Genomic DNA, 72089 nt, shown 5'->3' with positions numbered 1-72089 from the left:
TAGTCAGGTAACATAGCATATATGATATAGCAATCCAAAACAAATAGAAAAATTCAAACAATTCAAACATATGCAAATGATGTATGCCTGCCCTATGGCTGATGATATCATCTGTCGGTTACAAAGCCAACCCGACATGTCCTGGTATCTAACCATTGGACAGTCCCTGTGAGCGCGTATCCCCAAGTTCAAAATCATAATCAATCAAAATAAAATATCCATGGGGGAGAGCTCATCCGGAAAGGTCTAAGTGTCCGGCCACATCTTATAACGCAGGGTCAACAGAATCTCGGATCTCAACATGGAGCAAGTGGAGTCGACCCACTGCATCTACCCAAGAAAATCCAAAACTCAGATAGTTTCACAAATCTTAAATCAATCTCGACTGGGAGCAAGTGGAGGCTAACCACTGTATCTACCCCAGGAGTCTCAAAACCAAACCCGGAGCAAGTGGAATCACTCCACTGCATCTACCCAGGTAGGTATGTCTCACCATGTCCCGGAGCAAGTGGATAAATGCCACTGCATCTACCCAGGCAGGTATGTCTCACCACGTCCTGGAGCAAGTGGATCAATACCACTGCATCTACCCAGGCAGTTGTTTAAAAGCTAAACCTGGAGCGAGTGGAATCACCACTACTACTCAGGCATCTCAAACATACATTCATTCAAAATTATATAATTAAACTCATTTATCGTAATCCTCCTTCCCCATCTCATACCCAGGGTCACACGTCACATTCAACATTTTCCATCATTATTCATTTACCACATTTAATCATTAATCATATACATATACATACTCAGCCATAATTCAATTCTTATCACAGCCATCCGACTCATACTATACATAGCACTTCCACCATCATCCTCAACAACTCATACAATCATCATTACTTATCATTCATCATTGATTCTCACTTTACTTCATCCACAAGTTACCACATGTCCTAACTTCTTTTCATTACTAGGCATATTAAGGGACTTAAAGGATGAAAATGGAGGTTTAGAAGTCTGAAATTTGGCTTTAAAAGTCCAAAAATCAATTTTTGTTGAAAACAGGGTCACGTGGGGAGGGCAGAAAAGTAAAGTGACGCGTGAGCGTCGACCGTGTGCACGCACAGAAAGCAGAGAGGTAGTGTGATGCGTGTGCGTCAGTCATGCGTAGAGCGTACACGTGGGTGCGTTTTGTGCTCCTCGCACAAAACCGGCACAGTACCCGCGCAACTCCCTGGATTTTTACTGGGGCACCTGCATCAATATAGCGACACGTACGCGTCGGCCAGGCGCACGCGTGAGAGTAAAAATCGTGAGTGAAGCAGGCGCGTCGGCCATGCGTGCGCGTCGGAGTACGTTTTCTTAAAAATTTTACTAAGTCTGAAAAAGTTGCAGAATTTCATTTTCAAACCTCAAACTTTCGTCACACATAACTTCTTCTACAAAATTCCTTTTTCAACCATTTCTGAACCGTTGGAAAGATCGTTGAATAAAATTTTATAAAACTTCGGTTTTGAAGAATTCCTAACTTCAGGGACCGAGTTACGGACCACCGAAATTGGTCAAAAATTAGTTTTTACCCAAAAACATAAATCACCAATTATTCCAATGTTCACAAGCCAAATTCATTTTCACTCATCCAAGTGACCACAACCCAACCACATTTACATAATTACACTCAACCAAAACCAAACCTACCTCGTCTACATAATTCAATTCAATTTTGTCACCTTCCACTCCTAAATTCCTAATTTCTTATTATTCCACATTCCTCCCATTTATTCACACACTCAATATTCAATATCCATTCAATCTCATATGACATCACTCAATACACACATCACTTACCTTCCTTACCTCTTTCCGGTCTCCGGCCAAAGATTCACGGCCTCCGGCCCAAATTCACAATTTAAATGCATATTCCACAAATCAATATTCATTACCCAATTCATCAAATTCTCAACACACCAAACATACAAATTCACACAATTCTCAACCCAATCATTAATTTACATTACATATCAACTATACATATTAGTACCAACCATTTACACAATCCAAACTTAATCCTAGGAGCATCTAGCCTAGGAATTCTCATCACACCACACGGTACTTAAATGATACTTAAATCGTACCTCTTGTAGCCAAAATAATTGAGCCTCTTCTTTGGAAGTCTCCACCAACCTTAGCTCCAAACCTCACCCAAGAATTCCACAAGCCAATTCAAGTTTCCAAGAGCACCAAAATCTCACCCAATAACTCTAACACAACCAATATCATACATACATCAACTTAGGGTTTATTAAATCTAGTAAATCACAAGGGTTAGTGATTACTTACCTTAACCCACTAAATTTTGTGATGAATATCACAAATGGCTCATACTAGAGCACCCCTAAACAACCAAAATCATAAGATTTCCTTAAAACCCAAACCAAATTTGAATTTAAAGGAAAAAATGAAAAATAGGAAGAGGATAGTAACTCACCACAAAACTTAGATAGAATTGTAGAGGATGAAAAGAGCGACGCATGGCCATAAACGGCTTGTCAATCGGAGTTCCAGAGAGAAAGTTATGGTGATTTGAAGTTTGGGAAGTTAGGTTTCCTTTCTCTCTTCTCTCTCTATCCGCCCCTTCCTCTCATTTTTAGGGTAAATGAGCTGAAATGCTTATAACTAATGTTTATATATATTGGGACTTGGGCCCACTTGGACCCGGTTCACTTGGTTTAGTCCGTTGGCCCAGCTTTGGGCCAAAATCTTTAAGATTAGAGTTTTAAATCGTATTTTAAATATTTCTATCTTCCCAAATTATAAATTCTCATTTCTTAACCTTATTCACTTATAATTAATTTCCTCAGCTGCAGTACCAGACGGATCTCAGTCGGTGCTGCCGGTCAAATTTTCAGTGCGCATTTTTATTCAGAAAACTATGTTTTTCGACTCAAAAAAATTCACTGAGTCCAAATATCATATTTAAATTATCAAATTCCGATTGCTAGATTTTCTAACCATATTTGCTCCTATTTAATTTATTATTTAATTACTTACGGTTTGACCGGATTTTACATATAGGGTTAAATATACATGAGTTATTAATATAAATGACATTAGTAACTTAAAGATGAAAGATATTTGATGAAACATTAGCAACTCTAAGCTCATCAGAAAATACTAATAATTATATATATCGGCAAATATCGGACTTGAGAATAATAATAATATTGTTATCTAGGCTCTATTATAATTATAGCATGTAAAATAAATTAATAGCATAATAATAAAATTATATTATCATTTATTGTACTTCGAAACTCGGAATTAACTCATCAAAATAAAACTAATTGCTGAAAATAATATTTTTCGAAAAATATCATGTTGGCATAAAAATTTGAGTTGTTACATTCTACCCTCCTAAAAAAAATTTTGTCTTCAAAATTTTCTTTACCTGTAAACAGGTACAGATAATCAGCCCTTATTTTATCTTCTAGCTCTCAGGTGTGTTCTGTTTCCTCATCTCGTTTCCAAACTATTTTGACTAAAGAAGCCGTTTTGCCTTGTAGATGCTTGTCGCTCGTGACTACTTTTCAAACCGGTTTGACAAGATGTGTCAAGTTACTTCGAAATTACACCATTTTCGGTTGCAAAACATAACTTTTGTCGGGATTATACCTCTCTATTTGTGAGATATGAAAAATATTATGAAGATTTGACAAAGAATGGGAAAAAACTATCTAGTAAACTATTAGGCCGACTCCTTTGCGTATCTGAAAAGGTCCTATATATTAAGAGGTTAAAATTTTAGGAGCTCAACCTATTCCTGCAGTAGGGGTTGCTTTTAGAAAAATATGATCACTCTCACAGAATTTAAGTAAGAAAAATGAGATGACACAGGTCTAGTATGCAAATAATTAGATAAAATAATAGCAGTTTTTTTAAAATAGTCAAGAAAAATATGATTCTATTGTCTATATCAAACTCTACTTGTCGACACACTAGGCTAATCAGAACATTTTAGGGTGTAAGTGTATGAACAAGTAAATCAAAATTCAACTTTGAGAAATCTAATCCCAACTCACACACAATAGTTAAAAAAATAAAAAAATGCGATACACCAAAATCGTAAAGTATAATTAAGAAATGAGTCTTGACACAATACTGACCTTAGGTCAGGGAGTCCAAATACAAATGTTTTCAGCAATCATTATAAATAATCTTTTTTACTGATGCGGTCTAGCTATTCCTTATACTGACTTCTATCAAATTTGAACACAAAATCATTTAATAAAAAGAAAAAACTACAAACAAATGGCAATGGCTTTTATATATGGAGCAGTTCTCATAGAACAAACTGCAAGACGAAAATTTGGAATTAAAAATCTGATACTTCCATCTCAAAGGTTTTATATCGTTGTGAGAATCTATAAATCAAAATCAAAATCAAAATAAAAAAAGCCGCCCTAAAATTTTCGATTTGATTATACGCTCTCTTAACAAATGCTCGCAGTATGATTATTAATAAAGAGATAAACTTTATGTAAATAAACTACACAAGTCCTTTATAAATTTCATCCCAACTAAGCATTATTGGATTCCAAGAACAAACTAAAGTCAACTCACATGTGCATGGATCTGAACATATATATAAACCAGTTAGTTATTAATTAGCATCCCCTGCCAAATAATAATCCATTTTGAATTTTCTCTCATATGTTGTTCATTTTTTGAAAATGATGAAGATATAGAAAAAGAAAAAGTGACTACTGACTAGGGTGTGAAAAAATCATGAGTGCATGAATCAAAACTTGGTCATATAAACATACCCAATTGTCATGCATGCAAAGTGTACAAAAAGACAAAGCATTATCTACCCTTTATTGGGGGTTGGTGTGGTGCTGAGCAAGTCAAACACAAGCTTCATCATGATTATGATGAGTTATGACTCAACAGAAAAACAAAAATAAATAAACAAATAAAAGGAAAGGAACAAAAGACAAAACAAATCTACATCCAACAGCTCTCACCAGAGCCACTTTTTATGTTTGCCAACTACTACTTCTACCTGTTTTCTGGATCTAGATCTCTATTTGTTTTTAATTTTAATTTTCCACCTTTCACAATAACCACAAAAAATTAATAATCTGTGCCATACTAAATGTTTTAGCTTTTCTTTTCCCTGCATAAATGTTTTAACAATATCTTAGAAGCCAAGACCACATGGAAACATCCTAGTTACATAACTTCTATATAATTTAATTTTAGCTAAAATAATATTTTAGCTAGCATTACTTTACATTTATATAATTTTAGTTATATTAATTTATACCATTAAATTATTTAGTATAGTGCATCATGCATGAAGGAAAAAATTCATATTAATGGATAATTTTATGATGTACGGAAGGAAAGACGAATTTGAGACGTTTCCATTGCATCCATGGCTATATATCTATAAGAAAGTTGGACTAGTTAATTTTTTGTGAATTTTTATATTATAATAAGTTTGCCATGGAACTGCTTGGTCAATAATAATGATGATGAGAAAGCTATGCAAATTTAAGCTTTAATTCTAGCATAGAGATCATGTCTCACCTTTAGCCAAAGAATACATGATTACAGATGTGGGCTTCATTATTGTGCGTTTGCATGGATTAAAGTTCGTAAATGAGAATTTGCATTAAATTAAATTTTTAAATTTAATTTTGATAAAAAATAATTATATTTAATAATTTTTATATAAAGATAAATTATGATAAAATAAATATTATTTAAATTATATTATTTAAAATTATATTTAGATAAAAATTACTAAATATAACATATATTTATATTATTCAAAATCACATTTCTTTTTTGAACATTCTTTTGGCTATAATTTTTTAAAAAAGAATTTAAATTTATATGTTAAAATTTAATACTCTTTTAGTCATAATTTTTTAATATTTTTTTATTTAATCTGGTTTTTTTAATAAAATCAATAATTTATATTATAAAAAAGTAACATTAATAAATAAAGTGCATTCTAATTTAGAAACTCACAATAAAAATTATATAAAACCAAACAAAAATAACAAAGAAAAGTTTCATACAAAAGAAATTTATATTAATAAAAATGATCAAAAAATTTATACCAACAATGAATATTAAAAATTCCATAAAAAAGCAACAATATACATTAGAGAATATTAAAGAAAAAACTCCAAAAAAAAAAATCCACAGTATGAACAAAAAAATATATAAAAAATTGGTAAAAAATCAAAACTTAGTAGAGAGTACTAAAAATGATATTATAAAAAAAATTAAAATATTTACTTGTAAAGTATTGCCCTAAAAAAATCAAATATGAATATTATGATGATTATTTTTTCAATTACTTCTCCAATTGTCACAATTGAATGCAAAAACCATAATTTGTTCTTTCGAGTAAACAGAAGTTAAAACTTAGAATCACATTTGTATTTAGAAAAAAAAATAGTTAAATAAAAAGTTGAGACATTTAAAAAAAGAGTAAAATCCCTCCCCGGTCCTTAATCATTTACGAAATTGACCTGACACCCCCTCACGATTGGAAATTAACAACGCGGCCCTTAACCATTCTCTCCGTGTGACTAAAAGGACCCTATTATCGGTTTACAGGTAAAAAATAACCGGAAGATCCTACCTGTACCGGTAGCTGTTATACGTGAACTGAGTGTTGTTGATAGGATAGAATCTATGTACACAGTCATCAAAAACGCTGCAGTTTTGATTCCAGTTCTTAATAAGAGTAATCCCAAATGTTAATGTGAATCCTAGATATTAAATCTTACCTTGCCTTCAGTGATGAATACGGAAGAACATTTATCAGATTCAATCCGTCGCTCATGGAAAGAGAAGTCGATCGGAGCTTCAAGCAACAACTCTGGCAATGTTGGCATGGCAAGGAAGAAGTTCACACATCCAAGCTGTTATTGTGGAGCTCATGCGATTCTCTTTGAATCCACCACATCAAATAATCCAAATAGGTTATTCTTTGGTTGCAGTTATTTCAAGGTACATTAGGGTTTATTCCATCTTACAATCTTTTCTGTAATTAGGTTGATTAAATTTTTTTTTCATAATTGTAGACTCCTTCAATGCATTGCAAATATTTTAAGTGGCTGGATGAGCTGATAACTAAGTCTGGCTATACAGTGGTAGAAGTCCAAAAAATGGAAGTTCATGGGAGATTGAAGGAGTTGGAGGACAAAGTTAAAGAGATGGAGATTAAGCTATATGATGGAGTTCATGGAAGAAGATACACTAAACAGAATAGATGTATTATCATGGCATTTTTCATTGTTGTTGTTGGTGGAATTTTTGTTACTGCACTTCAGCCTAATAGGATGTAAAAAAATTGTAACTTATTTTGGATGTTGATGTTATGAACTAGATGCACATTAAGAATGATGACTGTGATGTTAAATTGTTGAATTTCAATGATAGAAATGTTGTTGTGATTTAAATTGTAAGTAACCTTGTGACAATTTCTGAGTGTTTAATCATTTGAAGTATATTTTCATACAATCTCATTGAATGAAGAATAAACCAAATCTAGTGTGCAACCAAAATCTTTAGACTGAAACACAATATCATAATATATAAAAAGTTGCAGAACACCTACATGGCATTACACCTACATGGCATTACATGTTATGCCTGGGTAAGTATATAAAACACATAATCTAAAGTGTTCATGTACTAGAAATTCCAAAATACTAGACCAATGTTAGGCAGAGTTTTCAATCAGATATAAGTCACAAAATATTATCCAAAATACTAGCCATAACTATCTAATCTTCATTTTTTCCGTGGAGCTTTAAAAGGGGGTGCAGTGGAGCCAAATTCTTTAATGCTTAGTGGTGCTCCGAAGCTTGGTGCCTTGATTCCTTGTTTGAGTCCTGGTGTTGGGATGAATTGGAACAACCTAGCTGCCGTGCCAGCATTAGTTGCTGCCTGTGTCTCGAGAGAAATGCCAATGGATGTAGTTGATCTTGTAGCCATCCTTGATTGGGTTGGTGGGGCTTGGTTTGTGGGCATAGTGGGTGGAAGTAACGGCCCATGAACTTGAGATGTCAATGACTTACGAATTGGCTGTTTCTTCCGGAAGGGTGTAGGAATTTGTGGACCATTCACCATATTTTGCAAGACATGGTAGGTTGCAATTATGGTTGGGCCTGGGGCAGTTGGACTAGGTACAGCTGAGTTTGGTGCAAGTGATCCATCACCATTTTCACCAGTTTGTCCATTGATGTCTTGAGCCTGCTTTTTTGACCAACAATAATGAAAATTAGATTTCTTTTTGGTACACTAAAATTTCAGCCACAATGTTATATTGATCACTACTATTACCTCATTCGTAGGAGCAGATTGTGACACTGAAATTTCTACTCCTACCTGTTGAAGGGTCACTGGAGTAACATTTCTTGGTATCTTCTTCTTATGCTTTCTTGCTTTAGCCTATAATTTGTGTACAAATTAAGGGTTATCCTATTTTATGCCACACCATAAACAAGATAACACATATTAGTCATCAACTTACGATAGGATCTATGACCGTAGAGGGAGCAGCACCAGATTTAGGTAAACAATAGCTTGGTTATCACCCTGTAATCAATTGTAAGAAATTTAGGACACATAAACCCCTCATTAAACCATTTATAAGATACATAAACCCCTCATTAAACCATTTTCTAGACATATAAACTCCTTCGATACTCACATTAACAGACATTTAAATCCCTATAACTCCTAATACTACCCTACGTATTGTACCTTTGCATTTCTTGCCTTCTTCTTCTTTGGCTGCCAATTGGGATCCCTTGGAGCTCCCTTACATGTCTTGTAATAGTGATCCTTTTCCCCGCACTTGCTGCATGTCACCTCGAAGGCCTTTTTTACCTTGTTCCTTGTTAGTTGGCTCTCAGACACAGGATCAGTAGTTCTTCTCTTCCTAGGACGACCAGGAGGTCTCTTGATGGCAGGTGCCACTGGCCTAAGAGCATCTTGATGGCATGCCTGCAACAAATTACATTATTACATGTCTACTTAATAGAAACAACTAAGTGGAGTTTACTAGAGAATTACCAGTAAGTTGCCATTGATTACAAGTGCAGGTCTTTTCCCTTAGATTAACCCCAAGCTTACTTTGGCGTCTTTGAACCTCAAAGATAACTCGTTCATCATCTCCAGTCCACTCAGCTGTCCACTTACAGCTTTCAGGCTTAATGAATTCGTCAAACCTTTGCTGTTGAACAGGAGCCAGTTTTCCATGATAGTTACTTAACCTCTTCTTATGTCCAGCCATTTTTCTCATTATGTAACACCTCAAATCCTCACACATTGTCAATATCGACTTGCTCCTATACTCCACAATCTTTACATTCCAAACCTCACACATATTGTTGGTGATGTTATCAACCTTCGGATAGTGAGAGAATTGACTCTTAGTCCATGCGGATTCACGAAATTTGGAGAGATACTCCCAAGCAGGCGAGTTCACTAATTTCAACTTGTCCATTTGGAGTTGTTGTACTCCTTGCACATTGCCCATACCAAACCCTTCAATTGTTTGTCTTTCCATTGCTTAACAAAGTTTTTCCAAATGTGGAGGACGCAGTTCCTGTGGTGCGTCCGTGGCATAACTTTTTGAAGAGCAACCTCCAGTCCCTTCCACACAATAGGCACACAATCATTTGATTACTAATTCAGATGGGCATCAATTCACTAATCAACAAAAAATCAACTACCAGCACAAAAGTAATTATCAACACACCATCAATTAACACATTAATAATTAACATACCTTCTGCTGATCCGAAATAAAATTCCATCCATATTCAGTGCAAGAGCCTAGGTCCTCCTGGAGGAGAGTTAGGAACCACCTCCATGTGTCAGTACATTCACTATCAACCACAGCGTAAGCAATGACGAAAAAGTGGTTGTTAGCGTCTTGAGTAACGGCTGAAAGGAGATGTCCACCAAAATAACCCTTTAGGTGACAGCCATCTAGCCCGATTAAAGGACGACATCCTGACTTGAACCCACGCTTGCATGCATCCAATGATATGTATAGCTTGTCAAACATAGGTGGTGACTCAGGTTGGGGGATCACATCTACTATAGCTGTTGACCCTGGATTACTCCTATGAAGCTCAGACAAGTAATCTCTAACCTTCCCAAATTGCTCCTTTTCATTTCCTATAACCTCCTCTCTGGCTGCCTTCAAAGCTCTCAGTATTATTTTATTGTGGATATGCACATTATAGTCCTCTTTCATGTGCTCTAAAGCCTCCTTAGGTGATAGCTGCGGCTGTGTGAGCAACCTCTTCACTAGCTTGCTTGTAACCCATGATCTACTTACCATGTTGCTTGTCAAATTTCTCCCACAAGTGTGCTCCTTAACATATGTTTTGACTTGAAAACACAGTTCCTGGCTGTTCCAGGAAGTTAGGATTAGCCAAGGACAGCCCTCTTCCGCACACTTTGCTCTCACTCTATACTTTTCATTTTTTAAATACTCTAACTCTTTTCCTTCAAAAACAAACATGTCCTTCAATGCTTGCTTGAATTGTGCTATGGTGTCAAACATTTCTCCAATCTCGAAATCCACCTCACCATAACCAGTGTCATCATCAAATTCATGAAATTTAGGCTTTCTACCCTCATCATCAGAAGAAATTGGAGAGTTGAATGCTTCTGATTCATACTGATATGGCTTGTCAATGTCAGAATCTAGCTCTTCCACAATGGGCTCATCATTGTCACCTGCTCCATGCACTACATTTGGGCTTTCATCCTCTCCAGCCTGTTGCCCTTGCCTTGGCCCATTAAGACCCTCATCCCTATCCAGTATATGCCTTCTTGTCCTCCCCACATATCTCTTATTCTTTTTCTTCTTCGTTTTAGGAGATAGGCCATCATCATCATTAACTTTTTCCTTTACAGGTGTCACAGTTTTCTTCTTAGGTGTTGCTCTCTTCTTCTTAGGTGTCATTTTCTTCTTTTTGGGTGTGTCCTTCTTACTATTTTTCCTTGACCTTAACTCCTCACTACTACTGCTGCTTAGTGTCTCATAACCAGGTGGGGGGAGGCTTATAAACCTCATCTTCAGCGCTCTCATAGCCATCATCAGTGGAGGAATCACTCAAGTCTACAGGAGCAGCCCCTGCTTCATCCACATCTGGCTGCCTCATATGATGCTCAAAATACACATGCAACTCATCAGTTTCTAAATTTGCCATCTTGTTATCACACATCTGGTTAATTTCTTTGTCACCTTTTAAAATGTGGAGGTCAGCCTCTAGGTAAGGGGCACTGGGGTCTTGCCAATACATAGCCTTGTACTCTATATATCCTAACCCTTTGAACATCTCCTCAAAATCCTTAAAATTAACAAAGTCAATGTCCAACTTGGGAAATTTCTCCACCTTACCACCAAGGTAGCTGAGTATAAAATTATCGTCTCTCTCAAACCACCCCCATGGTGAAATACTGGTATAATCTCAACAGCCATCTGCAATATATAAACTTCACTCAGTAACCCATAAATAAATTATTATTAACAGACATTAATATACTCAAAACAAACAAAAAAAACTTTACTCCAAATGATGACTCAACCCTAGTGAAAGTGACTGTTCTTCACAAATGTAAAAAAGTACACATATCATACTTTATAGTGGTCCATTGTAACAATACTTCCTTCGGATAAACAAATGAAGGACCACAGTGATGTCGTTAACAAACGGTAGTACAAACTCACCTCTAAAAACGGAAGTGCGGCTCCGTCAGTAGCACGTCACCACCTCCGTCAGCAAACGCCACGTTACTGCACAGTTACGTCGTCCTCGCCGGCTCTCTTTCGTCGTCGTTTCTGACGGGAAGACTGACAGTCTCTAAGGTTTATGGTAATTCTTTGTGTGGATGAGGGCAAAGAGTGAGAGCGTGTGATACTTCAGGGAGAGAATGAGGAATGTATGTTAGAATCTGAATCCATTGTGCATCAAAACGGCAACGTTTTTTATGACTGTGCAAGGACCCAATTGTCTCATCAAATCGTTTGAATCCACGTCAGATAGTTACCGTTACACGTAGGATTTCTCGGTTACATTTCACGGAGAGGGTCCTTTTGGTCACACGGAGAGAATGGTTAAGAATCGCGTTGTTAATTTCCAATGGTGAAAGGGCACCAGGTCAATTTAGTAAATGGTTAGGGATCGGGGAGGGATTTTACTCTTAAAAAAATTGAACGTGCTTTCTATGACTCAAACATTAAATCAAACGCACCATTAGTTGGTTAATGAGAATCACTAATTTTGTGAAAATTGTATGTTATCCAAAGAGAAATAATCATCTTTATATCAGTTTTTTATTTTTTTTATAGTATAATTCATAAACTTTTTTTCACTTCTTTTCATTCACTTTTATCAAAAGCAAAAATACGAAAGAAGTATAAAAATACTTTTATTATAAAATGAGAGTATATAAAAATAAATATATATAAAAAATAATTAATTTCTATTCAATTCTCTCATAAATAAGGAGTTGATTATTCTCTCTAATTTGTTTAATTATTATTAAAAAAATTAATTTGGTGATTAATTTAGTGTGCACCTAATTAATATGATTGATATAAAAAATATATAAAAATAGTAAAATAATTTAAAATTCAGAATTCTCTCTCTATTGATAGATAGAAAAAAACTTTAAAAATATTATTTATATATCAAAATAAATCACTAAAATCAGTCGTTATATATTTTTATATAAATATATATATAATTTAATTTATTTTTAATATGTATTTTAAATTTTAATGATATTTTATACCAATAACTAATTTTAATATACATTTAACATAATTAAAATAATTTATATAGTGATTAGATTATAAATGACATTAATGTTATACTATTTGGCCGTTAAGTCAGTAATATGACTAATAATATCATAAGTATGATATTAAAAATATCCATATACACTAAAAATGGAATTAGAGATTAATGGACTACAATTCCAATATGTTCATAAAGCTTCATGCATATTCATAAACTAGCAGTATGAGAACCTCATGTGGCTTTTCCAATTTGTTCGTACATTGTATACTACTTGTGCATTAGCATTTAGTAATGCCAAAATTTGTTAATGGCGAGTGACTGGTATAAGTGGTGAGTGGGGTATATATCTCTATATGTAAATTAATTGTATTGTTCTTGTTCCAGTCGGTATGGACATGGTGACGAATTTAAATGTAGACCCAATCATGAATCTCACTTTTTTTAATTGACTTGTTCACATTCACATACTATTTAATTTTGTTTTTCAGTTCATATTTTATCTGCCATAAATGTATTTATAGTTGTTCTGAATAAGGTTGATATTTTAATTTTAGTATTTTTAGTTTTATTTGAATTATCAGTTTGGTTTTTCTTTTGAAATTTACAATATACACTTTTTATTACTATTTTTCACTTTAAAATCGCTTTAAATTTTGGACTATATATCTGAGTATTTTGATTTCTTAATACGTAAAAACATTATTATTGATAATGATGTTGGCCTAACCGTAGAAATCAAAATTCTAACATCAAGTGATGATTCAGCCTCTCTTGTTGAAGTAGGGTTGATAATAGATAGAATAGAGTAGTATTTAGTATTTATATTTTATTTTAATTTTATTTGTGAATTTAAATTCTTTTTAAAATTTAATTATATTTTACTTGTGGATTGAGAATTTTTTAATTCTAACTCTATCTGTATTCTAAAATTTAATATTCTATCTGACGATTTATAATAAATTATTTTTTTAATCAAATATAATATTATTTAATTATTCCATAGTTATAAATATATTAATTAAGTCTATATTAAAATTAAAAATAACAAAAATTATAATAAAATCCTTGTTAAAATTATAAAAGTGAAAAAATTTAAATTTGATCTCCATCAATATCATTATATATGTATAATATATAATGAATTTTAATTATATGCTATAATATATCAAGAAAGCAGATTAATCTAGTTGGGTTAAGCATAAACCTGCATCTGATCCTATACATAGCCACTGATGGAACCAAGGGAAAGCTGGCGTGTGTGTTAAATCATTAATTATTTAGAGCCTGTTTGGGAAGTAGTAGATGCTATTTTTTTTTTATTGTGAAAAATCACTGTATGTGTATTTGGCATCATTTTAAGAAAAGCTTTTATCTTTTTAAAAAGTTAATTCTTAACTTTTTGAAAAAGTACAAATATATGACTTCTTTACTTCTTGATAAGTTATTTTACTACGTTTAAAAAAATTTAACTTCAAAACAAAAAAATCTACTTTCCCTCCACCACTATTTTCACTTAAGGTCTGCTAGGCACTGGCCTTCTACCATCATTCTCATGCAATGTTTTATCAGCTGGAAGTAAGGGTCCTCCATCACCATTTTCACGTAATGATTCATCTGCTGAAAGTATTGATCTTCTACCACCATTTTCAGACAATATTCCATCTGAATAATCTACTGCATATATTTTTTTAGGTATTTTTTTATCATTTTATCACTCTATTTTTATTATTAAATTTGTATTTAATTGTGGTATGAAATTTCAGTTTTAATTTTATTTTTTTCGCATGTGATTTATAGCTTGCTATTATTTTCATAGTTATTAATTATAGCAAGTTCTTGACCTCAATAAATGAGAAGGAAGTTCTAATAGAGTATAAAAAAAATAGAAAACAGCAACAAAATATACATTGACACACATTTTATATTTATTTTTTATTTTCACCTACCATATCATATATAATATTAGTGATTAGGTTATGTAAAATTAACATTAAATATTGGAAAATATTTGTTATCATCGTTATCCCTTATTTTAATATTCATTCTCTTGTGTAAAAAAAAATTGTATTTTTTGAGTTATTTATCCAAACGTTACAACTTTAAAATAAGTACTTTTATAACTAAAAATCCAAACACAAAATAATTTATTTATAAGCTACTATTAATAAAAGTCCTTATACTTTAAGCTCTTTTTCCAAAAGAGCTTATTTAAGTTATTTATCCAAACTGGCCTTACTTTTAAGTTTTTGAGTTTATTAAACATATTTTTAGTATAAACTTTATATAATAATTTTATAGATTATATTAAATTTTTTGATGACTGATTGGATAATTATTGCATAGAATATATTATATTTTAAATTTTTAAAATAAGATTAAGTGTTTGTATTTATTTTATGTACACAAAAAAATTTTTAAACTAGAATTGACCTAAAAAATTAGTGAAAATATAATTTTTTTTACATATTCAATGCGTTAAAAACATAAAAATATTTTAAAATTTTTATTATTATATTTTTAAAAAGTGCTTTTAGATTAAATTTATTACAATAAAAAGCTAAAGCTAAAAATATTGTAGATTTAACATTAGTTATAAGAATTTGGTTTTCTAATATTAAAATTTTAGTTCCATCACTGCATGCAACACATAATTCGTTTCGCTCTCAATTCGAACCTTATGAATCAGGATGCCATCTTATCTAAAGGGATTGGATCAGATTAAATATTCATAAATAGAATTAGTATTGTGAATCTTATATTAGTGAATGTATTTGGAAATTTTTATATTAAAAAAAATAATATTTAAGAAAGTTTTATCTTATAGTATAAACAAACTCAACTTCAATGCGCGTAGTTTAGATTTTTTTTTTATTGGAAAGTGGAGAAAGGGTTATTCAAAAGAGATTAGCTCATCATATCATAGTTCACTTAAGAAAATGCTAATCATATATATATATATATATATATTGTATTGTTATATTTATATTTGATTGCAAATCATTCTACATACCAACTTGAAAAACTTGAAACGTTGGGGGAAAAAATCATTCTACCAGACAATAATACAGGATCGACGCACGTTACTCTGAAAGATTTAATTTCGTAATTATATATTTTTTATTTTAAAATAATTTATACAAAAAAATTATATAGTGTATACATAGTCAAATGCTTTCTTACATAGACGACAGGAGCTTCAAGTCATCATCAGATCATTAAAATAATTAATTATGGCAGCAAATTTTTGTTGTCTGACTATACTCAGAATATTCCACCTTCTAAAATCCCCAATTAAAAATTGAATCACAGCCTCACTTTGATTTTGTTCACCAGACGGGGTGCGGGACCCAAGTCCCCATCTCCTTTTTGAAAAGATAAATTTCAAATTTAATATTTGCTATTATTAAAAAAAAAAAGATTATTGCCAATATAGACTTTAGTTTTTTTTATTATTTCAAATCATACTTCTCTAAAAAATGAAATTTTTAAATAATTTATAACTGAAAAACATTTTTTATTTCATAAACTAATTTTTAGAATTGAGACTTTATCAATATTGATTCTAATATAATATTTCACCCACGTATAAATATTCACATTCTATCTTATTCACAAACTGATTCTATATAATGTTTAAAATTTTAAATATTCTTGTTGAATTTCTGTTCTTGATGACAGAAAAAGCGGGTGAAAGAAGAGATATTACAAAAACAGAATTTAAGAAGTTTCTAATATGAATTCTGACTTTAAAATTATGGAAATTACCTTACTACATATACATGCCATTTCTTATATATTGGCTGCCATAAGCTTAACTATTCTAATCTTAACTATTCTAATTTTTTTAACTAACTTCTAACAAGTTGCAGGTGTAACTAATTTAGTTATGACAGCCGGTAGCTCATTTTCTTTCATTGTCCAACTGTCTCAATACACTGCTATCTACCAACATCCCCCCTCAAGCTAGGAGGGTGAAAATCGAATATGCCAAGTTTGGAATGGAATGTAAAAAAAAGTTCAGGAGCTAGTGATTTGGTCAGCACGTCTACCACTTGATTGGCAGAGGAGATGGGAAGCAACTTAAGAACACCTTTTTTAGTATTGTCTCTGATAATGTGGCAGTCAATGTCAATGTGTTTTGTGCGTTCATGGAACACAGGATTAGCAGCGATGTGTTGAGCAGCCTAATTGTCACAATAGAGGGTGATTGATTTTCCTCATGTTACACTAAAATCATTGATGATATAAGTGAGTCACAAGCCTTCGCGAGTCGCTGTAGCCAAGGCCCGATATTTTGCTTCTACAGAGGAGCATGAAACAGTCCCTTGCTTTTTGCTCTTCCATGATACCAAAGTTGAGCCTAAAAAAAAGTAGCCAGTCATAGATCTTCGTGAATCTAGACATGTACCCCAGTCTGAATCGGAGTAGCCGGTGAGCTCAGAATCAAATTTACGTGGAAAGAAAACACCCTTTGCTAGAGCTTGTTTGAGGTAGCGAAGCACATAAAGTCTAGTTTTGAAGTGAAGGTCAGTGGCACAATCCAAGTACTAGCTTAATTTGCTTACTGCGAAACATATGTCAGGTCTGGTATTGGTAAGGTAAATGAGACGGCCAATCAATCGTCTATAAGGTTGAAGATCATCTAACGGAACCCTAAAGGAATTTGACAGTGTTACAGTGTAATTCATAGGAGTTGATGCAGGTTTTGCATCAGTCAAGCTATACTCCTTTAAGAGATCAAGGGTGTACTTTTGCTGGTAAAGAGAGATGCCTTCTGTAGTCCTGGCAACTTCTAATCCCAAGAAGTATTTGAGTCTCCTCGGATCCTTAATTTTGAATTTGTCATCAAGTAGCTTCTTGATGCGTTCAATTTATGCTAAATCATCACCTCCCAAGATTAAGTCATCTACATATACCAAGATTGCAGTAAAGCCTGAGTTGGTGCGTTTAGTGAAGAGAGAGTGATCTGAGCAAGACTGTTTGTAGTTAGAAGCAAGTAGCACCGATCGAAGATTTGTGTTCCACTAGCAAGAGGCCTGTTTTAGTCCATCGAGTGACTTGACTAGCTTGCAAACTATCCCAAGCTCGACATCAAGACCTGGTGGTGACCGCATATACACATCTTTGGGCAAGTCCCATGGAGAAAAAGCAGTATTTATATTAAGTTGGTGTATGTCCTAGTTATTGAGGGCTGCTAGGGACCACATGATCCTTAAGGTAGTCATCTTTATAATAGAACTAAAAGTGTCAAAATAATCAAAACCTTAAACCTGGGTGAAGCCCTTAGCCACTAACCGAGCTTTGTGATTTTTCACATTGCCATCAACTTTGAATTTGGTCTTGATGACCCACTTACACCCAATAGCTTTCTTCTCGGGAGAAACTTTTGTCAAGATTCAGGTTTTGTTGGTCTCTAATGCATCAAGTTTGGCCTTAATTGCATCCTTCCAACAGTCATACACAACTGCTTGCTCATAGGAATGGGGTTCTGTGTTGTTCTGTGAAGGGTTGCACCTGTTCAAACTCACATAATTGCAAGGGAGATATTTTTTGAAATTGGAGTCATCTGTGCTTAATACTGAAGTTTTCATGCACTGAAAGTCTTGTAGATAAAGAGGCTTATTTGTTAATCTTGTTGCTCTTCGTAAAAGTGTGTGAAATTAATTGTGCTGGTGCAGCTGTGTTTGAGGGAACACAGTGTGATGTGATAATTGTGGTGAAAGTTGTGAGTTGGTATTGCATTGAGTGTAGCTTCTAAATTTTCAGGTAGAGAAGAATTGTGTATAATATGTGGTGTTGAGTCAAGACTAGCATCATTGGTGAGATTTGAGAGACAAGTGTCATAAGGATCTAGTGTATGAAAAACTGGTGTTGAGTCAACTATTTGTGTGTGCTCATTTTGAAAGAGATCATGAAATGGAAAACATTTTTCATAGAAAATGACATGCCTGGAGACAAAAATGTTCCTATTGTCCAGATTCATTAAAACATATCTTTTTGTGCCTTGCTGCAAACCCAAAAACACAACTTTGATGCTCTTTTATCAAGTTTTTTTTCTATTAGTAGTTAGTGTGGATGCAAAGGCTAGACAACCAAAAGTTCTTAAATGCTCGTAGAAGGCAATTTATTGTGTAAAATCTGATACGGGCACTTATCATTTAAGGAGGAGCTCGAAATTCTGTTTATTATATATGCAGCATATGCTGCAGCATAATCCCAGAAGCACTTAGGCATATTCGATTTGAAAATTATGGCTCTAGCAATGCACAAGATATCTTGGTGTTTGTGCTCCATGACCCCATTTTGTTGAGGAGTCTCAACATACGAGGTCTGGTAAAGAATGCCTTTTGAGCGGAAGAAATTTTTTAAAGCTTTAAATTCAGTGCCATGATCAGATCTTACAATTTTGACATGAGTATTATGTTGATTTTCAGCCAAAAGAATGAAATTTTGCAGAGTTGTAGCTGTCTTGGATTTGTGCTTCATGAAATATAGCTAAATAAACTTACTATGATAATCTACAATGGTTAAGAAATACTTGTGACCATTTATTGAAGGGTTGGCCAGTAGCCCCCAAGCATTAACATGAAGAAGATCAAATGGTGTATCTGATCTATTCTGACTTATGCTAATTAAAAGATAAACGTTTTTGCTTGGCATAATGACAGAACTCACAAGGAATAACATGTGGAATGTAGTCTAACTCAGTGTATTATTTTTTCAAAATTTTTAGCCTATCATTTGACACATGACCTAACCTACAATGCCAGAGATGGAACTCATTTGATTGATTAACAACATTAATGTGTGTGACTGTGTCAGTGTGCTTGTTGGTGCCTCCAGATTTATTTTTGCCTCTTTATTATGTCTTTCTCTCAGTATGTAAAGTCTTTTTTCAAGCTCAGCTGCTCCAAACATCCTCAAGGAAAGCTGATCATGTATCTCACAGTTAATGTGACTGAACAAAAATTGACATGACAGAGAATTAGTGGCTTTAGAAATTGAAATCAGATTAAAAGAAAAACTAGAAACATGTAAAAAATCAGTTAAGTAGAATTCTTTAGTAAAGGAAACTGTGCCACATATGGTGGAGACAATTTGTGAACCGTCTGAAATTTTGACAATTATTGGGTTAATGACCATGTAAGATTGAAAGAATTTCAGTGAAAATGATACATGAGCAGTTGCTCCTATAACTAAGATCCATTTTTGAGAAAAATTAGATTGTGTATATGATGAGAGAATTTCAAATACACCTGAAGAGGGAGCAAGAACTGTTGTTACCGAATCATTGCCATGAGTAGATAACTGTGTTTGTTGTTGGAACAAAGCTTCTTTTGTGGCAATTCCCCCCATGGGTTGAGAGCTTGTTGCTGTCTTCGCCATTGTTCTCAGCAACCATCAAGCTATTTATGGTGGTTTCTCGTTGAGCTCGCTACAAATGGGGGGAGGTGATGCGTGAGCATCATTAGTGTCTTTTCTATATGATTTATATGGTATTTTTTTTATTTGTCAGAGAATTTTAGTGAATTATACCCTAATGGATGCCACTTTGAATTTTTGTGACCTTTTGTGATTTCAGGTAGCATTCAGATGAAGATTTGGTGAAAAATTCATGAAAAAGAAAAGAAGGACTCACGCGTATGCATCATGCATGCGTACACATCACTAGCGCAATAAGGGACCTCATACGTATGCATCTATTGTGCGTACGGATGATTGGACGAGCTCAACAAACCAATTCTTCTCGGGATAGGTGGCGTTAAACACCACATTAACGGTGTTTAGCGCCAGCACCTTAATTCTCACTATTTCATTCTGGAAGGGTGGCGCTAAACGCTACGACCCAGCGTTTAGCGTCGAGGACTTTGTAATGCATGAGAGATCACTGGAACGGTGGCGCTAAATGCCACCAATCCAGCGTTTAGCATCGATAGTGCTCAATGGAATGGGGACCACGCGTGCAACAAATCACACAGAGGAGGCTTTGATTTTATTTCAAATCAATTAACAAAATAAAAAAGGATTTGTTAGGTTTTGAATTCAAGTTTTAAATCAATTAGGATTAGGACTATAAATAAGATAGAGATTCGCCCTCGCGGGGATCTCTTCTTTTCTCTTCTACTTCCGCACTTTCAATTTTTACACTTTTACTCTCCTAGGATTTTTTCTGCACCATGAGCCACTAAACCTCCATTTCTAAGGTTAGGAGCTCTGTTTACTTTGATGGATTAATAATCATAGTTAGCAGAACCGGACCGGACCGACCGGTTTGACTGGAAACCGGTGAATCGGACCTAGTACCGGTTCGGTTTGATATTTGGACCGTGCAAGGTATGAAACCGAAACAAACCGGTCAAATTCGGAATAAACTGGTGAGAACCGGTCAAACTTGGTAAGACCGGTCTGACCGAACCATTTGAAAGTCAAAATTATCCAAAATGTGTGATATGGGATTTGAACCCCTATCTTCTGTAAGACCAAAACCTTTTCTTGCCGCTGAACTGTGTTGATTTTCAATAATATATATGCAAATTATAATATATATATATATCTTTCATCAAATAGTTTACTTTTATTTAATTTATTTTAATTTTAGTTATAAACTCACTCATTCTTAAATTAATTGTATTTTTATTTAACAATAATTATAAACTCGCTTATTTTTTCTTTTCATAATTATATAATATATTAATATTATTTTTAATAAATACATATAGTAATTTTTTATTTTACTTATATTCAATTAATTTTAATTTTAAAGTCACTCATTTTTAAATCAATTATATTTTATTTAACTATAAATTTTATTAAAAAATATATATATATTAAAAAGATAAAAAAATTATTAACCATAATTTATTTTTTCTTTTTATGATTATATGATATCTATTAATATTATTTTTTTCAATAAATACTTGTAGTATATAAGAATAGGTAAAGACTCACATGCAGTTATCTTCATATGAAGTTAATAATTGAAAATCGTTAGATGATATTTAGTTAAACTTGTCAAATCATCTAACTGTTTTTAAATATCAACTTCACATGAAAATTAACTGTATGTAAGTTTTTACTTATAATAATATAATAATACAATAAATATAAATTAATTAATAAAGTATTAAAATTTGAAAATGATAATTATTTTTATAAAAATAAAATAAAAGTACTTATAATTAAAAAAATAATTAAATTTTACATAATTATTTAATTATACCGGGTTAACCGGTTCGACCAGTGACCCACCGGTTGAACCAGTAACCCAGTGACCCAGTAACCTTACCAGTTCGATCACCGATTCGGTTCTGACAACTATGTTAATAATTATTTATTCTTCTACTCTTGATTAATGCATTGATTCATGTTTAAGAATTGGTTTCGTTCTTCATCCTACGGATTAGTGTGTATTGAAAAATAACTCTAATCTAATTTGAATTCTTTTGAATCTTGGAAAAGTTACATCACTAGAATTAAAGTTTGAAATCCTTTTCTCATAACTCCTTAATTGTTTAGATTTAATGTGATACGTGACATATAATCGGATTATTTTTGGGTTCTTAGAGATTGTGTGGCTTATAAATCAGATTTTGAACTTAACCTTCTAATACAATTGATTGATCAAGGAATTGACGGTTGATTGGGTTAGAGAAAATTGAATTGCCTTGGAATAGGAATTCAATCACCTAGGGTTTGCCATAAACTCAATCTTTGCATGATTAGGGTAGTTGACATTGAATGTTAATCCAAAAATCTAAACATCTCTTAAGTCTTAACTCTTTTCTCATACTATTTTCTTAACCATTTACTGCTTAGTTTTCTTAATTCACTGTCTTTTACACTACTTGATATTCAAAACTCTCATTTCAACTTGTCTAACTAGAATAATTAATCAATTATTGCTTGTTTAGTCCATCAATCCTCGTGGGATCTCACTCACCGTGAGTTTATTACTTGATACGATTCGATGCACTTGCCGGTAATTGTGGTTTGAAAAATTCGCATCAAATTTTGGCGTCGTTGCCGGGGAATGAGGAGGAACCCATGTTTGTAATAACAGCTATCAATCAGCTGGCAGTTTTGCCACAGTAAGCACACAGCTTGGAAGGAACTCGTCCTCTACTTCTTCCATGAACTCCACGTCCACTTCCTCTCCCTTGAATGTTTGGGGTCCATTGCTAAGTGCTGCATTTATCAAACTCTTGGAATTCAGCATCTCTGGCTGATTCAACTCCCTTTCTTTCTGTAGAAGGAGTTAATAAATCGCAGCAACCTCTGGGAGGGGTTTCATCAGCATTATTTAGGATTTGACGGTGGAGTATTGGTTATTGAGCCCCCCTTATAAATCGAATTGCATTTGTTCTTTTCCTGTATCCTCTCATTACATCAAGCCCGCATTCACATTCTTTCATGCATTCACAACTAGGAACTGGTTCAAATTCTTCGAGTTCTTCCCAGATTCTTTTAAGTTTTGTGAAATATGACGTTACTGACATCTCTCCTTGCTTTAATGAGAACAGTTCTTCTTGCAACTCTGCTACTCTAAATGCACCCCCTTCATATAATTTGTGCTTTAGCTCATTCCAAAGCTCACAGGCATTGTTGTACGAAAGGACACTTTGGAGAATATCTTGACTCAGTGACGCGTGCAGCCAGGAGATCACGAGTGTATTGCATCTATCCCATGTATTGAACTTGCTATCTGTCTCATCAGGTTTTAGCAAAGAACCATCTACAAACTTGATATTGTTCTTTGATTTCAGTGATATCCATGCAGAGCACGCCCAAGAGTAGTAGTTTTGATTCGTCAGTGGAGTTGAGGTGAGAGCGATACTTGGATTCTCATTCGGATGTAGGAAGTAGAGGCTTGAGGGATCTTGATTGAGATTCAATGTTGCTTTCGGAGCTTGAGCTTGAATTGACGAAAACTGTGTCATCATTTTTGTGAATCGTTGGAATTCAGCCATGGAAAAATCTTGATTATCGGGATTCGAGTGTCCATGAGTTTCTGGACTTGTCAGATCCATCATTCTTTCTTGTGATCTCGCTGAAAATTAGCTTGAATCACAAGATCAGAATGCACGAAACTTGATTAAACCTTGAAATTGAAGGTACTCACAAATCTCTGCAACCATCCACGCTCACCGCACCATATTGAATCTTGGTGGCAGAAAAAGCGGGTGAGAGAAGAGAGTTACAAGAGCGGAATTTGAAAAATTTTTAATATGATGAATTCTGACTTTAAAATGATAGAAATTACCTCGCTACAGATACATGTCACTCCATATATATTGGCCGCCATAAGTTTAACTATTCTAATTTTAACTATTCTAACTTGCCTAACTAACTTCTAACAAGCTGCATGTGTAACTAATTTATATGACAGCTGGTAGCTCATTTTCTTTACTGCCAAGCTATCTCAATGCACTGCTATCTACCAACAGTTCTTCTAATTTGTTAGTAGTATTATAACAACATAGCTAGAGCATACATTTGATTGATTTCATCTTTTCTATGTGATACCGAAATTTTGTAGTGCTTTTGTTCCTATAAAACTGTTTAAATTTTGCTTTCATGATATCCTCCAAGCCTATGTGATGTAAATGAACAATGGGATTGTTTAAGATAATTGAAGCTAGTTTTAATTTATACCTAATTTTCCAGCTTGAGAATAATTGCAGCTCATTAAACAAAAGACCACGGAACTATTTAGCGACGGTCAATAAAAATTGTCACTATCTGCAATTTATGTTGTAATGAATACACTAATTAAGCTAATTTAAAATATATATGTTATCCAATCCGATCCCCTTGCATGGTGTAGTTACGTACAGTTTAATCAAATTGACTAATAAGAATTAATATAAAGTAACGGCTACATATATACACACCAACACATGTGATACCGTGAGCAATTATGAGACCAACACATCTTTATTTATATGATACTTTAATTTAATGGATTCGTATGATACTTTAATTTGGTATTATGTAAAATTACAAAGTATCAGTACTCTTATATGGTTGAACAATTATTAGGTGTCTTATTAAGTAAAATTAAAAATAATCTTAAAAACAAATATTAAATCATTTACTAAATAAAAAGATCAATATCTTTATATAAAGAATATTACTTACAAAAAAAAATTCAATAACTAACAGAGTTTATTATTTTTTATCAAGACTTTTAGTCATTAATTTAATATTTTTTGTCTAATAATTTAATAATATATTTTTAGTCTATATTTTAAATATTATTAATTAATTACTTGCTAAAAACAATAAATTTCATTAGTATTTAACATTCTTCCTATAAGTAATTTAGAGATGTAGTTAAGTAAAATGACTCATCTCATTTTAATCAAGTATCAAAGATTCAAACGTTATTTTAGACATAGAAAAACTTTGAAATTTCCGAGGAGTTATTCCATCTATTAAAGTATCTATAAATTAGTATGTATTAGTTCATAACAAAGAGAAAGATTCACAAGTCCATTAAATCCCTTAATTTAAACTTACTCGTAAAGTAATTAACATCACCTTTTGATCATAAAAAGAAGATAATTTCATCACTGAGCATTGATTCGGTATTAAGTTCCAGTTTGAGTGTTTCTGCTGATCTGTCGCCATTTGAAAAAGTACTATTTGTCATTATTTGTAAAATTAAGATTTAATTATTTTATTATTTTTTATAATTTTACTAAATTTTTAATTAAATTTCTATATTTTTTTAATTAAATCTTTACACTACTTTTAATTTTATAATTAAATTTTTTAATTTCTAATATAAAATAATGCTAGAATTAATTGAATATTTTTTCACAAATTAAATGTATCTATAATTAAGAATTTAATTAGATCTTTCATCACATATTTTTAAAAAAAATATTTTGTTAATTTTAATATTTTTAACATGAAAATAACTTAATTACAAAATTAAAATCTAATTTAAAAAAAATATAAAGACCTAATTGTTAAATTAAGTGAAACTAAACTAAACCTAAAATTATATATATATTGTTATTTTGTTTTCACACACCTATTTAAATTAAATTTAGTTTCAACATATTTTTTTATTTATTTCATCTCCTTTTCTTTATTTATTTGAATTTTAAGTTAGTATTAAGAAAAAACAAAAATATCAATTTAGATGTACAATCCTCCCCCCCCCCCCCTCCCTTTCTTCTCTCCCTCCCTCTTTAGAATTATCATTAATTGACACCTAAAGAGTAGGTCCCTCTAGTAATGTAGTAGCAGAGGCCACAGATTGCAGTGTAGAATGACCAATTATTTCCGAATTGAATCCGCAGAGCATACTTGAGTCAATCTACCCGCATGGAACCCTAAATTATATATTTTTATAATATATATAATATAAACAAAAGTATCATTGGTATGAATGCAAGGTGTCCATTTCAATGACATGGTATGGTATTTGTGCTTACAGAGACAAATGGAGATGGAAGCTAAGTAGCAAACAATGGAGTGAGACATTTCAAAGAAACCCACTTCATAGTTTCATTTCACATTCAAATGCTTCATGCAACCATGGTCCCCTTCTATTAATTATTCTTCCACTTAATTAGTGATATTTTTATTTCTTTCTCTTTTTGTCATCATGGCTAAATATGGTGTCAAATATATTATTTTTTACTTTTCTTAATTATGATATATATAAAGTTTGAGTCTTTGAGTAGTTTTGAAAGAATCATGCCGGAGTCCCAGTTTTTGAGTAGTATTAATAATAAAACATTTTTTTCTCTCTATAGTGAATATGTAAAATGGTTTTTCCATTCTTCATCAACTCCTTATTTGATCTTTATTTATTCTTTTCTCTTTTTATATTAACAGGCCTTGTTAGGTTTAGTTAAAAAAAAAAGTTTTACCTTCATGTAAACAAGTTTTACATTTGTATTTATTTACCTATTGTTAGGTTAGTAAAACTTTCACACTTAACCATGTAAATGGTCATCTTAAAAAATAAATGTGATTAAATAATTATATAAATTATTTATTAATTAGTGCATTAAAATTAATAAAAAATGTTTTTATGGGAGAACAAAGAAGATTAGTGCCATTTTTTTTTTCTGAACAGAAGACATTAGTGATGTTTTGTTTGTTCAGTGTTCCTTTAGATCCAAATTAACTTCATCAAGGCCCAGCTAAATGGACTCCTGCAGCTTGCATTTAGAATCCTATCCATATCCAATACCACCAAAAATTCATCCAAATTGGCAAAAATAATGGTGATAAAATTTCCTAATAATGAACTAGTCTTTTTTTCTATTAGATTGAGAGATACTATAGACAACTAAAAAATGTGTTAGATTTTTTTAAAATAAAGCAGTTATTTTTTTTTAAAGAATTTGATTATGATAATGATTAATATTTTAGAATTATCTACGAATTTAGTATTATCCATAAAATATTTTTTTTAAGTATCTAAAGTTTAATCAATCATGATGTGAAGAAAATGGTTTATAGTAAAAAAAAATAAGTACAAAATATTGAAGTTTATCAACTTTCTTTTTATAATTTTATATAAAAAACTTGCATAATTTTTTTTTATATATAAATAACAAACAAAATAGCGATAATTTATGTAAATTAATTTATCCATTTTACAATGTTTATTTCAACAATTGTTAAAAGATATCGCAAATTCGTTTACTAGAACATTAAAGAACGACAATTAATTAAGTGCCATAAATCTATTTTGTATCTGTTTGAAATCACTGCAAAATATCAATAAAATCGCCACTAAAAATCAAATTCTCCTTGTAATAAAGTCACGAAAATAAAAATAAAAACACAAATAACTCGTTGTTAGTTAATGACAATGTTAATTTCAATAGAAGATAGTTAGCTTGTGAAGCAAGACACAATATCTTAGTGTGTCTTAGTGTATCTATTAATATATAATAAGTAACTAGTGCATGCTTATTTGCTTGACAAGTGTATAAGTCAATTACATGATAAATATCCAATCTTTTTGGTTGACAAGTGTCATGATGAGAGATAAAGTGAATAGGTAAATAAGACTTTACACTTTAGATGATTTTAAAGTATTCAAAATATTCAAATTCAAACATTGACTCAAAGTATCTTCATTCAATTTAAACAGGTTCTTCAGCCCCTGTACCAAGCTTTCATTTCATAAAAGAAACCTATTATAAACATATGTTGGCCATCAAATTGCTTCCATACCTGTAAAAAATGGAAAAACAATATAATTTAATTATGGATGTTAATCCCAGAAAACTATAATGGTATTTCAAAATGTATATTGTTAGGATATGGGAGGTTCCAAATAAATACATTAAGAGAGAAATAGATTCGATTGAAATGATTCTACAAGATATCAAGGTATCATTTAATATGGTAATTTATTTATTATGCATGCTATTTCTTTTTTTACTTTGAGTGGTGGTATTCCAAAGTCAATAAATATATAATATTTATTTTGTTCATTGTTTGTGATGTTAAAACAGAATGGTAAAATATTCTTGCACTATTTTGAGGGAGTTAGTGAAAAAATGAAGTGGTGTCATTATTGAGTTTCAGATGTATACAATGACTAATTTTGTAGTCTTCGACAACAAGACGAAGAAAAAAAATGGTGTGAGTAGAATGGTGTTGACATTCTCTCAAAAAATTCTGGTGAATCATATTCAGAATCCTAGCTTTCCTTTTATGTTTTCTGCCTTAAGTCCTTTGTGGATCTACTAACGACCGACAAAATACAAGATTTTGATATGTTTAGTTAGTTTACTATATTTTTTTCTTAAACACTGCATGTTATGGTAATATAAACTATTTTCACATAATATCATATTAATTATTTCATTTGTAGATCTGATTAGCAAGGTTGTTGGCAAAAAAGATCCTAGAGATCTGATAACTAACAAAGGGAGGAAAACTAAGCGGTTGGTCACCATTCTTTAGGACCTTGAGTATATATATATCATTATTTTTTATGCATTAGTGTCTTATTAATTCTTATCTTGGGTACTTGATATATGCATGTGCTCACTAAACTCATTTTAGTCAATATTGGTCATTCATGATTGCCTATAAATAAACTATAATAAAATTTTTTGAAAGAACCCAATAGCGAAAATAACAGAAATATCGAAGATAAGAATAATATGAAGGCACTCACAAAATAATATGACAGCAACTATTAACAAACAAATATATCAAGTAAAGCAACAACAAGAACACACTGTATTTTAACGTGAAAAATCTCCCTCAATGTATGAGTTAAAAACCACGAGTCGTTCAAACCAATAAAATAGTTCCACTATAATCAAATATGAAATACAAGAAAGTCTCAAACAAAGCACAAATCGAACATACAATTAGCCAAAACACCAAAACTTACAAATGAGTAACAAGATGAAAAATACCTAAAATTAGAGTTGTTATTCGAAACTAGTTTCTCCCACTATAAACCTTCAATCAACATCTCCACCGTTCAGAATGAAAAAAAAGATGGGATGAACTTGCAGTCCAAATTTTTGACCGATCTAAATGTGAACAAATGAAAAAATACTGTTTAAAATCAGTTACTCTGCATAAAAATTATAACACCCTACCATACAAAGTCTTATGCTTAAGTCATAATTCAGAGATGGCAAGGTATTACGACCTCTAAAACAAAAATTTAGTACGTATAGTAGTATGAATAATTGATTATAACTAGGAGCCTTTGTAGAAAAAGGGGGTAAACAAAAACCGTAACTCGAACGCGCAACACTCCGATCGATAACGTAACGAACCGGGATAAGCTAACGCGAGATTATATATATAAAGAGTGTCAAAAACAAGAATATCAAGACTCAAAATCCGGCTGCGAAGAGAATCGGTCCGAGCATAGCAATATATACATATGATAAAATAAGGAAACCCCAAAGGAAACCCAAAGGGACACAAATACAGAAAACCTATTCTCCAAAAATCCCCTCTAGAAGGAGTCATCACAGTTTGTATTATTTAATGGAGATAAAAGTATCTAAACAAGATATATAACCCAAAACAGAGTCCCGAGAACAAAGGATCTTCGCTAATCCAGAAGTCTCCAGCATGCCTCAACGAGAAGCCTCGCGTCCTGCATCTGAAAACCACAAAATCCGCATGGGTGAGAACCAGAGGTCCCCAGCACGGTAACAGCTTCCACATATATAATACATAATAATAGAGGAAAGCCAAAGGCAATCCTAGAGCTTCTTCCAGATAATATCAAAGCTTATAAACAAGCTAAACCGTAAGTGGCAACTGACTAAAGATTCTTCAGTCTAACTAATACTTCCCTTTCCAATTCCTTCAGACCTCCCAACCACCAGCAGGAGTATAATATAGCAAACACAGTTATATCAGACAAGAGATTTACAAATAGGAACAGATAAGGCATTTAGGCAATTAGCAAGTAATATGCAGTCAAATAGGCAATCTCAAACAATTCATGTAGTATGCTTATGATGCATGCCTGTCCCTAGTGGCTGATGATATCATCTGTCGGTTATAGAGCCAACCCGACAAGTCCTGGTAGCTAATCATTGGACTGTCCCTCTGTCGTGCATCCCCAACTCGAGTTATACTCATCATAAACTTGATCATAATCATGATCCATATCCATCACCCTCACTGGTGAATATTTACGGGGGCGAGCTCATCCGGGCCTTTCACAGTGCCTGGCCACACTTACGACATAGGGTTAAAAGAGCTTCGAGTCTCAACCTGGAGCGCGTGGTGGCTAGCCACTGCTACTACCCAGGGAAACCCTCATCTCCGATGGTGGAAGTGCAAACATTCACAATTCATTCAACAGCATATATGCATTTATACTTAGCCATAAACATGGCTCCGCCGCCACACGGCATAATCCAGCCATCTCATTAACAATTACGGCCATTCGGCCCATGGCATAACAAGCACTTCCACCGCCATCCTCCACATCTCACATAATCATCTTTGATCCTCATGGATCATTCATTTTTCCCTTGCTTCACTCGCAAGTTACCACATTCACTAGCCCTTTTCCTCATGCTAGTCATATCATAATGATTTAAGACATAAGTGGTGAGATCGGAGGCTTAGAAGTATGAAGTTTGGCTTTTAAAACTCAAAAATCAACTTTGGGATGAAAACAGGGCCACGCATACGCGCACTCCACGCGCACGCGTGGATGGCCTTAAAACTCATCGACACGCAAGCGTCATACGTGCGAACGCGTGGGTTGAAAATTAGCCAAACGGCGCGCACGCGTCAGCCACGCGTACGCGTGGGTACTCTTGCGCCCCAGGCACAAAACTGGCACAACTTTGGCACAACTCTCGGGAAAATGGCTGGGCATTGGGTGCAGCACATTCGGCGCGCCCGCGCACATCACGCGCATGCGTGGATGGCGCTTCCTGGAAGAACGGCACGTACGCGCCAAGTGCGCCTACGCGCGGGGGGTCATTCTGCTAAAAATTTTCTAAGTTAAAAACTGCAGAATTCACAGATTCAACCCCCAATCTTCCGACGGTCATAACTCTCTCATTTTAAATCATTTTTCACCCGTTCTTCGAACGGCATGGACATCCCGGATCCAATTTCATTTCTAAACAGATTTGGCACAAATCAGAGATTTGTAGTCCAAGTTATGTCCCGTCAAAGTATGCCCAAAAACCATGTTTTCATTCAAAACCACAAAATGCCATTTTCAAAACAAGCCACTTTCAACTCTTTTCAAAATCAATCAAAACATGCCAATTTCAACCCTTCTCTTTGAAATCATTCAAAATATACCAAAATCAACAACAAGCCATCCTCAACTCACACATTGACATTTTACCAAAATTTCCAAAACCACATCCAACCATTTTAACACTTCTCTATCAAATGGCTAAAGGACAAACACAATATCATGTCATACATCCTTTCTCATCCCAATTTCCAACAATACCATTTCTAATCAACAATCACTATACATAATCAACATCATACTCACCATCAACATGGTACCACCCACCAATTCAACCTTAATCATCCATCAAGCATATATCACAACATGCATTTCTTATATATCACACAATCAAGGCATCAATATTCATAATCACATATATGAACACATCATATATCTCAACCATTCAACAACACTAACAATTCAATGCCTATCTTAGGGCCTCTAGCCTAAGTATTTCCTACCACATTACATATTAGATACGGAAAACCGAAACCATACCTTAGCCAATTTCCCAAGCTCAACCGGAGCACTTCCAAACCACTTGTCCACAAGCTCTCAAGGTATCAACACCAAGAACAGATTTTATCACACAAAACCCTCTTTCAAGCTTTCCAAAATCACCAATCAAGCTCCAATATTCACATATACACAACCTAAGCCACAATCATCATATCCATACACAACATCTCAATACCCAAACCTCATAGAACAACAAATTACACTAGGGTTGAGAATCTTACCACACTCAAGGTCCAAGGAGACAAGATTAACCTTCTCCTTCAAGAGAGTTAGGTCCTATAACATCAAAGAACCCAAAATCTCAACATTTTTGCTCATGAAACTCGAAATCAAGGGCTGGAATTTTGAACAGTAAAACGTGGTTTACTTCAAGATTGATTGTATGGGTTTTGTAGAGCTCTCCGCGGTGAACGCGTGGCCGCAAACGGAGCGGCAATCGGAGCTCTAGATCAAAAGTTATGGTGGTTTGAAGATCAAGTGAGAGAAAGAACTTGAGAGAGTGTTCTTCCTCCCCTCTCTTCAATTTTCAGCGTGTATGAGTGTTGTGTGAGGAGAGAGAGTGCTGAAAACTAGGGTTTTAGTTTAGTTTAGTTGGGCCAAGGGCCCACTTTGGGTCCGGTTGGCCCGGTTTGGCCCGTTCGGCCCAATCTTGGTCCGTTTTCTATAAAATTGGTACCGAAATTCTCGTCTCAAACTCCTCTATCACATTTAGCCATAAAAATAACATTTTTAGCTTTCTAGAATAAATTCTCATTTATGGGTTAATTAGCCGTTAATTAACCGGGTCTTACAAAAATAAAATTTTATTTTTCCCTCTTCTCTGACACTCTTGTGACTACTCTCTCTCACTCTCAATGACTTCCAAAATATTGGGACAATGGCAAAAGAGTGCAAAGAGATACATAAAAAATTGGATTTGAACCTCATAAAGAAGAGAAAAAAACTAACACTTTCATAATCACATACATATATAACCAAAAGAAGTACATAGTTGTGCTTTCTTAGTAAAATTTACATATATTATAATGAATATATTATTATTGAGAGCATGTTATAAAATCTCAATTATAATGATATATATATATATATATATATATATATATATATATATATATATATATATATATATATATATATATATATATATATATATATATATATGTATTAATAACACTATCTTATTCTCTCTATTTTATTTCTATATCTACTTCTTTTCTCTATCTATTTATTTTATAGTAGATTATCAGCACGAAATTTTGATCAAATTTGAGGAAGAAAAGACACAAGTAATAAATTTACATTATGTCAATATTTTTTCATGTTAAATTTAATACTCCTAACATATATGCAAATAACTACTTATCATGGATATTAGATGTCGAAGTTCATGTTGATTCAATGGGTCTTGAAGACACCAATAAATCTGATAATAAAGCATCTCAAAAAGATAAAGCTAAAGTCATGATCTTCATTCATCATCATTTTGACAAAGTATTGAAGAATGAATACCTAACTTTAAAAAATCCTGCATATCTAGTGGAAGAACTTTCAAGAAAAGGTATAATCACCAAAAGATGGTGATACTTCCTCAACCTCTTTATGAAAGGACACATTTGCGCTTAAAGGATTTTAAATCCATAAATAAATATAATTTCGCAATGTTTTGAATTACCTCACAAATGAAATTATGTGAAAAAATATAACTGATAACGATATGTTAGAAAAGACTTACTTGACCTTCCATACCTCGAATGTGCTCTTGCAGTAGCAATATCGAGAAAAATATTTTAAAAAATATTCTAAACTAATTGCTTGCTTGTTGTTGCTGAACAAAATAATGAATTGTTCTTGAGAAATCATGAAAAATATCCAGTTGGCGCTACCCCATTTTCTAAAGCAAATGAAGTAAATTATAACCCCAAAAGTGAAAAATGGAAAGGTTTTGATAAAAAAATATATTATAGAAGAAAGAAAAATTTTCATAAAAAAATGTCTCACCAGAAGTGGGATAATCATGAAAAAATAATGGGCAGAATAAAAAAACAGAAAATAAATATTTTTGTTGTGGTGATAAAGGCTATTAGTTATATACATGTCATACCCCAAGGTACTTAAACGAATGGAAGCAATTTCATCTCAAAAGATGCTGATGAAAATTACGCCACTTATTATGAAGTATCTGATTTCTTTGAGAATCCCAAAAAAAATATTGGTCATGTAATAACTAAAGGAAAAATTTAATAATTGGGTTCATCGTTTTCTATGTTTCTTATATCATGAAATAATGTAAGAAATTTTTTATTGAATTTTATTTTCTATGTATTTGAATTTATTAAAGTTCGATGTATTTGAATATAATATTCAATAAAATAGTTATGTTTATATTTTTATTAAGAATTTTAAAATCTCTAAACTATATAACAAATAATCTTAAAATAAAAAGATTGATATAAGTAATATTCAAGAATATGATTTTACTGTTCATGTACATTTATTTGTTTTATTTTATTTTTTTATCACATATATAAAAGATTTTGAAAATTTTTCTTATTATTATTATTATTATTATTTATTTTTGAAGAAAATAACAAGAACATATAGTGAAGATATTTGTCTCACAGATAGTACAAGTTCATATATCATTCTCAAAAGTAATATTTATTTTACTTATCTTTAAAAAAAATGTATTAATACTATTATTAGCTCAGACAATGTGATTAAAAGTTCCAGAAGAGTTATTTTTTTCTTGGAGGAACAAAATTCATAATAAATAATGCACTATTATCTACTAAGTATCCAAAAAACTTGTTAAATTTTAAAGATCTTCGTCGAAATGGATATTATATTGAGACGATGAATGAAAAAAATGATAAGTACCTATACATCACAACTAGTGATTCAAATAAAAAAGTTATACTGAAAAAATTACTTACTCTTGACTAGGTTATATTATACTAAAATTAAATTGAATCATATGTTATTATAAATCAGAAGTTTACTATTCAAATGGCATGACCGATTGGGATATTCTAGAGCAACTATGATGTGAAAGATTATTGAAAATTTCCAAGGACATTCACTAAAGAACCAGAAGATTCTTAAATCTAGTGAATTTTATTATGTTTCATGTTCTTAGGGAAAGCTAATTTTAAAGTCATCACCAGTAAAAATTGGATTTGAGTCTTTTGAATTCTTAGAAAGGATTCAAGGCAATATATTTGAACCAATTCATCCACCATGTGGATATTTTAGATATTTTATGGTATTGATAGACGCATCTTTGAGATGGTCACATGTGTACTCATTGTCTTCTCGCAACCTAGTGTTTGCAAGATTATTTGCTCAAATTATTCTATTAAAAGCATAATTTTCAAAAAATTCAATCGAAACCATTCGTCTTTATAATGCCGGTGAATTCACCTTTCAAGCTTTCAATGTTTATTATATGATACCAATGGTATATGTGTTGAACATCCAATAGCTCATGTCTATACACAAAATAGATTAGTAGAGTCACTTATTAAATGACTTTAATTGATTGCTAGATCCTTACTTATGAGAACAAATCTCCCAACCTCTGCTTGGGGGCATGCCATTTTGCATACCGCATCACTTATTCATTTATGGTCAACAAGTTACCACCAATTCTCTCCTCTACAGTTAGCTTTTGGTCAATAGTCAAATATTTCCTATTTGAGAATATTTGGGTGTGCGATATATGTTTCAATTGTCTCGTTTTATCATACCAAAATGGAACCCCAAAGAAAATTGGAGATATATGTTGAATATAATTCTCCCTCTATAGTGAGTTATCTTGATATACAAACCGAATATGTATTTAAAGTCCGATGTGTAGATTGTCATTTTGATAAATTAATGTTTCCAAAATTAGGGATGCAAATAAGCCATTTGAAGCCAACGAGTTATAGCTCAAATGGCATAGTCTCCCCATACTCACTTTGAAGTCGCAGGTTTGAGTCTCGCTCCTAACTTTAGAAAAAAAGTAAACATTTGAAAAAGAACTTAATTGGATAGCATCATCATTAATGCATCTAGATCCTCGACCAGGACAATGTGAATTAGAAGTTCAAAAGATTATACATTTTCAAAGAATAGCAAATGGCCTTATGTATTTTTTAATACAAAAAGAATAATTAAATCCTATATACCAGTTAAAAATGCCCCAATTCGAATTAATATCCTAATTGGGCAAATGACCATCGAAACAGATTCATGCCAGAAGCGTGGTAGCCTGTTGATTCCAAAGACAAAAGTCTCTGAAAAGAAAAATAGGTAAATATTATTCCTATTGGAAAAGATAAAGACATAGTAAAGACACCAGCAATTGTTCAAAATTCTGATGTAGTTTTAACGTCAAAAGACATTCAGGTACCTAAAAATTCAGAAAATTGTGAAAATGATGAGATCTTGGTAAATTATATCTTTACGAGAGAAAACTGAAACTGAAATGAGACAATTGTCAATGAAATATTTACATATCATGTGGCATTTCACATATGAATGAAAATGAGGATCTTGAGCTAAGAATAGTCAAAGAATGTCGACAAAAAATGATTAACCAAAATGGAATGAAGCTATAAAAGCAGAATTAGATTCACTTGCAAAACGTGAAGTTTTCGAATCTGTAGTTCGTACACTAGAAGAGGTAAAATCTATTGAATACAAATATGTGTTTGTGAGAAAATGAAATGAGGAAAATAAAGTTGTACGCTACAAGGCTAGACTTGTCACGCAAGGGTTTTCACAAAAACCTGTTATCGATTATGAAGAAACATATTCCTTTGTAGTGGATGCAATTACATTGTATTATCTGATCAGTTTATCCGCATACCATAAGCTTGATATGCATTTGATGGATATAGTGACAATTTGTTTATATGAATCATTAGATCGTGATATCTATATGAAAGTTCCTGAATGACTTAAAATATCTAAACTATCTAATGAATGTTCTCAGGATTTATATTTAGGCCCAGTTTGGGTAACCAACTTAATTAAGCTCCTTTTCATAAAATAACTTAAACAATAAATGACTCTGTTAAAAATAACTTATAAATAAGTTATTTTGTGTTTGGATTTTTAACTCTAAAAGTGCTTATTTTATAAAAATGTAATGAAAAGTAGAAGTATTATGAGAGAAGTCATTTTTTTAACTTCTCTATAAGCTCCAAAATAGCTTCTTAGAAAGTTGCAATTTGGTTTTGAAAATTGCACCAGACATTAATACTACTACTTTTCATAAGTCAAAAGTTAAAAAAAGCTACTTCTAGAGTTTTCCAAACGGGCCCTTAGTCAAATTGCAAATATCTTTACATGGTCTAAAGTAATTTGGACAAATGTGGTATAATTGTCTTATTGAGTATCTGACAAAAAAAGGATTCAAGAATAATGATATATGTCATTGTGTTTTCATAAAGAAATTTGTATTTGGATTCATTATAATTGTTGTGTATGTTGATAATTTAAATATAATTAGAACTCTTAAAGAGATTCCAACAATTATAAAAGCTCTAGAAAAAGAGTTTGAGATTAAAGATCTCGTAAAGACTAAATTTGGTCTCGGCCTGCAGGTCGAACATACAAATAAAGGGTTTTTTACTCATCAAATAACTTGCACAGAAAAGATCTTGAAGATATTCTATATGGATAAGTCACATCCATTAAGTACTCCAATGATCGTAAGATCTTTCGATGTGAAAAATGATTATTTCCATCCTAAAGAAGAAAAAAAAAAAGTTCTTGGTCCTGAAGTACCATATCTCAGTGCCATTGGAACACTAATGTATCTAGCTAATAATACACGACTTGATATATCATTCGCTATAAATTTATTAGTAAGGTATAGTTCCTCTTCAACCAAAAGATATTGGAATGAAATCAAACAAAATTTTTTATATCTTCAAGGAACAATTGATATGGGACTATTTTATCCATATAAATCTAAGTCACAGTTAGTTGGCTATGCAGATGCAGAATATTTATTTAATCCACACAAAGACAGATCTCAAACCGGATATCTATTAACATATGGTGATACAGCTATATCATGAAAGTCTATAAAACAAACTATAGCAGCAACATCCTCTAATCATGCTGAAATACTTATGATACATGAAGCAAATCGTGAATGCTTATAGCTTAGAGGTTTGACTCAATACATTGATCATTGTGTATATGGACTATGTAATCAGAAAATAGCTCTAACTATTTTGTATGAAGATAATGCAACATGCATTGCTCAATTTAAAGGTTGATACATCAAAGGAGATAAAACAAAACATATTTCTCCCAAATTCTTTTTCACTCATGACCTTTAAAATCAAGAAACAATTGATATTCAACAGATTCGTTCAAGTGATAATTTGGCGGAGTTATTCACAAAGTCACTTCTAACATCTTTCTTTGAAAAATTGGTACACTAAATTGGAATGCGTCGATTTCGATATCTTAAGTGATGTTACCAAGAGAGGGAGAGACTGTACTCTTTTTTTTATTAGGTTTTTGTTCCTATTGAATTTTTTTTTACAAGATTTTTAACAAGACAGTAGGGTTGCACATGGATCGGATAATATCCGCGGTAATTATTCGCATCCGATCCAAATTTTGCAGATATTATCCGATCCGTAGAGCTATCGGATCGGGTCAAATCTGATCCGCACAATGGTAGGATCGGATTGCGGATTTGACAGTGATATTTACAGATCCGATCCGCAGATTCGTATATCTCATATAAGTAGCATAGTTTAAGAAAGTAAACCCTGATGTGATATGAATTTTAGTGTGTTGTTTTATAAATTTTATAATATCTTGTTTTTAATTTTTTATGTTGTACTTCAACTTAGAATAATTAAACTTAGATCTTGTGTTTTTTTTTTTTTTTTTGTTATTCAAGAGAACTTTTATTGATAATATTTTAGGAGTAAATAAACTTAAATAGGTAAAAAAATAGATTGTTTGGACATTTTTTTGTAAAAATAGCCAAACAGGACTTTAAAACAGTTTTTTTTTAATTATACGGATATACCTGATATTCAATCTGATGCGATCCGCAAGTGGATCAAATTGACCTAAAAATATGCGGATATCTTATTCGATCCAAAACGATGAGTGCAGTGCAATCAAATAGAATTATAGGTTACATCGGATCGAATCCGACCTGAAAAATACAAGATATTTCTCATCACAAAAAAATATTATATTCTATTTATTTTATTAATTTTTTTAATTTTTCTTTGATAAATTTTAACTAGGCCTATCCATAATAGATAAGAGATCAAAAAGAGAGGGTTGTGGAATATATAAATGTCTTAGGTAGTTAATATATGCATGTGCTCACCAAACTCATTTTAGTCAATATTGACCACTCATAGTTGTCTATAAATACACTGTAATACAACCTTTCATAGACACATACATATTACATATAACCAAATGAAGCGCTGACGGAGGACCAAAAGTATAGGTTCGAATTTTCGCACTAAAAATAAGATTAACATTGCAAGTATAGCTCCGAACCAAACAATCGATCGTCGATCAAATTGAAAATTCAAATGATGTGTCACAATTTAAAACTAATTCAAAACCGAGAGTATATGACTCCCGGGTCGTCTCCCAAGGAACACTTGAGAACAATGAGTGTGCAATTTCGGTTGTAGTGATCAAGGAGTTGTCAATGAAGAAATGAACATATAAAGTAATAAAAGAACATGCAAAATTGTAATGATTGAACTAATGAAGAAATTAAAGAACCGACTATGTAATATAAATAAGTAAAGTATAAAAGAGATTAACATAGAAGTGTAAGAAAGATTAAAAGCATAAAAAGAGTCTTGGCTTGGAATGAGCTAAGGGTCCTTTCCTTGTTGGAACCACAACTATGACAATTATGATGGATTAGTCTCACTTGATCAACCCTCACATAGAAAAGTAAGTTAAATGAGCATAAGCGTTCTTAATCCACAAATCCTAAATTGCTTGCTAATTGTGTTAGCAACAAATTAGCATTAGTGGGAACAAGAACAATTAACAATCCAAGAATTGAAACTAAATATTGGATATTCCAACTCTAAAAATCCAATTGCTCACTTTACCCAAGCCAAGAGCAAAAAATTTAGCCTAAAACCATGTTTGACATTTTGTCAAACACTTGGTGGGTAAAAACCTTAAACATGGAAAAAATGAGAAAAGACTTGAAACTAAAAGTAACAATTGATCTCAATCAACAAGAATAACTCAAGAAAGCATGAAACAAACATCAAACATAAAATTCATCAACAAGAAATTGAAATTGCAAGAGAGAAGTAAAATTGAATTCAATTCAATTGTTTAACGTACTCCCTCCATTGCAATGGTTGAATTTTTCAACTTCAACCAAATGATTCAAAAAATTAATTTTACTCATCTAGTAAACATCTCCAGACACCTAGATGGATAAATTAATATGTATCAACATCCGATAAAAAAGAATACGTATCTATTATTCACAATCCATATTCCTATTTCATTTTAATGAATATAGATTATGGATAAAAGATACTCATACAAATTCATCATATGCCAGGAACCAGATTTGAACTGGTGACACGAGAATTTTCAGTCCTCTGCTCTACCAGCTGAGCTATCCTAACCTCTCTTGAGGCATCATATTAATCTTATTAGATTACTTAAATATATGTCAATAACTCCATATCAACTAAAAACAAGACAAAAAATTTCTAATTAGAATATATATTATTATTATTAGCATATATAAGAATATATTATTCTTATTCCATAGTCCAAATAGATTCCAATGTATTCCAATACATATCCCAAACAAATACTTATGATTGTTGATTGCGATAAGAAAAAGAAAGAAAAACTCTACTCGAATCCATTTGTGAAAGACTATACTAAATAAGACACATAACGAATTTCCAAAATTGAAAAAAAAACTAACATATGAGAAAAAGAATTAGAGAGTTAAGCAGGTCTTTTGGGGATAGAGGGACTTGAACCCTCACAATTTCTTAAGTCGATGAATTTTCCTCTTCCTATAAATTTTATTGTTGTCGAGATTGACATGTAGAATGGGACTCTATCTTTATTCTCGTCCGATTAATCAATTCTTCAGTCAGACTAGGATAGAGTGAATAAATTGATCAGTTAATATGAATATTCAATTATTTCTTTAACTTGGAATTGATTTGATTTCATTTTTATCTGTATATTCTTATTGCTTTACAACTTATAATCAGATTTTTTATATTTTTTTTATCCAATATCTCAGTTGTTATAATTCTACTACCAAAATATGATATCTTGATTTTATTTCGATCAAACATTACAGTGGAAGTGTGTTGAATCAAGAGTAGACAGTAAGCGCCTTTATTATGGACGTTTTATTCTGTCTCCACTTATGAAAGGCCAAGCTGATATAATAGGCATTGCGATGCGAAGAGTTTTGCTTGGAGAAATAGAGGGAACATGTATCACACGTGCAAAATTTGAGAAAATACCACATGAATATTCGACCATAGTAGGTATTCAAGAATCAGTACCTCCACGCTCTTTAGCACGAGATTGTGAGTATCGCGTGTCTACCATTTCACCACTAAGGCATCTTGAAAGTGAATCCTATTCCATGAATATGATATCTAGCTAGTGTTATGTATGGAATATATGACAAAGGTGGAGTGTTAGAGTATTTTTATTGATCGGTCATGTCATATAGGCCCAAGTCGGACATCCAATTGGTTCGATTTGAATTATTCGTAGGATATCTTATATATATTCTATCAAAAAGATGGACAATCAAACCTATTTCTCGATTCAATAGAAGCCCAAAGAGGTGAATAGGGTCCAAAATAATGATAGATATGTAAAAAGCGGGTCCGATTACGCCTATTCCTAATCCTAAATGGAACAGAACGATGCAGGGATCTATTATATGTAAACATAGTATCTATTTAGATACGCTCGAATGACCCCTTTCTCATAATGAGAATGTATATAACCCTATTCCGGTCTAGTCCGGTATGGAATGAACTTAGAATCATGGAATCGACTCGATCATCAGATTCTAGATTCTAAGTTCATAACCCTAGCCCATTCCCATTTTGGGCGGAACAGATCTACTAATTCTTTGATTCCAGTTAGTAAGATAAGAGGGGTCGGATCTTGAACTAAGAAATAGATTCTAGAAGCTAAAAAAGGATATCCTGAGCAATTTCAATAATCGGGTTCATTGATATTCCTGGTATAGTAGATGCTATCACACATACAATCATACTCAATTCGATGGAATTGTTTGATCTTAAAGGGGACCCTCTATAATTTCGCACGTTAGGAGTTATTTCTTGGTTTCGTCCAGTCATTAATAACTTGATTATTTTTAGATAATAGAATACTTACAATGGAAGCTAGCAAAATCCAAGATCAAAAATGGAAATGGCACTTGAATGTAAAACCCTAATATAAACCCTAATAGAGATGATGAAAAACTAACTAAAAGCTTCCTACTACTACTCCTAAACTATACTAATGATATGCTATGTTCTCCCCCTTCATTTTCCTTCCAATATGAGCTAAAAGACTTTAGAAATGGGCCTCCAAAGCCTTCAAATCATGAGTCACATGCCATTTTAATGAAGTCATGCGCGGACACCTGTGCGGACGCACAGATGCGTGCGTCCGCACACTTTGCGAAAATCCTTTCCTGTGCATACGCACAAGTAACTGTGCGCACGCACACTAGGCGATGCTTGGTTGGACGCGCGACACGCTCGAAATGATCTATGCGCTCTGATTGGGCAGCTGTGCGTACGCACAAGTGGCTGTGCGCACGCACACATCTCTGAACTCATCTCCTTTGTTTCTTTGTGTTTCCTCCACTTTGCATGCTCTTCTTCCATTTTCTCCAACCCATTCCTACCTTACACACCTGAAATCACTCACAAACAACATCAAGGCATCGAATGGAAGGCAAATGAAAGAAAATAGATCAAATTGGGCACAAAAGAGCATATTTTCATAATCAAGCACAAATTGGGAGGAAAATTCAAAAGCATGCTATTCAAGGGAATAATTGCAAGTTTATGTGATGAAATCCATTCAATTCTAACCAAAAATCATCATCAAATATGGATTCATCAAGCGCGTATTTTTTTTATCAAAGAAAAATTTGAACCCGTGACCTCTTAAATAAATGAGTATAAATGAGTATAGAAAGACTATGTCATTTGAGCTATAACTCATTAGCAAAATAAAGTCCGTATAGTTGTGTTTTCTTAGCAAAATTTAATGAGTATATTATTATTAAAAATGTATTATAAAATCTCAATTATAATGATATATATATATATATATATATATATATATATATATATATATTAAAAGTAGGAATATTAACTCACATCATACAAGTGCTCTGTTAGGGTTTTATCTTGTGCTCTGCTAGGGTTTTGTCTCTTGCCTCGAAGGTTTTTTCATGGCTAATGCCATTTACATATTCTTCTCATTCACACGTATGTAATCCGTGTTACAATCTATCCATTGATATACCCACCTAATCTATGCTCTTTCATCACCATTTTCTTTCTCATTCAACCTTCTCATCTATAACCTAATTTTCTTACTATATTCTATTCGACCTTTTCTCTGCTTTCCTTTCACAATAATTCTCTCAATCTTCGTTTCTATCACTCCATCCCCTCTTTTTTTGGTGGCTGAATATGAGTGATGACAAAGAGGACCACTGTGCTACCAATCCCAACGGGGACGACGATGAGGAGGAGGTGATTGTTCTGGAGGAAAACGATATATCTGAAGGGGTTCAGACTTGCACTAGAAGTTTGGCTGGTTGTATCTTCGCTGACAGGTTTTTTTTGATTGGCACATTAGAGAATGCCCTATTTGAAATATGGTTTAAACCAGAGAAATTTAGGGTAGTGGAGAAAGGCAACAACCGCTTCCAATTCTTTTTTGAAAAGGAAGTCGACGTTATGAGGATTGAAAGGGGGGCTCCTTGGCTCTTCAAAAACTATGTGCTTCATGTTCAATGATGGAACCAATCGGAAGAGGTGTGTGACAACATGATATCTACCTTTCCAATCTGGACTCAGGTTTGTGGGCTGCCAGAACAGTTCAAGACGTTGGAGGTGGGTAAAAAATTAGGAGGTCATCTGGGAACCATTAGTGACATCGACTTATTTGAAGTTAGAGGCAAAGAGGCACGTATTATTAAAGTAAGGGTGGAAATCAATGGTGACAAGAGGCTCCGGGACACTCTAAAAATTGTGGGTCCAGATAAAAAAACAGTAGAAGTAGGAATCAGGTATGAACGACTAGGAATTTTCTGCACCTATTGTGTTATGCTGGGACATGATTCCAAGCACTGTCAGGACTTCAGTTGTGACTCTACTGAGAACACCCTAAAGGAGGATAAGGTTGGTGAATGGCTCAGAGCGACTCAGGTTGGTAGATGACTCGAAAGGAAGAAAAGGCCAAGTAGCTCACAACAGATCAGTGCAAATGTTGGTTCAATTTAGCCAAGGAAAAATCCTCTTCCTTCATGGTTAATTGAAGGTTTTAATGGAATAAGCATGCAAGAGGAAAATCAGAAACAATCAAACCAGCAGACTTCCTCTAATTCAGAGGCTAGGGGGGAAGGAGATGAGAATTTGGAGGATACTGGTCAAACCTTTTCTAGCACTACTACCCCGCTGGCTCTGGTTGATATTTCGAATGCCTTGACTCACGATCAACAGATTATTACCACCCCCAAAAAATCTAGTATTGGTATTAAAAAAGTGAGTATGAAACAGCCTGTCAGACAACATAGCTCTCGTAACAAATCTTTTATGGGGAGTAAAAGGATGAATGGAGGAAAGGAAAACCTAGAACAGCTAAAGAAGATGTGTTTCGATGACCACACTACTATTACTCTGAAGGTGGAGGGTGCCAACCGTCAATTGGCACCCCCAGGACCCATGAAGTTGATAAGTTGGAATTGTCGGGATTTGGGCAGACCCCTGATATTCCATAATCTTAAAGGGATTTGTAGATCCTACTCCCCAGAAATTGGTTTCTTTTGCGAAACTAAAAATCAACCTCGTCAAATTGAGAGGAAGTTAAGGGCATGCGGCTTTGTGGACTAGGTTTTGGTGGATCCGGAGGGTAATGCAGGTGGGCTTGCTCTAGCATGGAAGGAGGGGGTGGAGATTGAAGTTATTCTGTCCAGTCGGTTCTTCATTGCTGCCAGAATTAAAGACCCAGTTAACGAAGTTTGGGGAGTTGTAGGGGTGCATTTAAGTACGTCGGATCAGACACGGGCTTATCAATTTAGGGAATTATCATCATTTTTTCAGCAACTGCAGAATCGTTTTCTTGTCCTCGAAAATTTTAATGCTATCACCAATCTCCAAGAGAAGGATGGCGGGGGAGTCAAATCTAATGCTTCCATGGCTGCTTTTTCTGGGTTTATTAATGAAAATGGTTTGGTAGATTTGGGTATGGTTGGGAGACCATTTACTTGGTCTAATAAAAGAAGAAGGCAAGAGTTAATCCAAGAACATTTAGATCGATTCATGGCTGATGATGTGTGGTTCAGTTCCTATCCGGCAGCAGTAGTTACTAGATTGTCTGAGAATGGATCTGATCACGCCCCATTATTGTTAGACTCAAATCCTCCATTGGAAAAATCTAAAAGAAGGTTCAAGTTCCAGGAACGTTGGTGTGGTTTGGAAGGTTTCAGAAGCTAATAGCAGAAATTTGGAGTGTTGAAGTTACAGGTTCATCAATGTTTAGACTGGCTAAAAAATTGAAGCTCTGTCGGCACCGTTTGGTTCAATGGCAGCAGAAAAATTGTACTAACTCTGCAAAGCACATTCAGGAAATGACTGCTAGTATTGAGGAGTTGCGAGGCTTAGGAGTACAAGGAGAAGATCAACTAGATGAACTTGAACGAATGTTAGAGGCTGCCCACATCTGGGAGGAAAGTTTTTGGAAGGATAAGTCACGTATTAAATGGTTACAACTTGGTGATAGGAATACAAAATTCTTTCATCGAAATTTCCAAGCAAGGAACCAAAGAAACAAACTTTGGAGACTAGTTGGAAATGACGGTGCAATTGCCACATCTCATAGAGCCATAGCAGCAGTGGCAGAAAGATATTTTCAGGAGATCTTCTCATCAGATAACCCTACTGATCCTTGTCACGCTTTTGAAGAGTTTGAGGCTAAAGTTACACCAGCTATGAACCGTAAACTAATCCGGCCAGTTTCAATAGAAGAAGTTAAACGAGCAACTTTTAGCGTTCACCCCCAAAGTACTCCAGGTGAGGATGACTTTACTGCAAAATTATTTCATTTCTATTGGGGTATAGTTGGTGGAGATATTTTTCGTGCAGTGAAGAGTTTCTTTATGGGTGGTCGGATACTGAGGAGTTTTAACCACACCCAAATCTGTCTCATTCCAAAAATCCCAGATGATAGGGATATGACACAGGTGAGGCCTGTCAGCTTGTCCTCAGTGTTCTATAAAATTATTTCGAAGGTATTAGTTCATAGATTGCAAGGAATCATGAAATCTCTCATTAGTCCTAACCAAAGTGCTTTCTTGAAGGGTAGGCTCATTTCTGACAACATTTTGGTTGCTCATGAATGCATGCACTATCTAAAGAATAAGAAGAGGGGCTTAGAAAATGAAATGACAGTTAAGCTGGACATGAGCAAAGCCTATGATAGAGTTGAATGGCAATTTTTGTGGTTTATTCTGGAGAAACTCGGGTTTGATTCCCGATGGATTGGATGGATTCGAGAAGTCGTCACAATTGTTTCTTACTCGGTTATTGTGGAAGGACAACCTTTTGGTTTTTTTTAAACCAAATAGGGGCATCCAACAGGGTGATCCCCTATTCCCATATATTTTTCTTTTCTGTGCTGAAGGACTTTCCTTCTTGCTATACAAGGCTGAGCAAAACAGTGTTATCCGTGGAATTCAGATTAACAGAAGATCTCCTAGGGTGAACCACCTACTATTCGCAGATGACTCGATTCTCTTTAGTAAAGCTACTACTGACAATTGCCAGCACCTTCTTGGCTTGCTAGATGATTATGAGGGGTTTAGCGTGCAGAAAGTAAATCTGACTAAATCAGCAATATTTTTTAGTAATAATACATCTTCCCCATTGCGGCAAACCTTGGCAGCCACACTTCACATTCGCAATATAGGGGCGCAGGATAAATATTTAGGACTACCTTCTGTAGTCCAAAGATCTAAAAATGCCACTTTTTGAATGCTTAAAGATAAAGTTAGAAAGATGGTGGAATGGTGGAAGCGAAAATTGCTCTCAGCTAGGGGTAGACACGTTCTTATCAAAGCAGTTGGGGAAGCCATCCCAATTTACAGCTTCTCCTGTTTCAAACTACCAGATAGTCTTCTAATCGAAATCTATAGAATCTTATCTCAGTTTTGGTGGGGACAGAAGGGAAGGGAGAGAAGAATGTCTTGGATAAGTTGGGAGAGTATGACGCAACCCAAGAAGGAGGAGAGTTTGGGTTTTAAGGACCTGCGAGCCCAAAATTTGGCACTTTTGAACAAATAGTATTGGAGAATAGCCATCAGACCAAACTCTCTACTCACTAAGATGCTAAAAGGAAAGTACTATATATACTAGTCTATTATGGAGGCAGGAGTAGGAGCAGTACCTTCGTGGGATTGGAGAAGCGTCCTAGAGGGCCATAAAGTTCTTGAGAAAGGCTTGCTCTGGAAGGTAAGGTCAGGGGAAAGTATCCGTGCTTATGTAGATCCATGGCTGCCATCTCCTCATCCCCATTGTGCTCCTATGGAGTTTGCAACAACAAGGCAAAAAAATGTGACCTAGGTAAAAGAACTCCTAACTGAGAACAAGGAATGGAATAATCAATTAATACAGTATTTGTTTCCTCCAGAAATTGCTCAAAGTATTCTTTCAGTTAATATTGAAGATCGAGAGGACCGAATATCCTGGATTTTTCACAAGTCTGATAATTATGAAGTAGTATCAGCATATCAAGTGGCTTACCATTTTCACCACCCACCAATTGAGTTTTGTCCACCTATAGCTCAATGTAGTGATATTTGGAAAGATTTGTGGAAAATGAGATTACCCCCGAAAATCAAATTCTCCCTCTGACGTTCCCTCCATGGAAGACTTCCTGTCCTGTTGAACCTCCAGCGACGAATCCCATCAATTTCTGCGATTTGCCCCCGGTGTCAGATAGGAGAGGAATCGACTATGCACTGCTTATTCACCTGCAATAAGGCAAAAGAAGTATGGCTCAAAAGTCCATTTGCAGGTGTGACGATAGGAGAAGAGGAAGAAGAACTCTATCAGTGTTGGAGGAGAAAGAAAGCTTACCTCTCAGAAAGTGGAGGTAACCAACAAAATTTGCTCTTGGTTGAAATTATGTGCTGAAATATTTGGAGAGCTCGAAACTGCTTGGTCTTTGAACATGAAAAAATTCCACTGGAAGAGACAGACCAAATTTCTCGAAGAATGTTGATGGAAGTGGTTACTATTTCCCCAATTCCCTTCTAGTGAAATGTTAGGGATTAAAACCCCTTTTAGATCTTCTGTCCTTTTATTATACCCTTTCTAATTCTTCCTTTTATTATGTTGCTTTATAACTCAGCACGGGAGTTAATTGGGAATTTCCCGTTCTCTCTTTTTTTGTCCTACATAAACCTCTTATATTCCTTAAATTATGAAATGAATACCATTTGACTTTAGAATATATATATTAAAAGTATTAATAATTTTTTTTATTCTCTCTATTTCATTTCTATATCTACTTCTCCTCTCAATCTATTTATTTTACAGCTACAAACTTATTGAATCTTATGAGAATGGACTAACTCACCAATATTCAAACTAACACATACTACTTTACTTGCTTCCCCTGTTATCTCACGAACACTGGCCTTTTATAGGCATGATTAATCAAAATAAAATAATAAAATAAGGCAACAAAAGTCTTCGTAATCGGTAATCTCATACAGTAGAGGACAAAATATTATTGGTGGCTACCAATAAATTGAGCTCGACCTTCTTGCGCATGATATAGATGTGTGACCACCGTATGCTTGCTATTTTCTGGGCTATGCACATGCTTGCTTTAATTATTTATTTGACCATCCTTTTATTCTCAAATGTGCTTTGCTAATATTTTCTGATATTGAAACTTGAAACTGGTACATATTTTGGAACAAGTTTAGGATTATTACATAATCCAACTACGTTGACCATTTTGTCAGATTTTGCTAATGTGAAGTAATTTGTAGGTTGAATACTTAGTTGCCTAACATAAAACACATGAAGCCACTGGCTTTTTTCTTATCCGACCAGAAAAGTTGTTATGACTTTCATGGAAGATTTTTTCAATTACAGGGGATTTGCTTAGTATACCTTAATAATAAAGAGGGCATTAAGTACAGAGTACAATCACATAGTACTACTAAGCACAGATCAAAGAAAATTTCCATCCACAAAAACAAATCAAATTCTATACGTAAATTATTTTACAAACAGATATTACAATCAAATTAACCTAAAATACACACATCGCACAAAATTACAAGAAAAAAAAGTTTACGAAACAGAGAACCTTCGTCTTCTGGGCTTGGATAAGTCAACAGACATATCTTCAATGTGTGACGTGTCCTTAGAGCCCTGCTTAAACGGATTCAACTTGCCCAGTTTCTTCGACATAGCTGAGAAGAACGTGGGCTTCTTCGTGGGCCCAGGCTCAGAAGATGTCGTTCCCGGCCCATTCTTCTGCATATCTGAAATGTACATCTTCATCTTCATCAGCTCCGATCGCAACTCCTCGTTCTCCCTCACAAGTGACACGTCAGTATGCAGCTGCTGGTTCCTCGTCGTCGCTGCCGTTACTGAAGCAGTTTTCGGGGATGATTTCCGATCCTCCTCTGCGCCACTTCTTATCTTCAACTGGTCGTAGTAGAGCGCGTGGAGAACAATCTGTACCGGCAAACGCTTGTTCTGCGACGCGTGCACGCGTGCTTCGTATGACAGCTTCAGTGGATCCATCACACTACACACTTTCTCCCTTTCAATCTCATCCAGGTTCGGATGCACCTGTAACACCAACAACGCGCGTGGAGTAAACGGTTATTCAGTTAGTTAAACTGTTACTATTGTTTGTTATTTAATTACACTATTATTTAGGGTAGTTAATTAAGTTCTAACGGTGCCGTTTAGGATCTGAAGCTTATTATGTACCTTGAGGTAGATATCCACGGCGCGGTAAATGTCATCATCGACTTTTCTCGCGTTTTTGGGGATGAGAACCGCGATGCCGTTGAACTTGGAGATGGTGAGATCGCCGTACGCGGCGATTTCGGCGAGGTAGACGTCGATGGTTTTGGCCACGCGGTGCATCGCGGCAGAGAAGTCTTCTCGGAATGTACCGGCACTGAACACCGACTCGCTCTTCTCCTTCTCCACGAATCCAGATATTATCCTTCGAACGCTGTCCAGATCGAGAAGCCTCTCGCCATCGTAGGTGAACGAGAGCACGAGGAGGTCGTCGACAGTCACGTGCTCTAGGATCTCCGAGATCCGCTTCTCAAGCTCGCGCTTGCAGGAGCTTGAGGCGGAGAGGTAGATTGCACAACGGAGGAGGCAGCAGAGGAAGTTGATTGGAAAAGCTGCTTTCTCGGAAGGGAAGAGAGAGACAATGGATTGGAGAATCTCGCGCTGCTCGGTCCTCGAATTGGAACTAGAATCGGAATCTGAAGAATCGCCGGGATCAGACAACTGGACTCCTGCCCCGCCACTTCGTCCGCCGGTCTGGTCGCGGACTAGCTCCCGGAGGGCGCGTTCTGTGTAGGTTATCAACGCACCGGCGACGGTGAGGGTCTTGGCGCCACGCTGCTTCATGGCGGCGATGACTTTTCCAAATGAATCCACGTCGAGTCCCGCAAGCTCCTCCGTCCACCAGTTTGGTGGCGATCGGCATGGAAAACTTGCCTCGCTGCAGGCCTTGGAGCTTACAGCGTCGATGCAGCGGCTCCGGAGTTTGATTTCGTCAGCAAAGGGGAGGAGCTGCTGGCACGATTTGAGTACGGCAACGGCGGCGGAGAAATTAGATAGTCCAACTTGAGTAAGGAAGTCCTCTGTCCTGCCGGCGAGGTTGCCATCGCAGTAGTCATCAGTCATCTGAAGAAACTCGGCGGCGCAGCGGAGGGCGGCGACGTTATAAACGGTTATCTCAAAGTTGACGCCGTAGCAGAACTTCGCCGCCTTCTCGAAAATCTCGGAGCCTCCGGGAATATCTGAGAGATCAATTTTGGTAAGGTCACTTTCCTGTGCTTCAATTATCAGCTTTCTGAGGTAGTTGCTCTTCGCCACCAGCATGAACTGTAATACGTTATTACAATTTCAATTAATCAAAACCATAATTCAATTCATTTTCACATGAACAACATCATCATATAACACACGATTATTATAACAACAATATTTGTATGTCATGCATGGCTTTGTGCTTAGAAAACTCCAAAACCATGGTTGTTAGCAACTCAAACTCTGGTTCTTCATTTGAATCCAAATTTTGGTACCTTATGAAGAGAATAACTGGCTTCTCCAACTTCAACTATAACATCACTGGGGATTTCTTGAGAAAATATCCTGCAATAATTAAAATGAATTTGTGGTAACATTAGATTATGATATTATTAATTAATTGTGGAACAATTTGAAAATGGAGATGTAGTGGAGTCCGTTACCATTGCCCAGTTCTCTCCATGGCAAGGGATTGTCTTCTATTGAGGTTTGAGGCCGCCATGAAGATGGTGTATATATAGCCTGGTTTTCTGCTTAGAGAGAGAGAGAGAGCGAGAGCGAGAGAGAGAGAAACAGTAGTGGGTTAGAGGGTGGGGGTCTGGCTATTAATATAAAGGAGATTGTGGATGATCCTGTAGCTTTACTTCATTATTATGATTTTATCCTCATGCCATGAGCTTGTCACTATGGTCATTGTCTATGATGTTTTCTTCTCATAAAAGAGGAGTTGTGTTATCTAACTTGTTTTAACTTTTTCTGTTAAGTGATTATTCCTTATTTCCTTAATGTGTTCTATGCCAGTTCTTTTTTCCTGCCCTACATATTGCTTTAGCAGCTTGCGGACAAGTGGGAATGAACTTGTTCAAGTTCAATTTTGACATTTTTCCCATTGACTGCCTTTGCCACACGGGTAATCCCTTAATTTTGTTCCCTTTTTCTTTTAAACTTTTGCTCTTAAATAATTTACTTGTTACTGAACTGTTTAAAAGCTTTGTGGGTTCGAAAAATCTAAGTTCTCATGATTTGCCTAATGAAAAACAAAGCCACTATATCATGTACCTACACCAAAATTAACTATTATTAAAATAAAATATACATTAAAATATAAAATATATATTAAAAATAAATTAAATTATAATATATAAATACATAATAATTTATTTTAATTTATAAATAATATTTTTAATTTTTTTAAATATGTATTTGTCACACAAAATTTTTTTTTACTAAAATAACCGACTAGTTAAAAGGTAGCTTTTTGTTTAGATGACAATCAAACCTTTTTATCTATACACTAGATCATGTTTTATTTAATTATGTTATGTGTATACTAATATTCATCGTTAAAATTAATTATTAGTATAAAATATATATTAGAATATAAATATACATTAAAAATAAATTAAAATATATAAATATATTAATGGTTAATTTTTGTAACTAATTTTAGTGTACAAATAATATTTTTTTAAAAAAATAAGTATAAAAACTAATTTTTAATTAATTACTATTTTTTAACTCTCATTTTTTAAAAATTTAAATTTAAAATTATGAGTTTGAGTTTAGAATTTTTGAAATTGAGCATTTAAAATTTAAAATAAAAAATAATTCTAAAAAATAGTAAATTTTGGCTAAAGATTATTTTCTCTCTAATTGACCTCGTTTAAAAAATTATTTTGTTTATCTACGCAAAACCAAAACTTTTATCCAAATATTATTAAGTGCGGTTTAGCTACTTATTTCTTGTTAAAATTTGTTATAACACAGGGAAAGGAAGGAAATAACTACGAGAATTCTTTACTGTAGTATAATAGAATTTTTTATTTATAGATATATATTATGACAGTTATAAATTGAAAAACTATTTCATATCTAAATTTAATAAGAAATAAATGTATTTTGTATTAGTGATATGTACTCGTTTCTTTAGTTTATTTTTTATTGAATAACACTACTTAAATTCTAAAGAAGAGAAGCAAAAGAATACTGCTTTTTATTTTTAATATAAAAGAAGTGTTAGGAATAGGAATGACAAATGAGTAATTAGGGAAACGCTGCATAAGTAACTAGGGCCAGTTGAGCCTTAGGAGTGCTCACTACTACGACCAAGTAAACTCTCAAGCACTCACACAGTCACACCAATACAACGGCTAAAGACCCTGGGAAGAAAAAAGGCCTAAAACGTAGAAAACAATTTGAGTAAAGTATCGATTTTTTCTCTAATGTTTGGAGTAAGTTTTAAAATTGTCCCTAATATTTGAATCGTCTTATTTAAGTCTCTAACGTTTTAAAATTAACTCAATGTTGTCCTGCCGTTAGGAATATGTTAACAGAATTGACGGCTGGATAAAATTGAAACAATTTTAAAACGTTAGGGACTTAAATAGGACGAATACGTTTGAGACAAAAACGATACAGAAATAAATTTAAATTTTAACCTTTAATAATATCAATTTTTTACGGTACATAATTATTCAATTATTTTTTAATCACATATAAATAAATTATACTTAATCACATTAATTTTATTCTAAATAAATTTATTTTTTATAATTTTATTCTTAAAAATTTTTACTCATCATAAAATATTTGTAGAATGATTAGTACATAAACTTGTGGAAAAAAAATGATAAATATACAATAGAGTAATGTAATTCTAGTCATTTTACAAACATTTCATAATCAGTAAAAATCTTAAAGAGTAAAATTAAAAAAAAAATAAATTTATTTAGAATAAAAATAATATGATTAAGTATAATTTACTTAAATGTGATTAAAAATAATTGAATAACTATGTATCATAAAAGATTGATATTAGTGAAGGATAAAATTAAAATTTATTTTTATATATCAATTTTGCCCCTAACGTTTTCGTCTTATTTAAATCCCTAACGTTTCAAAATTGTTTTAATTTTGTTCTACCGTTAATTCTGTTAACATATTCCTAACTATAGGACAACATTGGGTCAATTTTAAAACGTTAGGCATAGGACAATTCAATCATTAGGAACAATTTTAAAATTTACCCCACTCAAACAATTTCAAGAGACATGCATGGATAAATTAAAGGGAGCTAGTGATGGTATTCATCAACTTTCAACTTACTCCCGATGAAAAAAAATATTCATTTTCGTTTTTACCATAAATTTGCCATTGTTTTCTGTTAGTGCCTGGTATGCTATGCTCCATTACTATTTAGAGAAGGATAAACTATTAAAATTCCATCCGAATAAAAATATATTTGAATTTTGTTATTGACAAAAATGCTTTTAAATAATTTAAAAGTGTGACAAAAATATTCAAAATTTTTTTTTTTGTAAATGACAAACTACTTTTGTATTCGACAAACCACTTGTACATTTGATCCAAAATTTCATAAAAATATTTGGATAATTATTTAAAAAAATATACATAAAAATTGGATAAAAATTTGATTTTTATAATATTTTAAGTATTATTAGTTTCTAACAAAAAAAATATACTTAGTAAAAAATCACTAAATTTTAAAAATAAAATATCTCATTTTTTTAATTATATTTATAAAAAATCGCATTAAAATTCAATTTTTATAACATTTTTGGAGAATGTATATTTACTGTTGAAATTTTTATTATATTTTAAAATTATTTAAAGATATTTTTATCGATAACAAAATTAGAATATATTTTTGTTAATAATAAAATTATTTAAGTATATTTTTTATGATTTACCCTTTAGAAAAAAGTTATTCTCAAAGGGAGACAAATAAGAACAACGCACGCGTTTACTTTAACCCTGTGTGGCTGTGTCATCATTTTCGTGGGTCGTTTAAGATGAAGGTACCTTGAATGTAGAAATCCACCTCAATACAATTTGATAATTGGGCTAACAAATTGTTAATCCATTTATTATACATGTTGATGTTTGAAACTTTGATATGATGGGGAAATTAGATGTAAAAAATGAGTTCTAAAAACCTTGTTTGATATATCTTTCCGACAATAAGCAAAAACATGTGTGTAGACGTAGTAAATTTCCTTTATTTAAAAATAAAATATAAAATGAACCAAAAAAAAAAAACAAAAAACAAAAAATGAACCAACACTCAGTATATAAAAGATATTTGTCATTTCTTCTCAACATAATTTTTCATGTGAATAATCATTATAAATTCATAACACCTTTGTTAGGAATAGAGAAACTATCTTTGCACAATTTTTTGTATATATTTTTCTTTTTGTATTTTTTTATGGTACAAAAGATTTTTTTTCTCACTTAATTTTTATTTTTTTAATACTAAAAATGAAAAATATATAAAAGAAGTATACATAAAAATGATGTATATAATATTTTAATTAATAATAGCGTATTTTATTTATTTATCTATCTATTTATTATTTTGGTTGGGATAGAAATAAATTTTGAATTCAAATAATGTATATTACATAAACTTAGCACTGTTGAACCGATGGCTTAATTTGTTTATCAAAATACAGAAGGGGGGAAATAAGTTAAATACAGTTTATATTCAAATTAAATAGAAGAAAATTAATTATATAAAGCTGTGAAAATGATCTTATTTAGATAATAATAATAATAATAATAATAATAATAATAATAATAATAATAATAATAATAATAATAATAATAATAATGGATATAATTTGAAAAAATAAGAATATAACCAATAATCAAATAGATTTTAGACATGTAGGTTTTGCATATATTGAAATTTTTGGATATATAATTTTTTTTATGAGTTGTTGATTAATTTTTATTGTTATAAGCCATAATAATATGAGAAATATTAATTCATTAGTATTTTTAGGGTTTACTTTGCATTTGTGAATTGTTGATTAATTTTCTAATAGTATAACATAATGATAATAAATGTGATTAAGAAAAAGTTATATAGTTGAAGTCAAAGAGGAAATAAATAAGGGTGGTGGTCATTGAGAAAGCGTAGAAGCATGCATTATTAGGTATTTAGGCTGGGGGGTAGGAGATAGGGATGGGACGTGGAATGCATGGGAACAAGGATTGGAATGGAAAAAGATGGGAAGATGCATGGATCATTACTAATTACTCATTACTCATTGCTTATTAGGAATGGGTCATTTCTCAATTCTCATTGTATTAGTGCCTTAGTGGTAGGGCTGCGCTCCTTTCGTGATGTCTCTACCACTTGAAAACCGAGTGGCTGTGACTCGTCCAATGCTCATACTAGGACACAGAGCAGACACGTCATCATGCTTGCCAACGCGGAGTGACGTGGGGCCCATTGTCTGTCACTTGGGGAGAATTTCTTACGTGAATCACGGATTACTCACATGAATTCTTTATCTACCCCGCCAACAGGAACAATGTAGAGACATTTCACCTGAAAAAGTAATTATTTTTTAAAGTCTTAATCTTTACTTTATATTCAATTATTTCCCATTTTCTTTTACAAGGAGGTGTAGTTTATGGTGGTTCTGATTATTGTAATTATATAACTTTTTAATTTCTAAATTAAATGATAATTTTATTTTTAAATTTAAAAATGTTATTTTAATTTGAGTCAAAATTATATAACTATCATAATTAGTTATCATAACGACAACTATTATAACATGTACAAGAATATTTTCTCCGTAAAACATGTCATCATCATCTACGTACTATGTTACAAGTTATAACCATATCTTTCGATCATTGCACTTAATACAATAAAAAGAAGAAAGCAACTGTTGCTTGCTGGAGGCTGGGGAGATCCAGGATAAGGAATTTCCTGCAAAAGCTATTTTAAGTTTTATACTATAATACGACTATACAGAGCATGATGCTGGGTAGAGCAGAATTTGAGAATTTCTAGCTCTCCGATCCGTTGGTTAACCACATACAGAGATCAAGCATTATACTTGGCTAGCCAATGATAGATACGTATCGCACTAGTGTTTTGTTGTCCACTCCCCTTGAAGTAACAGATATCCTATCCCCGGATACAAATTAAAGTGTTTTGGACTTTAGCGGCTTCACAGCACAGAATTATCAATAATTGAACAAGCTCTCATTGCCTATTTTTCAGGTACGATATTTCATTCCATTTTTGACACGAATATTGCTTTCTCATTACTATTTTTATCTAACAAATCACTAAAATACGTATTATAATTGGAAAATCTTTATTACCTTGCACATAAATTTGTCTGTAATAAAAGTTATAAATAGAAAAACGTTTGGAGTCAAAGCTAGAGTCATATAACTCATAAATATTCATAATTTTTATTTTGTTTTTGTTTATATTTATTGATATTACTATTAGAATAAATTATAAATGCATAATATCTCTCTATATATAATAGGAGAGCAGTACATGGTTCATTGTTCGACAAGTGTCCAGTCTCTATAATCAACATGTGGCACAGTAAAAGGATAAAGGCATCAAGGTAAATAAAAGTTGTTTAGATGTCAAATTTAAGTTGTGTTTGTGTACATGTAAATTGAATGACAAAACTCTAATATCCACATTTGTTAGCGGCCATTGTATTTCAAAATTTAAAAACCCATTCTCTTCCTTCATCGGATCTCTCTCCATCCGTCTGTCGATATCGAAACTCTGCACTGTCACCGGAGCAAACACAGAAACTTTGCTCGCGATGCAAATAGAGGAACCGTCGGTGGAGACTTTTCATCTGTTTACGAAAATTGAAGCTCGATCCGTTCGCAGTTACTCAGCATGGATGGCTGTCGCTGGCAGTGTTACAGAAGTAATTTATTTTTTAAGAGTTAAAATAGTTACACAAATCGTTGTGTTGATGCAAAATCAATGAAATTGAGACAGTGTTTCTTTAGCACAGTTAATGAACTCAAGAATGGATCTCAAATTCAATTTTAGAGCTTGAATCTTGATCTATTACTTTAATGTATGTAATGTTCAGATATGGTCTCTAAGCGCATCTTGAAGGAGCTCAAAGATTTGCAGAAGGACCCTCCTACATCGTGCAAAATGGGTTAGCTTCCTTAACCACATCCATCTTTTTTATCTTTTGGGTTATTTTGAAAATTATTATTTAGCTTTAACACTGTGGAAAAATTTAAAAAGTTTTCATTTTTCTAATCTGAGATAAGAAATCTTTGATATCCCTGTCATTGTTTCATTGATTCTCAGAGAAATTGGTGCTTACTTTTTCATTTTTACTGTTTTCATCTCTTTAATCACATTATACATGCTTTCAGGAAGAACTATCAGTAAAGTGATTGGAATTTTTGGAGTCCCCACATGCTATCTATCTGAAGGCTAAACTTGAAGAAGCTATCTTGGGACACAACCTGTTTGATGAAAAGATAGAAGAGTCAAAGAAGATCAATGAAGCAATTGAAGGAAATAATAACAAAGAAGTTAAAAAGAAAGGTGCTGATAAGGAGGGTGTGGAACCAGTGAAGGAACAAGAGGAAAAAAAAACAATCGAAGCAGAGTCGAAGAAAAAGTGTTAGAGTGGAGAAGGATGTGTCTCTTTATGGAATACCACTTCTGCTAAGCAAAGGAGATGAAGGCAGGGATATAGTTTTTCTCAAGTTTCTGAGGGCGAGGGAGTTCAAGGTCAGTGATGAAGAGGTCAATTTATACTTTTTTTTTCTTTATAAATAGTAGTTCATAAATAATCTACTTTAAATTAGAAGTTACTAAAAAAATAGAATAAAAAAATTTACTTTAAATATTATAGTATGATATTTGTGCTCTTTCCTACAAATTTGTTAGATCATTGCAAGATAAATAATATGTAAAAATCATGAATTTGGCGGGTAAGAGAGACATGCCAAATGATGATGAGGTGTAGGATATTAAATAAAAAAATTTATAATATCTCTGACGCCGGGACGTCGCTTGAATCACCAATCTTGACGAGGTTAGCAATCCCACTATAGTGAAAATAACCATAAATCCACCTTGGTTGGCTAAGTCAAGGATGCACCTCTTACTCTCAAAGAGCCTAGAGGAAAATAAGCACACATCTTATTTGAATATATAACTCAATCAATTCAACTCTATTTCATAAATAAAAGGTACATGAGTTATTTATACTAGTGGGAGAAGAAAAAGCCTTCATAACTTAGACGATGTGGGCTAATACATAACACAAAGTTCACTATCCTAAATAATATGGGACTTGTATTCCCTTATTACAATTAACTAATATAATTAACCTACTAACTCTACTTGCTCCCGCGTCATTCTCCCTAGGTTGAAAGAACTCTTGCGTGAAAAGACTTGTGACAGCAGATGATCGATCTCATTGATGACACTACAAGAAAAAGTAATATTTGTAACAAAAAAGGGCCGTTGCAGTATGTTCCGTTACAAAAAAATTTTGTAACAAAAAATGGAACTGTTACAATTCAAGGTAATATTTTGTAACAAATTTTTCTGATACAAAAAACCAAAAATCATTACAAAAGTGATAACAAATTTTGATCTTCAAAATACTTTTGGTGACAATATATTTTTTCCTATCATAAAATTCTGTTACAAAATGTAACTTGATTTTGTAACATTTTTTTCTTTAGTTACAAAACATTATTTATTTTGTAATAATTTTTTTAATACAAATTACACGCATAATTTGCCAAATTATATTATTTTTTAATTAATTAATATATTAACTAATTTACTCCACAAGTCAACATTTAAAGGATTAATTAATACAAATAGCTTTTTATCGAAACACAAGCTACTCATGCGCTTTAAATGAGTTACAAACAAAATCTGAAATAGTAAGCATAATATTGCAACACAATAAGAAGTAACACTACTTATATTAGATGCAGCAGAGCCATTCCTCCTAAGCTTTAAAACAATTTTCAAACCTTCAGCATCAACACTTTGTTGATGTAAAGTACCTATAAGATCAAAAGATAGTTATAAAATGAAATTAGCAATTAATATCTAGGACAAGATCAATAACAATATGATGTCAATTAATGCAATTCTAAAAAATTGTCTAGAAAATTTGAGCTTTACTTTCTCTAGTACCTATAGTTTCAAATTATTCGGTTAGCACAAATATGTGAGGAAATCACACAGCAAACATAACTAAACGGTTCAACTCAAATTAAATGAGACCTGCAACATTGAAAACAAGATACTTTGCAGAGTATGGTTCTTCACGTCTTGTCACCTAAAGTTTGAAGCTCCATGAACAATGGCAGAGTTTTGCCAATATCAACAATCTGCTGAAATTCAAAACCCTATTGCATTACCAACCAAAGGCATAAGCACATGCTTATCAAAGCATCAATATCCTCATCATAGAAACTATACACCCATCCTAAATTTTCCATTCAACAAAAAAAATCAATATACTTGGCAAAGGAACAAAAAAATTTACAGCAACAAAAGATTTAGCTAAGTGATTTTTTAAGCAACACAACAACAAATTCAACTATTCAAGTATTAAACTCAACCCAGTGATGTTATCCAGCAACAAATTCAACTCAATGATGTTTAACAGCAACAAAAAAACTTGCTCAGGTTTAGCAATAATTCTAAAATACCAAATACTACAAACAACAACAACAACCACCAGTCCACCATCATAAAATTCTAATTTCAAACCCTAAGATACACCGAAATTGACACTAAAAGTCTGAAAGAACTGGGTCGAAGGGAGCTCACCTGGGAAGCTGACCAACTGAACTAATGGCCGAAACAAGAAGACCACTACCACCACCACCACTCAAGGGAGCAGATGCTAGTTCCGTCTGCTTTTGCAATTCACCACAATGGTATAAAAACAACAACAAATCAACCCTAAAAACTAATAATAAAAAAAAACAAAAGCATAAAAAAACCACTAAACCTACATATATTACAATGTATCAACAAAATTTGAATGATCTGCCAACAAAATTTGGAAGGATGGTGTTTCTGATGGTGTATTTGATGAAGCCATCTAGAACAACAATAATATAAAACAACAATATATTACACTATTGAATAATCAGCCTGAATCAACAAAATTACAATAAACCAAATATAATCAACAACAATAAAGAATCTGTTAGTACACGGCAGAATTGCTTGACTCCAAAACAAGAAAAGTAAGGTTGATAAGTAGAAATTGGTTAGAAATTGATTTGATAAGTTATAGGTATGGTTAGTTCTCATCTCAACGTTTCTTATCATACATTGTAAAACCCTTACAGAATCGACAGATTAATCAGTTCCTCAGTTAATCAAATTATAACCCAATGAAGCAATAAGTCAATAACTGAATAAATAAAAAAAATTAAAAAAATACATGAGAAGAGGGAGACCAAGCACGGCGAAGCAGAGTCTGACAAGGGAAAGGCAGCAGCGGCGGTAATCCACGCTGGACGAGGGCGCGACGACAACGACGAAGACGCGAGATGCTATCACACAGAGGAGGCAACGAGCCAGGAAGGAGATGCATAGGGGCCGATGCGAGAGTCACGAGACAAAGCAGAGTAGCCCAACGACGATGCATCAGTGGTGAAGGAACAATGATCTCCAACGACGAGCTTGGTAGCGACCAGGCGCGACAGAGCTGGCAGCGTCCTCTCCTCCATCGTGTTTCCTGCAACAGCAGCTCACTGTCTCAACGTCTCACTCTTTCCCTTCTTCGTCAACATTGACGGCGACGCGTGGGACAGCGGCTCTACGGTGGTGAGGCGCGACACCGGCACTGTTTTCTTCTTCTCCTTCTCTTCTTCTCTGTTTCGCGTGTCTGTGTGTAAGGGTATGTTGTGTGTGTGTTTCTTATGTTGAAGGAGGGTGAGGCTGCGGCTGTTAGGGTTAGAAATGGGGGAAATTAGGGTTTTGAATTAATTTGGGAATTAGGGTTAGAAGTTAGGATTTTATAAAAGAATAAGGAGGGCAAATAACCCATATAAACCAAGCATTGGGTATATTTACATGATTCCACCAAAGTAAAACATGTTACAAGGTTCCACCAAGAGCAATTTTCTATATAGTTCGAATTAGTGCAATTCGAATTACACATTCATAGTAATTCGAATCACACTAATTCGAATTACACACACACGCACTCAACCACTAATTCGAATCAAGTTGATTCGAATTACACACACACACACACTAGGACACACTAATTCGAATGGGCTAGGTTCAAACTACCCAAGTTTTCATGCCCATAGTAATTCGAAACAGGCTGTTTCGAATTACTCCCTGTTTTGCCTATATAAGGAGTTCGAACTAACCTCATTCAAACCACTATTCCGAAACCATACCCCACCAAATCCCAGAGAAAACAACCCAAAACGACTCCAATAAAGACTTGAGCAGAATATTTAGCCGATGGGGGGATAATCCGGACAGACTTTATCGTTTGGATGGAGTAGCACATATAGCTGGTGTCATCAACGAAGAGGTTAGTGCAAACTTGTTCTTTTAAAATAGGAGCGAATAAGTAATTTTTTGTATATATTCTTTTATATATTTTTTGTTAGTGGTTTTGATAGTGAATGATGTTAGTGGCATTGTTAGTGAAGGATTTTAGTGGTTTTAATAGTGAATAATGTTAGTGGTTTTGTTAGGGGTTTTGTTAGTGGTTTAGGGGGTGAATGATGTTAGTGGTTTTGTCATTGGTTTTGTTATTGGTTTTGTTAGTGAATGATGTTAGTGGTTTTGTAAGTGGTTTTGTTGGTGGTTTTGTTAGCGATTTTGTTAGTGGTTTTGGTAGTGGTTTTGTTAGTGGTTTTTGTGGTGGTTTTGTTAGTGTGTTAGTGGTTTTATTGGTGGTTTAGTTAGTGGTTTTGTTAGTGAATGATATTTTCTTAGTGAATGATTAAAGTTTTTTTTATTTTCTGGTACATTATCTTTGCAGCCCCAGCGATGCATCTCGAGCATGCGACGGCAGCAGGGTATGCGTCTGGACGAGAGGTACATTCCGTACTTGCAGATGGCCGGCTTATACCATCTTGCGAGGCTGAACGAGAGATGGTTCAGACTGGATGAGCCCCTGGTCAGTGGGTTCGTTGAGCGCTGGCATCCGGAGACGCACATGTTTCATATGTCGTTCGGGGAGTGCACTATTACACTGCAGGACATGGCGTACCAGTTAGGACTGCCGATCGATAGACGTTATGTTAGTGGTTGCCTGACAGATTTCCAGATGTAAATCCAAGGTGGTCGGCCAGCTTGGGTGTGGTTCCAGGAGTTGCTTGGTGTGTTACCTCCTGCGAACCAAATTCAGAAGTTTGCAGTGAACTGCAGCTAGTTCCAGGAGACCTTCAGAGAGCTCCCTGAGGGAGCCGATGAGCCCACAGTTAGGAGGTATGTCCGGGCCTATATCATGATGCTGTTAGGGACTCAGCTATTTGCCGATAAGTCCGGCAACCGCATTCACATTAGGTGGCTCCCATACGTAGCTAAGCTTGAGGACATGAGTGGCTACAGCTGGGGATCAGCTGCTCTCTCGTGGTTATACCGGTGCATGTGCCGAGTGGCGAACAGACATGTTATGAAGTTTGCCGAACCGTTACAGCTACTTCAGTTTTGGATCTTCTGGCGCTTTCCTGGATTTAGATCCGCTGGATATGATACGTTCAACTGACGCCGAGACGTCGCTTGGGTCACCAATCTTGGCAAAGTTAGCAACCCCACTATGGTGAAAATAGCCATATACCCACCTTGGCTGGCTAAGCCAAACATACACCTCTTACTCTCAAAGAGCCTAGAGAAAAATAAGCACACAACTTATTTAAATATATAACTCAATCAATTCAACTCTATTTCATAAATAAAAGGTATATGAGTTATTTATACTAGTGGGAGAAGGAAAAGCCTTCATAACTTGGACGATGTGGGACTAATACATAACATAAAGGTTGCGTTTGTTTCTCAGAACAAGATAGGACAAGACACTGAGAACAGAACACAGGACAAGACACTGATGGACAGAGACACAAAATTTTGTGTTCTTATATTCTGTTTGGTGATAGACTAGAACAAATTATGAAAATCTAATTTATTCTCATTTTTTTCATTCAAAAAATTTGAGATGAAAAATATAATAATAAAAAATTAATTATGAAAAATTAACAAGAATAATAAAAGAAAAAATAAAAAATAAGTTATGTCCCTTGTTAGTGTCTTCGTGTCCTTCCTGTTAAGATGGATACAAAATACACTAATTCAGTATCTCTGGACACATTGTCTATATCCATGTCTCTTCTGTCAAACACGATTTTGTGTCTCAGTGTCTCTGTCTTAGTGTCCTGTCTCTGTAAATAAACGCAGCCAAAATTTACTATCCTAAATAATATGAAACTTGTATTCCTTTATTACAATTAACTAATACAATTAACCTACTAACTCTACTTGCTTCTATATCAATCTTAATTAATTTTATTTATCTCAATTTGATATTCTTTTATGATATGACAATTAATAAAAATCAAGGACAATTTTTGAATCATGTAAATTTACTTTTCAAGTAATCGATTTTTACTCATGACCAACTTGATGTGACAGTCTCACGAGTCATTAACAAATATGGACTTAAAATTATCATTTCTCATGACAATTTAAACAATTCCACTAAAACAAAGAACATAGTTTATCGAAAAGTATTTAAAAATGTCTAATTTCATCTTTGCAATATCTAAGCTACGTCGTCGCTATATTAATATGTTATTCTTAACTTATTATTATTAAAATATACTAATTCAATGTGAAAAATATATAACTCTAAATTTGTTTATCCTACAATATTTTATTTTAATTTTTATATGCTTATTTTGTATGTACATATAACTATAATTTTTAAATATAAATAACACACCTGTTAAGACACATTGATATACGATCATATTTATTCTTTTTGCAATGATGATATTAACAGTTACAAATTTAAAATATTATAAGCAACAATTTAACAATAAAAAAGTTGTCTGTGCCATTTTTTTTGCTGATAAAGTATACATTACGTTTTTATAAACTACGACATTAATAATCAAATTGGTTCTTAAAAAATATAGGTTGTTCTTTAAATTTAATTTTAAAAGATTTTATCAATTAAATTAATCTTTTAAAAATTATAAATTTATTGCTTTTATCTTTCTATTACTTCATTAACCGTTCTTCTCAACAATCAACGATATATATTAATCTTTTTATAAATAAACTATAAATAAATATAATACAATAAAATAAGTTATCTACACGGCCTGCGCACGCGCCTTGCCAGGCTTCATACTAGTTGATATAATAAGCAATGTTCTGAAAATTGGTTCGGACCGGCCGGTCGAACCGTGAACCGTTGCTAAAAACAAATCGATTAGATGTTAAAACCGCTGATTTTGAAAACCGTTATTGAACCGTCAAACCGGCCGGGAATCGGTCGGTTGAACCGAACCGTGACCCGGTCGATTTTTGAATTAGTAAGCAAACACCGTCGTTTGCATACTCCAGTCTCCAGCCTTAACCTAACTCCAGCCTCCAGAAGACTAGAACCCTCGCTCTGCCTATCTCACACTCTGCCTCTCATCGAGCTCCTGGTCCTCCCTCACTTCCGTCCAGCCACCGCCTGCTACCGTCGCCGTCGGAACTTCCAACTTCAAACAGCCACCACCTTCTCCCTCACTTCTACCTCTCCATCGCGCTGCTCCCTTGCGAACGTGGAAGCCTCCATCGCGAAGCAGACATCGCAACCTTCCTACCTCTCCATCGCGCTGCTCCCTTGCGAACGTGGAAGCCTCCATTGCGCAGCCACGGTCCCGCGCCAGCTCTGTTCCACCATAGCCACTGTCCTGTTCGAAAGCCTGTTCGAAGTTGCTCCTTGTCTCGGTCTCTCCCTCTTGCATGCTCTGTTCAAGGCTTCTAGCTTCTAGGTAATTTTTTTTAAACTATAATTGAATAATTTTTTATAATTATTGTTAGTTAAGTTCTGTTCAAGCCCGATCGAAGGTTACTGTGAACTGTGATTTTTTTTTATTTTTCTGTGAACTGAACTGTAAACTTTGTTGAATAATTGTTGAATAATTATTGTTAGTTAAGCTGTGAACTTTGTTGTTGTACTTGTTACTTGTTGCTGGGTTAAAAAGAGTACTTCGAAAAATTGAGGGAAAAAAGCTTTTTCTGCACCAAAACCTCCCCTAAATTCGGTTTTTTATGCTCTGTTCTGAAATTATTGAATGATTATTGAGTGTTTTGTGTTTTAGTTGAATGATTATTTGATTCTTGATTAGCACCGGATGCTCTGCTGTGTTTGTGTACTATTTTTGAATGAAAATTCTGCACTGTGTGATTTTTTTGGGTAATTTAACAGGTTAGAAATAAACTTGTTGTTTAATAATATTTCTTCCATTGTAAATCTCGGTAGTTTCAATAGGAAGCAGATACAAAAAGCAGATCTTTCAAGTCTGTGCGAGTTGCTGTCCATGTCGTGGTAAATCGATTGCAAGTTAATGTTATTTCCTTTAGTTTTAATGTTGGATTTTGAAACTAACCCTAATTTCTTGCTTCTCAGGAATCAAAAATAAAAAATCAAAGAAATAGAAAAGAAGCAGATATTATCAATTAAATTCAATTCTGAGTATTATTGGTTGGACAATTATGAGAACATTGTTATTGTTTGTGAGCTGAAAACTTTAGATTTAATTGATTTTTGTGTTTGTGTATGTACTATTTGGACAATTATATGTGTTTGTGTATGTACTGTTTGTTCTCTCTCCTTTTTTGTTTGGTTTAGTTTGTATCTTTTTCTTCACAGTTTTTCTCCTTTTAGTTTGGTTTAGTTTGTTGGATCAACATGTATTTAGTTTTATACTTTCATTAATAAGTTCTTCATATGTATTTTTATTTTTGGTCAGCAGTTTTGTTATTGCTTTTTTTGTTGATCTATATGATAGGTAGATCATATTTTCAACTAAAATTACTACCAGGGTTATGTCCATTTGAAAGAAGTTACTTACTTCACATCAAGCATGGGTTCAAGCCATTGGTTTAAGACGATCATTCGATAAAGAAAATCAAAACAAAGCAGATCAAAGAAATCAAAGGTACAGCACACTTTCTTTGTGTCAATTTTACCTTCATTAATAACCTCATCCTAGTCCAGGATTTCATTGTATGGGAGTCAAAATGATTATGTAAAACTATGTAGTACCACTATGTAGAGAGATTTGAAGTTCATGTATGTCTTACTACCAAGAAGACTGATACAAATGTAGTACCACTATGTAGTATCACTTTGTTTATTTATATTTTATTTATTATTTTATTATAAAACGGTTTTTACGGTTCAACCACGATTCAACCGGTTGAACCTATGAACCAGTGAACCAGTAGTTAGAGCGGTTCGATGACCGGTTCGGTTTTCAGAACCTTGATAATAAGTGAGTAATTACCAATATTACATACATACAACTATAGATATTATAAAATAAACTAGGGGTGTGTATGGGCCGGGTGAAACCGGGTTTGGTGTGACCCAGACCCGACCCGAAATATATACCGGGCCTATTTTTTAGACCAGAACCCGACCCTAGACCCGATGAAACCTATACACTTTCGGGCCACGATTATACCGGGTAAAAACCGGGTGAAAACCGGGCCGTTAACATTATATTACCTTGATACCTTCTTGTAAGTTAGCATGTAAAAATATCCAAATTTCCAAGACTCCAATCATTATTTGACATGGTAAAATTCACTTAGAAATATATACTAAGAACCAACTCTTCTCTAAAATTAAAGCATAACCATAATCAATACTAATATTGCCTAATAACACTAAATATTTAAATCAATACAAATAATACAAGATTATGCATTAGTCTAAAGTCTTATGCATTTTAAACATAAAATATTAACTTATAGTCTTATATATAATGACTAATAACACAAAATATTAAGGTTTACAACACTTAAATTTCACATAATAATAGCCATTATCCATCACTAATAACACAAAATATTAATTATATATGATGACCGGGCCACCGGGCCGATTTCGGGTGACCCGAGCTATGGCCCGGACCCGACCCGAAATTATGACCGGGTCTATTTTTGAGACCCATACCCAGCCCTAGACCCGATGAAATCACACCAAATTAACCCCTAAAGTGTTCGGGACCGGGCCGGGCCGGGCCATGCACACCCCTAAAATAAACTATGATGTATAGATACTGGTAGGGACACGGAACACAATATGACACGGGATACGATATATATATATATATATATATATATATATATATATATATATATATATATATATATATATATATATAAAATTTAAAGTATTTTTTAGATAAATTGTAATGATATTTTGATATTTTATTGATATTAAAATATAAATTAATTTTTAATTATTTTTAATGTCTTTTTTTAACTATATAAAGTATTTAATTAAAATATTTTTTTAATAATTAATAATATATACTTCTAAATTCATTTAAAAAATACATGTTAAAAATAAGGTTCGATACGCTAACACGTGATGGTATTTAGGTGTGTCCACAAGAAGAATTTTTTATTTTTTATTAAGATACGGTTGGATACAAAAAACACGCATTTCGAACGAATATTGATAAATATTGTATTTAAAATATGTCTGACACACGAACATAGCAAATTAAAAAAATACCTATGCTTCATAAAAGATAACTTTGTATTATTATCTTTCTAACAATACTATCTAAATATTATATGCCGATACTCAAATTTTAAACTTCTTTATCAATCGAAGTAATTAAAACGCATATGTATTTATTAACTTTTTAAGAACAATCAAATTTAAATGTTTTGAAATAACTAATACAAGAAAAATTATATATATTAAATTAATCAATAGTACAACTAAATTAGAAGTGGATGCTTCTACCTATTGAGATGGTGTTTGTAACGAAGACATTTTAAAATATTAGAAACATATAAAAAAAACTAAATCAACAAATTATCAAATAAAAAGTAATTAATTATAGAAATTAAACAATGACCCTAATTATGAAAAACTAATCAAAGAAAAAACTAAAACACCAAAAAAATAATAAACTCATAAAAGTACAATTCGTCGGCGGCAAGCACGCTGCAAAAGCAAGAGCAAGCAAATTATGACAAGTGAATTAGTCAAAGGTATCGGAGGAGAGAGAAAGGGAGAGAGAGAATAAATTGCTTGCATGATTGAAATTAGTTACATCAGTTTTTATTTATGTTCATTTCATCGGAGACTCAGTAATAACTAATTTTTTAATTGCCTACCAAAATAGTTAAGTTAGTTCTGACTAACTGTTTATACTGAATGTCTAACATGCCCCTCAAGCTTAAAGTAGGTTGGCTTTGATGATTCTAATATAAGTTTGTCTCTGAACTTTAAGAAGGCTGAAGAGAAAAGTGGTTTTGTTAATGTATTTGCAAGTTGATCAGAGGTTGGTATATGTTGCACAAAGACTTCTTTTCGGGCTACATAGTCTCTAACAAAAGATTGGTCAAGTACAAAATATTTTTACTTATTGTGGAGGATTGGATTTGCTGTTAAGAGAATTGTACTTTAATTATCACAGAATATCACAGGTTTGACTCGGCAAGGCTTTTTGATTTCATCAAGTAAGGTTTGTAACCAAATGATTTTAGTTAAGGCATCATCAATGCATCTAAATTTAGCTTCGGTGCTGCTCTTAGAGACTGCTATTTATTTCTTGCTGGCCCAGGCAACTAGGTTTGATCTAAAGTAGATACAATAGCCGGTGGTGGACTTTCTATTGTCAATGTCACTCTCCCAGTCTGAATCACAGAAGCCATAAATTCTAAAGTCACTGAATGTTCTGAATTGTAGACCATGGTGCAGGGTTCCTGCTAAGTAACGCAAGATTCTTTTGACTGCTTTCCAATGGCAGTTGAGAGGATTTTGGAAGAACTGAGCAATCTTGTTTACTGCGAACATGATTTCTAGTCTTGAGATGGTGGCATATTGTAAACTCCCAACAATTGACCTATAGAGATTGGGATCATAGAAGGCTCCATCACCAAAGGCAAATAATTTAAGGGCTGAAGTCATTGGAGTTGGCATGGGCTTGGCATTGCTCATGCCAGCCTTGTTGAGGATGTAACACCCCATTACCTTAAGTCTTACCTTTAGTCGTAAAGCAAAGGATAACAAAGTTCCACAACAGTTCTAAAGCTTATAATATATAATATATATCCAAGAATTTATAAGAAGCCCGATGAAGGAGTAAAGCTCAAAGTTGCATAAAACGGAACTATGAAACGCGAAGCGTTCACACACGATAACTAAACCTGTAGGCACATACAGAATATATATATATATATATATATATATATATATATATATATATATAAACCTTGTAGATAGCTCCAGAATACACAAGGTAATAATTAAATTAACAAGATATATATATGATATACCAAAAAGAGGACTAGTCACAGCCTGCGGAGTTTAGGCCAGCTAGTCAAACTGAAATACAAAAGAGTTTTAGAAGTTTAAAACAACATATACAACTTATCTCTCAAATCAAGCCTCTAAGGCCATAAAGTCTAAAATAAAAAAGTAAGAGAAAGTACTACAACAAATAATCAAAATACAAAAGAGTGCATAAGATCCTCCGCTCCGTCACCATCTCGCAACTCACCAAGGTGGGTTACGACCCGCATCTGAAAAGTAACAACGACATATGATATGAGAACTAGAGGTTTTCAGTATGGTAACAGTGCCCAATAGTAAGATATAAGGTTCCAGGACACTAAAGACAATCCTAGAACTTCACATCGAATACAAGTATTCAAGCTTAACAAAATAAATTAATTAAACCAAAAATCATAAACAGGGATATCTAAACTTAGGGGATTTCTAACTAATACCAATCACACCGCTGTATCCCACAGCCTTCGCCAACCTAACCTCCGTGCGATCCCATCGCCACCGCCTTCCGATCCTCCTCAACGCTAGTAAAAACACATTTAATGCAAACAAGTAAAGCACAAATAGTATTCATGTATAACAGGTAAATCAACTAGCATGTAGACATATTATTCAAATAGGCATAACTCAAGTAACCAAAGCAAACAAGCAGGTAGAAGATGTATATGATGAATGTCTATCATATTTGGCTCGTGATATCACTTGTCGGTTCAAAATACCAACCCGACACATCTCCGGGGATGTCGCCTTCCTGCCACACCAGGGATATAGTGCCCTGTACACTATTGACCTGTGGATATAGTGCCTGACATACTCTTTTAGGTTATAGTGCCCAAGTTCACTCTTGCAGTAGAAAGGTTATGTGAGCGGAAAACTGCCTCAGTCCTCACATCTCAACGTAGGTGGGAGACTGCCTCGGCCCCTACGCCAGCACTGCTACCTCGACAAGCGAGAGACTGCCACAGCCCTTGCCTAAGGCACATAGCGACTTACTAAAATAATGCATGTCACGTGAGAGGGAGACTGCCATAGCCCTCACATCCGAACGTAGGCAGAAGAATGCCATAGTCCCTACGACGGAGAACAATGCATGTCACAATCACATAATCCATCTCAGAGGTCATTGCTCATAGCACACTTCCGTTCATACTCATTTCATTAACCATAATCATTCATTTCAAGTTTCAATCTCATCGTCCATCATCAATATCTCAAGTTCATCATCAACTCGACTCCCCATTAGTTCACAAGACAAATC

General features: G+C 33.5%; 1 protein-coding gene, 4 long non-coding RNA genes and 1 other non-coding gene across 6 annotated transcripts; 3 read left to right on the top strand and 3 right to left on the bottom strand.

Moving 5' to 3' along the window:
* Positions 1-19381: 19381 nt before the first annotated feature.
* On the bottom strand, positions 19382-20437 carry LOC112762422 (uncharacterized). The gene is made up of 2 exons (XR_003182675.3): positions 20111-20437; positions 19382-19812 (listed from the first exon to the last, which is right to left on the bottom strand). It is a non-coding gene; the product is annotated as an uncharacterized lncRNA (long non-coding RNA).
* A 20241-nt stretch (positions 20438-40678) lies between these two features.
* On the bottom strand, positions 40679-40751 carry TRNAF-GAA (transfer RNA phenylalanine (anticodon GAA)). The gene has a single exon. It is a non-coding gene; the product is annotated as a tRNA-Phe (tRNA).
* Positions 40752-47028: 6277 nt separating this feature from the next.
* LOC112764770 (root phototropism protein 2) lies at positions 47029-52381 on the bottom strand. The gene is made up of 4 exons (XM_025810541.3): positions 51893-52381; positions 51725-51794; positions 50385-51524; positions 47029-50240 (listed from the first exon to the last, which is right to left on the bottom strand). The coding sequence occupies exons 1-4, from the start codon at positions 51949-51951 to the stop codon at positions 49734-49736; spliced, it is 1776 nt and encodes a 591-aa protein (XP_025666326.1). The 5' UTR covers positions 51952-52381; the 3' UTR covers positions 47029-49733.
* LOC140180914 (uncharacterized) lies at positions 52250-56971 on the top strand. Its single transcript, XR_011875048.1, has 2 exons — positions 52250-52359; positions 56577-56971. It is a non-coding gene; the product is annotated as an uncharacterized lncRNA (long non-coding RNA).
* A 162-nt stretch (positions 56972-57133) lies between these two features.
* On the top strand, positions 57134-59134 carry LOC112766089 (uncharacterized). The gene is made up of 4 exons (XR_003184107.2): positions 57134-57495; positions 57773-57856; positions 58349-58420; positions 58647-59134. It is a non-coding gene; the product is annotated as an uncharacterized lncRNA (long non-coding RNA).
* Positions 59135-65858: 6724 nt separating this feature from the next.
* LOC140180913 (uncharacterized) lies at positions 65859-67680 on the top strand. The gene is made up of 2 exons (XR_011875047.1): positions 65859-66281; positions 67335-67680. It is a non-coding gene; the product is annotated as an uncharacterized lncRNA (long non-coding RNA).
* Positions 67681-72089: the final 4409 nt, after the last annotated feature.

Source organism: Arachis hypogaea, chromosome 17, assembly GCF_003086295.3.
Source record: "Arachis hypogaea cultivar Tifrunner chromosome 17, arahy.Tifrunner.gnm2.J5K5, whole genome shotgun sequence".
NCBI lineage: Eukaryota > Viridiplantae > Streptophyta > Magnoliopsida > Fabales > Fabaceae > Arachis > Arachis hypogaea.
Note: the sequence above shows the minus strand (reverse complement) of the source record. Positions and strands in the feature narration are given on the sequence as shown.

Bases quoted from the DNA above. Each gene is read 5' to 3' on its own strand.
- LOC112764770 (XM_025810541.3), bottom strand. From the start codon at position 51,951: ATGGCGGCCTCAAACCTCAATAGAAGACAATCCCTTGCCATGGAGAGA. The intron at 51,795-51,892 runs GTAACGGACTCC...TAATTATTGCAG, and splicing joins ATGGAGAGAACTGGGCAATG to GATATTTTCTCAAGAAATCC. The intron at 50,241-50,384 runs GTACATAATAAG...TTGGTGTTACAG, and splicing joins CCGTGGATATCTACCTCAAG to GTGCATCCGAACCTGGATGA.